The 62,573-nt window shown below is 41.8% G+C and overlaps 2 protein-coding genes across 2 annotated transcripts; both read left to right on the top strand.

Annotated features, from left to right (window-relative positions):
* Positions 1-2,738: 2,738 nt before the first annotated feature.
* opn4.1 (opsin 4.1) lies at positions 2,739-4,235 on the top strand. Its single transcript, XM_060931504.1, has one exon. The coding sequence runs from the start codon at positions 2,739-2,741 to the stop codon at positions 4,233-4,235; it is 1,497 nt and encodes a 498-aa protein (XP_060787487.1).
* Positions 4,236-20,197: 15,962 nt separating this feature from the next.
* tmem53 (transmembrane protein 53) lies at positions 20,198-35,746 on the top strand. Its single transcript, XM_060931518.1, has 3 exons — positions 20,198-20,380; positions 32,620-32,723; positions 34,439-35,746. The coding sequence occupies exons 1-3, from the start codon at positions 20,326-20,328 to the stop codon at positions 35,123-35,125; spliced, it is 846 nt and encodes a 281-aa protein (XP_060787501.1). The 5' UTR covers positions 20,198-20,325; the 3' UTR covers positions 35,126-35,746.
* Positions 35,747-62,573: the final 26,827 nt, after the last annotated feature.

Genomic DNA, 62,573 nt, shown 5'->3' with positions numbered 1-62,573 from the left:
TCAATAATATACCACAAAGTAATGTTATTGGCTTGGATTAACTCCAGGCATTGTGGAATGAAGAATTGTGTAGAAGTATACTGGCTGCCACCTCCTGTTTAGTTTATGCCTGACTCCTTTATTGAACTTCATCCCTACTATCATCAGCAATGCTTTAAAAAGCCTCCTAATACAACCCCAATTCCAAAAAAGTTGGGATGCTGTGTAAACTGTAAATAAAAACAAATTTGCAAATCATAGAAACCCTATATTTCATTGAAAATAATACAAAGACAACATATCAAATGTTGAAACTGAGAAATTCTATTTTTTAAAAAAAATATATGCTCATTTCAAATTTGATGTCAGCAACATGTTTCAAAAAAGTTGGGATGGGGCATGCTTATCACTGTGTTGCATCACCTCTACTTTTAACAACACTCTAAACATCTGAGAACTGAGGAGACCAATTGCTGTAGTTTTGAAAGAGAAATGTTGTCCCATTCTTGCCTGATATACAATTTCAGTTGCTCAACAGGTCCAGGTCTCCTTTGCCGTATTTTGTGCTTCATATTGTGCCAAATGTTTTAAATGGGAGACAGGTCTGGACTGCAGGCAGGCCAGTTTAGCACCCAGACTCTTTTACTATGGAGCCATGCAGTTTTAATATGTGCAGAAAGCAGTTTGGCATTGTCTTGCTGAAAGAAGGAAGGCCTTCCCTGAAAATGATTTTGTCTGGATGGCAGCATATTGTTCTGAAACGTGTATATATCATTCAGCATTAATGATGCCTTCCCAGATGTACAAGCTACCCATGTCATGTGCACTAATGCACCACCATACCATCACAGATGCTGGTTTTTGAACTGTGCACTGATAAGTTGGATGGTCCCTCTCCTCTTTAGCCTGGAGGACATGGGGTCCATGATTTCTAAAAATTTCTAAGAAAAGAATTTCTACGTTTGATTCGTCAGATCTTGGGACAATTTTCCACTTCATCTCGGTTCATCATAAAAGAGCTCCAGCCCGGAGAAGGTGGTGGTGTTTCTGCATATTGTTTATATCTGATTTTAACTTGAATTTGTGGATGCAGTAATGAGCTGTTTTCACAGATGATGGTTTTCTGAAGTGTTCCTAAGTCCATACAGTGATTTCCACTACAGACACGTGTCTCCCTTTTAATGCAGCGTCACCTGAGGGCCTGAAGATCACAGGCATCCAGTGTCAGTTTTCAGCCTTGTCTCTTGCATACAGAGATTTCTCCAGATTCTCTGAATCTTTTAATGATATTATGTACCATTGATGATGTGATCCCCAAATTCTTTGCAATTTTACATTGAGGAATGTTATTCTTAAATTGTTGCACTGTTTGTCCACGCAGTCTTTCACAGAGCAATGAACCCCTCCCCGTCTTTACTTCTGAGAGACTCCGCCTCTCTGGGATGCTCTTTTCATACCCAATAATGTAACTGACCTGTTGCCAGTTAACCACATTATTTTTTTTAGCATTACACAACTTTTTCAGTCTTTTGTTGCCCCTGTCCCAACTTTTCTGAAATGTGTTGCTGACATCAAATTCAAAATGAGCATATATTTTTCAAAAAATAATAAAATTTCTCAGTTTCAACATTTGATATGTTGTCTTTGTACTATTTTCATTGAAATATAGGGTTTCCATGATACGCAAATCTTCACATTCTGTTTTTATTTATGTTTTACACAGTGTCCTAACTTTTTTGGAATTGGGGTTGTACGTTTGTACTAATTATAAAAGGCAGAGGACAAAATCAAACGACCTTTTATTCATGTCAAAAACTTTTTCAAAACTTTTATAGGGTGGTGTTGCAGTTGTATTTAGAGTTTTATTATTAGATAGAGTGTAATGGCTAAAATGAAATAAATCACATTGAATTCCTGTACATTGGAGTGTTATGATACGTCAATAAACACTTAACATCACTAGCACAAAACAAAAATGTCCAGTCTTATAATTTATTGTGTACTGCAGTTTACATTTGTAAAGTCCCTATTATAATTAATGTCAGATGTCAGGGACTTAGAGTTCTGAGATTTTCCAGTGAATTAAGCAGAACATTCACTGTTCAAGTCACTATGCACCTCTGAAAATAAAAGATTTTAATAATAGAAACAAATGCTTTGCTCTATATTTTGAACTCTGCCTAATTGATTCGGTTAACCACAGCCACTCAAACGATCTATTTAGCTTCATCTGGGGTCAGAAAGGAATTTTTTTTCCATCTTTGCCTCTTTAGGGCTTACATTTTACCCTGATCCCAAGTAGTTGTGACAGTTAGTCAGTTAATGACTCCTAAAATCCATAGATTGTCATGGTCCACTTTTTCCTCTTGCGCTAAAGGTTTGGTTCTTTCCCAAATGATGCACACAATTTTGGTGAAAACTACATATTGGAGGTAAATTAATGTGTATCTTTTTGGACAGGCTTAATTCTGAGTCTGCTACTATTTTAAATCTCCATTATAGTTGAGAACAAAAGTTCACAGATGTAAAAACAGATCAAAGAACACAAATCAATGCCATCCTGTGTGCATTGATCAATATCCATATAAAAAGCTAATGCTGGAGACATTTTAGCTCAGGTGGAAACAGGACAAGATACATGTTTTTTTTACACTTTCCACAAAGTCTTCTTTTAGCATAACGTACGTTTATGTAATTTTGTTTTAAATATACATTATATTTTTGGACCATTCTTGGTGAATTTTGGCATTACCAAGATCATGAACCTGCACTCAGCTCAGAGTGAGTATCTCTGCCACCCGGGTGATTCGAACTGCACGACCGTGTTTAAGGAATCCCTAAGTGCTGAGAGCTACAAGATGCAGCATGGACCATCCCATGGGCCAACCCCCATCCACCATCATGAACTTGCGCGCCTGTTTCCTCCTGTGGAGATCCCGGATCACGCTCACTACATTATTGGGTCGGTCATTCTCATAGTGGGGATTACAGGTGTAATAGGAAATGCGCTGGTCATTTACGTGTTCTGTCGCAGCCACTCACTACGTACACGAGGCAACATGTTGGTGGTCAACCTGGCTGTGTCTGACTTCTTCATGTCGCTCACACAGTCACCTGTGTTCTTTGTGGCCAGCCTGCACCAGCGTTGGGTTTTCGGAGAGCTTGCATGTGAACTGTATGCCTTCTGTGGTGGCCTCTTTGGGATCTGCTCCATGATGACTCTAACAGCTATAGCCGTCGATCGCTGCCTCGCCATAACCCGGCCTTTTGCGTTGCTAGGACAAGTCAGTCAAAGCAGAGCTGGTACAGTTTTAGCCCTGCTGTGGCTCTATGCTCTGGGCTGGAGTATACCACCTTTCTTTGGATGGAGTGCTTATGTTCCAGAGGGTCTCCAGACCTCCTGTTCTTGGGACTACATGTCTTTCACGCCATCGGTGCGCACCTACACCATTCTTTTGTTCATGTTTGTCTTCTTCATCCCTCTGAGCATTATTGGTGCCTGTTACTTTGCCATGTTCCAAGCCATTCGAAAAACACGGAGAGAGGTCAGACAGCTTGACTCCAGTGAGACACATAAGGTGCTCGAATGCATCAAGACCGAATGGAAAATGGCGAAAGTGGCCCTCTTGGTCATCTTACTATTTGTGATTTCCTGGTCACCATACTCTGTGGTGGCTCTCACAGCCACAGCTGGCTATGCCCATGTCCTCACTCCTTATATGAACTCCATCCCTGCAGTACTCGCCAAGGCCTCTGCCATCCACAACCCCATAATCTATGCTATTACACACCCTAAATACCGACAAGCCATTGTGCGCTATGTTCCTCTTCTTCGCCCTATCCTGTGTGTTGGAACGAATAAGCGCTCATCCTCTGTCTCGAGCAGTGGTACCTCTTCTCATCAGACAGCCCTAACCAGCCAGCATCCCCTGGGCGTCTGGATTGGCAATGCCACGCGTGTTAACTGCCACTGGCGGAAGACACGGCTGTCGTCTGCTTCTGATACAGAGTCCTGCTGGACAGACAGTGAGGCTGATGGCTCCAGTGCCAACTCGCTGCCTTTCGCCAGACGTGTGTCGACAGAGATCTCTTCAGATACTGCCATCCCTCCAGAGCAGGCTGGCATGAGCACAGGAATTGGGCAGAAAATGGTCAAAGCTGACAGAGTTAGTAGCATGCCTGTGCCTTCCATTATTCTGGAACCAGAGGGAGGATTGCTTTCTGATGGTAAAACTTTTCTCCTATCAGATAACTGACAGAGGATTGCCATTGAAGGGCTTTGATGGATGTTCTCCTTAAAAAAATGCTTTTTGATATAAACTGTATGGTGTACGGTAGTATTAAAGATGCATAAAAATTGCTCCACTTGTTCCTCTTTTATTTTTGTACAAATGTAGTGCTATGTAATTTCACCGAATGTATGGGATTAAATTGTATTAGCTTTACTAAAACTAAAATGTTCTTGACAATTCTTTTCAAAGCATTTACTGACATAACTGCCCTGTGTACACTGGTGTATACTTTATATATTTTAAAACCCTGAATAAAATACTTATCAGCCATGCTTCTTATTTTTACAGACACCCTCAGTCTAAGCCTACTTAAGCATAACTACAGCACAGTTAAGACATTCCAATGACTCACATCTCTATTATCATGCCTTTCTTCATCAAACCCTTTTGGCATCATCAGATACCAGATCTTCATCAGGTCAACTATAGAAAGATAAAGGACTCAGTGATAAAGGACTTACTTGGCTGTAACTCAGTAATGAGAAAGCAATAGTAACAGTCAACTGTCATTTTATTCGTTGTCATCTATGCAACGCCTACAGCTTCAGCAAATTTCAGAGACGTGCATCAGTTATCTTTGCAGTTTTTCTCTCTCCTGATAGAATCAGTATTTGAAGAACCAATCGATGAATTTTCCCAGTCCTGACATCACTGCTATGAGAATAGTCAGGAGTACCTTTGCTGTCCTGGTTTTTTTTTTGTAATGAGTTCCCATGAGATTCATCAATATCATTCGTGTGCAACCACATGACAAAAAACAGTGTGACGTATGCACCCACCGCCATGTTGGATGATATGCAAATCCAGAATGCCATCTTTTGATATTCTAATTATTCTTGTTTTTATATTATTAACCCAACAAACCTTTACATTTCAAACAATAAAGTCAAAAAAGTCAAAGCAGTGTTGTAGCTGAGTCACTAAACCTCGAGTCTGAGTCCAGTCTCGAGTCCCCAGTGTTCAAGTCCAAGTCAAGTAAAATAATTTCAAGTCAAGTCCGAGTTGAGTCCACTACTGATCCGAGTCGAGTCCGAGAACAAGACTCCAACCACACCATTTGGTGGTAGCTGTTTTAGCAACATTAACAGTAGTTTGTTCCTGAACATGACGTACCGTAGCCTATGAACAGGTGAATGTGCATTCTCTTTGTCAGGGAGTGCAAAGTATTCTGTCAGAGATGGTTGGGAGACGGATGTAAGTGCAGAAGGTGTGTTTATTAATACAAGTGAAGACAGGTAAACAATCCAGAACGGCAGGCAAAATTGTAAAATGGTGAAACAGGCAATAGGTAGAGCGAAACACAAACAGGCTATCGTAGACTCGGCAGAATCAAAGATGAGAAACAGAAAATCAGGGAACCAAACAAGGAAATAAGGCTCGGTAATGTGTCAACAACACAACTTAATACTTCGCAAAGTAAGTGTGTTTTCACAGTTTTTATATAGGTGCGCTGATTGTACCTTAATCCTGTGCAGGAGCAAGTAGTTTACAGCACACAGGCACAAGAGTCCGCTTGGCACACGCACTGTCCGGAATGCACCCGAAAGTCTATCTGATCCACGCACCAAGACGCACAGGTGTGACACTCTTGCACGAAATTAGTACAAAAATTAATGTAGATATACAACCCCGATTCCAAAAAAGTTGGGACAAAGTACAAATTGTAAATAAAAATGGAATGCAATGATGTGGAAGTTTCAAAATTCCATATTTTATTCAGAATAGAACATAGATGACATATCAAATGTTTAAACTGAGAAAATGTTTCATTTAAAGAGAAAAATTAGGTGATTTTAAATTTCATGACAACAACACATCTCAAAAAAGTTGGGACAAGGCCATGTTTACCACTGTGAGACATCCCCTTTTCTCTTTACAACAGTCTGTAAACGTCTGGGGACTGAGGAGACAAGTTGCTCAAGTTTAGGGATAGGAATGTTAACCCATTCTTGTCTAATGTAGGATTCTAGTTGCTCAACTGTCTTAGGTCTTTTTTGTCATATCTTCCATTTTATGATGCGCCAAATGTTTTCTATGGGTGAAAGATCTGGACTGCAGGCTGGCCAGTTCAGTACCCGGACCCTTCTTCTACACAGCCATGATGCTGTAATTGATGCAGTATGTGGTTTGGCATTGTCATGTTGGAAAATGCAAGGTGTTCCCTGAAAGAGACGTCATCTGGATGGGAGCATATGTTGCTCTAGAACCTGGATATACCTTTCAGCATTGATGGTGTCTTTCCAGATGTGTAAGCTGCCCATGCCACACGCACTAATGCAACCCCATACCATCAGAGATGCAGGCTTCTGAACTGAGAGCTGATAACTTGGGTCGTCCTTCTCCTCTTTAGTCCGAATGACACGGCATCCCTGATTTCCATAAAGAACTTCAAATTTTGATTTGTCTGACCACAGAACAGTTTTCCACTTTGCCACAGTCCATTTTAAATGAGCCTTGGCCCAGAGAAGATGTCTGCGCTTCTGGATCATGTTTAGATACGGCTTCTTCTTTGAACTATAGAGTTTTAGCTGGCAACGGCGGATGGCACGGTGAATTGTGTTCACAGATAATGTTCTCTGGAAATATTCCTGAGCCCATTTTGTGATTTCCAATACAGAAGCATGCCTGTATGTGATGCAGTGCTGTCTAAGGGCCCGAAGATCACGGGCACCCAGTATGGTTTTCCAGCCTTGACCCTTACGCACAGAGATTCTTCCAGATTCTCTGAATCTTTTGATGATATTATGCACTGTAGATGATGATATGTTCAAACTCTTTGCAATTTTACACTTTCAAACTCCTTTCTGATATTGCTCCACTATTTGTCGGCACAGAATTAGGGGGATTGGTGATCCTCCTCCCATCTTTACTTCTGAGAGCCGCTGCCACTCCAAGATGCTCTTTTTATACCCAGTCATGTTAATGACCTATTGCCAATTGACCTAATGAATTGCAATTTGGTCCTCCAGCTGTTCCTTTTTTGTACCTTTAACTTTTCCAGCCTCTTATTGCCCCTGTCCCAACTTTTTTGAGATGTGTTGCTGTCATGAAATTTCAAAAGAGCCAATATTTGGCATGAAATTTCAAAATGTCTCACTTTCGACATTTGATATGTTGTCTATGTTCTATTGTGAATACAATATCAGTTTTTGAGATTTGTAAATTATTGCATTCCGTTTTTATTTACAATTTGTACTTTGTCCCAACTTTTTTGGAATCGGGGTTGTAAATATCTTATGTCAAATTATTATAGCATGTTACAAAAAAAAAAATCAGAGTCCTCATCTCCAATTTATGAGTCCAAGTGCAGTTAATGCACGAATCCAAGTCCGAGTCGGAGTACATAAGCCTAAGTCAAAGTTCCTCTCATGCCAGAATCTGGTCTTCCCAGGCAGTCTCCTGTCCCAGTACTAACCAACTCTTTAAGTCATACGGGTGCAGCACCGATCTCCATTTCCATAGTCCTTGGCCTCTCGCCTATACAGTTAGGGTTACAGTGGGGGGCTAGTCCTCTGGTAACCGCAAGAGTTTGACTTCCCCACTCGCATCTGTATTGCAGCATGCCTTGCCAGACAGAAGTAGGTACCATTTTTATGATGGTCTTTGGTATGACCCGACCGCAAGTAGAATTCGCGATCTCCCGGTCGAGAGGCGGACATGCTAACCACTAGGCCAACTCGCAGTCAAACAATAAAGATCTTTGCCAAAATAAGGTACAACCACAGTCTAAAAGCATGCAATAAAAATGTTACATTCATGGCATTTAGCAGATGCTTTTATCCAGAGGGACTTATAACATACCCAGAGCAGCCGGGGGTTAGGCACCTTGCTCAAGGGCACATCAGCCATTTTTGGTGGTCCAGGGAATTGAACCAGCAATCTTCTGAACCCATAGCTGCTTCTCTAACCATTAGGCTATGACTTCCCCATCACTAAGCAAATAGTACTACTTTATGCTAATTCTATTTTCTTTTTATAGACAAAGTAAAATCACTCTAATCAAAATGAACAATCGATAAAGATAAATTACACAAGACACAGCATGCTTTGGCAATCTTATCAAGTAAAATCAGCTTCCAGTATTTTTTCTTAAGTTCCACCAATTCACAAGTCATCCCTCTATTGCACTGCTCCATTTGAGATGCTTGTAACACAGTGAGTTCCATCTGGCAACCACTTTCAGAGTGCGTCTCTGCTGGGAGGGTTTCAGGCACAATTTAATTTGACTCTGGTATGTCTGTAAACAAAAAGTGTACAAGTAAAACGAAGTTACTGGAAAGACTACTAAAGACTAATACTAATATCTCACCTGGCAAAGTTGACCTGCATTGTTCTCCTTGTGTATCCAAACTCGCTAAGGTTTGTGCTGCTTCTAATCTGGCTTTCTTGGCAGATCTTTCATTTGTCCTGTTGCTTCTTGGTATTGCGAGATGAGTTTTTGTCTTGATCTTATCTTGTTCTCATTTGAGTTGTGGGTGGTAAAAGAGAGTAACTGGACTTACTTGAAGATTCTTGAAGACGTTTCTCCTCTCATCCGAAAGGTTTCTTCAGTTCTGTCTGACTAATAGGGAGTATCAGGTATTTATCCTCTCATGGATGAAAAGCAATCCTAAGGTGTCTGTGGCAGTTCATAGAAGTGCGCCGTTAGCAGGGGGAGGAGGCGCACTACTCGCTGTTCCACCGGCCATCCCGAGGTCTCTGCTACCTGCTCAAAGAGCGTTAGGAAGGCCTCAGGGTCGTCCTGCGGGCCCATCTTCGTTAGGGTGAGGGGGAAGGGCCCGCAGCGGTGGAGTTGGTGGACCCCGCCGACGCGAGGAGGTGCCGGAACGCCTGTCGATCTTCCTGCTGAGCCAACACCAGGGCCTCAAACCGTTGCTCCTGCTCCTTCCGGAGGGTGACTAGCGCCTGGTGCTGGCTTTGCTGGGCCGTGGCGAGGGCGTGGACCAGGTTGGCGAAAGGGAAGGACTCCATGGGGCTGTTCTGTTTCTGTGCTCCACGTCCCGGGTTTCAGCACCACTGTGGCAGTTCGTAGAAGTGGGCGGAGCACAAAAGACGGCAGGACAGAACTAAGTTTTGCAAACCCTTTTATTGTTAACACTTTTCAGTGGTCTCTCAATAATAATAATAACCAGACACACTCGCACGCACACACATCCGGTGTCTGGTTTGGGGGAGAGCTCCCTCTGCTCTTGCTCTCTCTCCTTAAATAGGGCGCGATCACTGGGGAAGACACACAAACACATTAATTAACATCAGGTGCAGTGATTCTGCCACTTACCTTCCCTGACTCCGCCCTCTGGTCACAGACCGATGCTTGACCACGCCCCTGCTGCCACATACCCCCACCGCCCGACTCAGGCCAGGTGGCTGTCTGGCCTGCAGCCGACTCCCCCCCCCTTGACGGGAGAGGAAGTCCGCCATGACCATCTGCGCCCCCAGCCTGTGGATCACCTTGAAGTTAAAGGGTTGGAGTGCCGGATACCAATGGGTGATCCACGCATTGGCATCCTTCATGCGGTGGAGCCACTGGAGGGGCGTGTGGTCCAAACAGAGGGTGAAAGGGCGTCCCAGCAGGTAGTAACGGAGGGTGAGGACCGCCCACTTGATTGCTAGGCACTCCTTTTCAATGGTGCTGTAGCGCCCCTCACGCACCAACAGCTTTCTACTGATATACAATACTGGGCGTTCCTCCCCCTCCACCTCCTGGGACAAAACAGCCCCCAGCCCTCTGTCCGACGCATCCGTCTGTAACATAAAGGGGAGAGAAAAGTCAGGGGAGTGTAAAAGTGGCCCCCCACACAGTGTAGCCTTTACCTCAAAAAAAGCCCGCTGGCATTGCTCCGTCCACTGGACCGGATCTGGTGCCCCCTTTTTAGTGAGATCAGTCAGCGGGCTGGTGACGTCTGAATAATTAGGTATAAACCTACGATAATAGCCAGCCAGCCCCAGGAACTGTCTCACCCCCTTTTTTGGTCTTGGGCCTCAGGCAGGCCGCAATTGCTGCTGTCTTGTTAATTTGGGGATGCACCTGCCCATTGCCCAAGTGGAAGCCCAGATACCGTACTTCCACCTGCCCAATCGCACACTTCTTTGGGTTGGCTGTGAGACCCGCTCGCCTCAGTGACCTAAGGAAAGCCCTCAGGTGCTGGAGGTGCCGTGGCCAGTCATTAGATAATGATGTTGTTGAGGTAGGCGGCCGCATAGGTGGCGTGGGGGCGGAAGACCCTATCCATCAGCCGCTGGAACGTAGCGGGCGTCCCAAACAGCCCAAAAGGAAGTGTGACAAACTGGTGTAAGCCGAACGGTGTGGAAAAGGCCGTTTTTTCTCGAGATAATGGAGTCAAGGGGATCTGCCAATAACCCTTTGTCAAATCCAGTGTCGAATAAAAGCGAACCGTGCCTAGTCAATCGAGCAACTCATCAATACGAGGCATTGGGTACGCATCGAATTTAGACACCGCGTTGACTTCTCTATAGTCTACACAGAACCGGACCGACCCATCGGCCTTGGGTACCAAGACCAGCAGGCTGCTCCAGTCACTGTGGGACTCCTCGACGATGCCCATTTTGAGCATGGCCTCGAGTTCTTCCCGAACCACTTTTTTCTTGTGTTTGGGTAGCCTGTAAGGGTGGCTACGCACTACCATCCCCGGGGGCGTCTCAATGTGATGCTCTATGAGGTTGGTGCGATCGGGCAGGGGTGAGAACACGTCCGAAAACTCGGTCTGCAACTGGGCAACCTCCGCAAGTTGGGTTGGGGAGAGGTGGTCTCCACAGGGGACCGGAGAGGTATGTGATGCCAATGCTCCCTTTTGAACCTCAGGCTCCAGCTCCGCCTTCTCTGAAACTACCGACACCAACGCCACGGGGACCTCCTCGTTCCAGAGTTTGAGCAGATTGAGGTGGTAAATCTGTAGCGCCCCAGCCCTGTCCGTTCGCCTCACCTCATAGTCAATGTCCCCGACTCGCCGTGTGACCTCAAAGGGTCCTTGCCACTTGGCGACCAATTTGGAGCTCGATGTGGGCAACAGTACGAGTACTTTATCTCTCTGTGCGAACTCCCTAAGGAGCGTACCCTTGTCGTACAGGTGGGTTTGTCGTTCTTGGGCCTGCCGCAAATTCTCCTGGGTTAGGTGTGTGAGTGTGTGGAGTTTTGCACGCAGATCAATAACGTATTGAATTTCATTTTTACTTGGTGAAGGTCCCTCCCCCCAATTTTCTCGCAGCACATCTAGAATGCCACGCGGCTTATGCCCATATAACAATTAAAACGGGGAGAACCCCGTGGAGGCTTGGGGGACCTCTCGCACTGCAAATAACAAAGGTTCGAGCCATTTATCCCAATTACATGCGTCCTCACTTACGAATTTTTAAATTATATTCTTGAGGGTGCGATTGAACCGTTCAACTAGACCGTCCGTTTGTGGGTGATAAATGCTGGTGCGGATCGGTTTAATACCCAATAACCCATACAGTTCGTTCAGTGTACGTGACATAAATGAGGTGCTTTGGTCAGTCAGAATCTCTTTCGGAATTCCAACTCGGGAGATGACGTGGAAGAGCGCTTCCGCAATACTGCGTGCTGAGATATTGCGAAGAGGCACCGCTTCCGGGTATCACGTTGCATAGTCCACCAGAACTAATATAAAGTGGTACCCTCGTGTTGACCGATCTAATGGCCCAACGAGATCCATCCCAATTCTTTCGAACGGGGTCTCGATTAATGGGAGCGGGTGCAAAGGCGCTTTTGGAATGGCCGCTGGATTTACTAACTGGCATTCGCGGCATGCCGTACACCACCTACAGACATTGCCGCGAATCCCTAGCCAATAGAACCGGGCCATTATTCGGGCTAGTGTTTTATCCTGCCCTAAGTGTCCAGCCATGGGATTAAAGTGAGCCACCTGGAATACCAATTCCCAGCGGCTCTTCAGAATCAAAAGCTGCGTGACTTGCTCTTTAGTCTGAGTGTCCTGCGTCACTCCGTATAATCTATACTTCATAATTGCGCAGTAGGGGAAGGACGGGGTGGCGTTTGGCTGGAGCGTTTGACCATTGATTACTCTCACTTGGTCAAACGCATACCGCAGAGTCTTGTCTCGTGATTGCTCTAATGGAAAATCTTTGAGGGATTCCCCAATAGAGAGAGGAGGAGCCAGCGGCTCCTCACTCTGACGCGATGACATAGACGGCTCTGTGACAGCTGCTCCCGCCAACGCGACACCGGGACCTCCCTCTGTTAAACTACGGCAGGACCCACTCTTCACTAAATGACTCATTAATTCCCCAAATCCCGGCCAATCAGTCCCCAAAATTATCGAGTGGGTAAGGCAAGGATTAACCGCCGCCTTTACTATAAATTTTTCCCCTCGAAAAAGAATGTGGACCGACACTAAAGGGTAGTTGTAAACATCCCCGTGCACACACAACACCTTCACCAATTGTGCTCCCCCCAATGCCTCGTCTTGCACCAGGCTTTGGTGGATTGAGGTCTGATTACAACCAGAATCCACCAACGCCTGATATGTATCCCCTTGGACACTCACCGGTATGCGATACGCTCCGGCCCAATTGAGGGTGGCTCCTGGTGCGTCGGGGATCCGAACCACCGCGCCCACCTCCATTACCGAGCACTGCTGTTGGATGTGGCCCGGCTCCCCGCAGCTAGCCTGGGCCCGCCCATCCTAAGTGTGATGCAACATGGGGGGCTGTTGCAAACTTAGTCTGGCAAGGCAAGCTATCTCCAGCTCTTCCAAGCTCCCGAAAAATCGGGAGCCAATCAACTTTGAGCATCTTCAACGGCCCTGGGTAGAGGTGTGTTCAAGGCAGTGACGTAGTAGAACTGCGACCGGAAGCCATAGATTATTTACAGAATCTATGCCGGAAGCGCTTCATTCACTAGAAACATTACGAACATGGAGCAGTGGCAAGCCTTTGACACAGCGGTAGATGCTGTATTGAAAGCATTCAATGGGAAGTTCTCATTGAAAACGGAGCAAAGAGCAGCACTGGAGGTATTTATTGAAAGGAAGGACGTTTCTGCCTTGCTCCCAACCGGCTTCGGTAAGAGTTTAATCTACCAGTTAGCTCCACTGGTAGCCAAATCAATGGGGCTCAGCGAGAATCCTATCGTTGTGGTCGTCTCACCTTTGATCACACTATTATCGTCCTCTTCCTCTTCAGCTCCTCCTTCTTCTTCCTGTTACTCAAGCAGTTTCCGTCGCGTCACATACGTCAGAGGAAAGAGTGATGTGATTGGTTTAAGCTTCGTCACAGCCTTTTCTGGCTTCGACCAGTAGCAAACTGAGGCATTTCAGGGAGGCGGGTCAACCACGCGCTTTGGGAAACGGTTGGGCTTAATATCTATGCCAGACCAATGCTTGCAGAGCTTTGAAGTTGTTTTAGCCAGACTACCCCGCAGCGCCAGCAAACCGGCCCAGGCTTCCTTTCTGCACTGGTGCTCTGGGGCTCACTCACCTGAGGGGGGGAGAGACAGACACAGAAGGGAGAAACGGGAGGGCACCGCGGGTGCGGCGGGCCAGCTGGGGTGGCGCCGGCCCCCGCCTCCGTGGTGGGGGAACAGGACAAAGATGAGACACAGGAGGAGAGAGAGAGAGAGAGAGGAGAGGGGAGAAGAGGTTGTCTGCTGTCCTGCCATCGGGACAGCCGCCAAATGGTCCTCCGCCAGCTCGATTGCCTGATCCAGCGACGCCGGGCGGTGGCACTGGACCCACTCTGCGGTTCCTGCTGGTAAGCATGCGATGAACTGCTCCAGTATCACCTGGTCGATGATTCCCTCGGCGTCACGGTTGTCGGCCCTCAACCACCGCCAGCAGGCGTCCCGGAGTTGCTAGCCAAACGCGAACGGCCGGCTGACTTCCTCCAAGCACAAAGCGCGGAAGCACTGTCGGTGTTGTTCAGGGGTGCACCCCACACGCTGGAGGATGGCCCGGCGAAGGTCCGCATAGGCCAGCCAGTGGTCAGCGGGGAGCTGTAGCACGGCCAGCTGCGCCTCTCCTGTTAGCAGGGGGAGGAGGCGCGCGCTGTTCCACTGGCCATCCCGAGGTCTCTGCTACCTGCTCAGAGAGCGTTAGGAAGGCCTCGGGGTCGTCCTGCGGGCCCATCTTCATTAGGGTGAGGGGGAAGGGCCCGCAGCGGTGGAGTTGGTGGACCCCGCCGACGCGAGGAGGTGCCGGAACGCCTGTCGATCTTCCTGCTGAGCCAACACCAGGGCCTCAAACCGTTGCTCCTGCTCCTTCCGGAGGGTGACTAGCGCCTGGTGCTGGCTTTGCTGGGCCGTGGCGAGGGCGTGGACCAGGTTGGCGAAAGGGAAGGACTCCATGGGGCTGTTCTGTTTCTGTGCTCCACGTCCCGGGTTTCAGCACCACTGTGGCAGTTCGTAGAAGTGGGCGGAGCACAAAAGACGGCAGGACAGAACTAAGTTTTGCAAACCCTTTTATTGTTAACACTTTTCAGTGGTCTCTCAATAATAATAATAACCAGACACACTCGCACGCACACACATCCGGTGTCTCTGCTACCTGCTCAGAGAGCGTTAGGAAGGCCTCGGGGTCGTCCTGCGGGCCCATCTTCGTTAGGGTGAGGGGGAAGGGCCCGCAGGACGACCCCGAGGCCTTCCTAACGCTCTCTGAGCAGGTAGCAGAGACCTCGGGATGGCCAGTGGAACAGCGCGCGCCTCCTCCCCCTGCTAACAGGAGAGGCGCAGCTGGCCGTGCTACAGCTCCCCGCTGACCACTGGCTGGCCTATGCGGACCTTCGCCGGGCCATCCTCCAGCGTGTGGGGTGCACCCCTGAACAACACCGACAGTGCTTCCGCGCTTTGTGCTTGGAGGAAGTCAGCCGGCCGTTTGCGTTTGGCTAGCAACTCCGGGACGCCTGCTGGCGGTGGTTGAGGGCCGACAACCGTGACGCCGAGGGAATCATCGACCAGGTGATACTGGAGCAGTTCATCGCATGCTTACCAGCAGGAACCGCAGAGTGGGTCCAGTGCCACCGCCCGGCGTCGCTGGATCAGGCAATCGAGCTGGCGGAGGACCATTTGGCGGCTGTCCCGACGGCAGGACAGCAGACAACCTCTCCTGCTCCTTCCGGAGGGTGACTAGCACCTGGTGCTGGCTTTGCTGGGCTGTGGCAAGGGCGTGGATCAGGTCGGCGAAAGGGGAGGACTCCATGGGACTGTTCTGTTTCTGTGCTCCACGTCCCGGGTTTCAGCACCACTGTGGCAGTTCATAGAAGTGGGCGGAGCACAGAAGACGGCAGGACTGAACTAAGTTTTGCAAACCCTTTTATTGTTAACACTTTTCAGTGGTCTCTCAATAATAATAATAACCAGACACACTCGCACACACACACATCCGGTGTCTGGTTCAGGGGAGAGCTCCCTCTGCTCTCGCTCTCTCTCCTTAAATAGGGTGCGATCACTGGGGAAGACACACAAACACATTAATTAACATCAGGTGCAGTGATTCTGCCACTTACCTTCCCTGACTCCGCCCTCCGGTCACAGACCGACGCTTGACCACGCCCCTGCTGCCACAGTGTTGTTGAGTCATCCTGTTGGTGTGGGTCACTGGGGGCTGGGTGTGAACGGCCTAGAGAGTCGTTGGGGTGATCAGTGGTTGTTGGTTCTTTCTGTCCTCCTGTGAGTCACTGAAAACAGCTGGGTTTTGGTGTGCATTCAGTTGTCTGGGAAATGTGCCAAGGACTGCATTGTAGATGGCTGATAAATGGTGTCTTAGACCCCCACCTCTGTTCAGTGATGGCCGTTCCAGGTTGACAAAAATGGCTTCTTTAACTCCTTGCTCATACCAACGATCCTCTCTGGCTAAAATGTGTACATTGCAATCCTGAAATGAGTGTCCATTGTTGTTAAGATGAAGATAGGCAGCAGAGTCCTGGCCTGAGGAACTGGCTCTCCTGTATTGAGCCATGCGCCTGTGAAGCGGTTGTTTTGTTTCCCCAATATATGAGTCCGTGCATTCCTCACTGCACTGAGCCCTGTGTTGCAAGGTCCTAATGACCCCCAATTTGTGTTCCAGTGGGTGGTGTGAGTCGAAGAGTAGGTATTGATCTGTGTGTGTGGGTTTCCCACACAGGGCTCAGAACATTCCTACAATGGTAGAGGAAAAGAGAAGGAGCAAAATCACATCAAGAAAGCACTTCAGAACTGCGAGTATCCCAACTGGGCTTTCTTCAAGAGCAGAAAAAGGAACATAACGGACAAGGAGGATAACAGGAACAAATGCAAGAACATTGTCATTCCCTACATTTCTGGTTTATCTGAGAAACTCAGGAGGATCTTCTACAAACACAACATTCTGGTACATTTCAGACCCAATAACACCCTGAAGCAGAAACTGGTCCACCCTAAGGACAGAATAGCCAGACACAAACAGGACAATGTTCAGTTCAGTTGGCTCCTTCGATCTCGAAAGATCATGGTGATCTGCGCCAGGGGTCATCCATCAGTTGTCGAGTTGCAGCACCTAGTATGACTGTATAGGCCAATGTGTGAGCCGCACGGTCTGCTACAGTTGCTGCAGTTGAAGTTGCTTGGTTGGGTGTCTGTTGATGCCATCTGCAGTCTCCGCTGTCGTCGGAGCCTCCTCTCCCCCCACTGGGTCTCTCTCCTTTCCTCGGCTTCCCCAATGATGGCCTTGGTGGTGGACCACCAGCCGGTGCGGTCTGAGGCCGCCGTTTCCAGGTCTACAGGGTTGAAGCTGCCTGCCCTCAGGTCACGCTTGCACACATCCTTGCAGTGTAGTGCAGGTTGTCCTGTGGGTCTGGAGCCTGTGGCCAGCTCACCATACAGCACGTCCTTTGGGATGCAGCCGTCGTCCATGCAGCTGACGTGGCCTAGCCAGCACAGTCGTCTCTGGGTTAGCATGGCAAACATGCTGGGCATCGCTGCCTTGGCCAGGACATCGGTGTTGGTGACATGGTCCTGCCAGGTGATGCCCAGAAGTCTTCTGAGACAGCACATGTGGAAGGCGTTCAGTCTGCGTTCTTGGCGGGAGTAGAGGGTCCATGCTTTGCTTTCATAGAGGAGAGTGCTCAGCACACAGGCCTGATACACTCTCATTTTGGTGTTGGTCGTGAGCATGGTGTTGTCCCAGACTCTCTTCGCAAGACGGGCCATTGCTGTTACTGCTTTGCCAATCCGCATGCTCAGCTCGGTGTCGAGAGAGAGGTTGCTGGAGATGGTGGAGCCCAGATAGGTGAACCTATCCACCACTTCGAGGGTGTGGTTGCTGATGGTGATGTAGGGAGCTCTGCTGACATCCTGGCCCATGATGTTGGTCTTTTTCAGGCTTATAGTGAGCCCAAACTCGTTGCAGGCATCTGCGAAGCAGGTGATGAGTCGCTGTAGTGCTTCCTCGGTGTGGGCGGTGAGGGCGGCATCATCTGTAAAGAGTATCTCTCTGATGAGGACCTTCTGCACCATCGTCGTTAAGGACAGAATAGCCAGACACAAACAGGACAACGTAGTGTATGCAATTCAGTGCAGTGAATGACAGGATGTCGTATAGACCCTGTACGACAGGATAAGCGGCTACAGATAATGGATGGATGTGAATGGTTGTTTGTGTCCATGTGTCAGCCCTGTGATGACCTGGCGACTTGTCCAGGGTGTACCCCGCCTCTCACCCATAATCAGCTAGGATAGGCTCCAGCTCGCCTGTGACCCTGTATGACAAGATAAGCGGCTACAGATAACGGATGGATGGGATGGATTCTGCCATGTTTTCTTTTCTGAATAGACTGAGAAGTGAATGAATGAATGAATGAATGCTTTATTTCAAACATGTCAAAGTAGTACAAAACAGAAGAGAAAAAAACAAACACAAAACAAACACAAAAGAACAAATAAAAACACTTAATTCAATTAAAAACAATGGAAACAATATTAACTTAACATGTTTGAAAAGGAGTAGGAAGAAGCATTAGCTTATTTAATCCTACCCCCTTTCCAATTAATTAATAATACTATTTACTATTTACTTCCTGTGGCGGCACGGTGGTGTAGTGGTTAGCGCTGTCGCCTCACAGCAAGAAGGTCCGGGTTCGAGCCCCGTGGCTGGCGAGGGCCTTTCTGTGTGGAGTTTGCATGTTCTCCCTGTGTCCGCGTGGGTTTGCTCCGGTTTCCCCCCACAGTCCAAAGACATGCAGGTTAGGTTAACTGGTGACTCTAAAATTGACCATGAGTGTGAATGGTTGTCTGTGTTTATGTGTCAGCCCTGTGATGACCTGGCGACTTGTCCAGGGTGTACCCCGCCTTTCGCCCGTAGTCAGCTGGGATAGGCTCCAGCTTGCCTGTGACCCTGTAGAACAGGATAAAGCGGCTAGAGATAATGAGATGAGATTAGATTTACTTCCTGTGTGTGTATATATATTTTATTTATCTTTATTATTATACTTTTTATTTACTATTTTTAAATCACATACTCCTGAACACAAGTAATTAAACATATTTGCCTGTACCAACAAAATAGAAAATAAACAAAATAAACAAAGTAAATAAAAATATGTGCAAAAACCCCTAGTGGGCGGAGTTAAGGGTCATGGGGGCGTGTCTACAAAAGGACTGACAGGAAGCCAGTGTAAACACAAATAAGCTGTGCGCCTAAACGGCTTTTTCAGCTGCATAAGTGTTTTTTGTTTGTTTTTATGCCATTGCTTTTATAAATCATCTTCTACATGTTTTCCAGATTATTTGTAATACTAAATAAAAAAATCGACTACTGCACCTTTAAGTCTAATGTATGTTTTTTGTTTTTTTTTACATTATGTTTGTCTCGATTATAAAATCATACTATTTCTCCAAATTAACATCATACATCACCATTACATGATTACTGTCGGCTCACAAAGGTTTCACTGTGAAAATGGATTTTTTTCTTTTCTTGAGGAATTCAGTTATTCTTTATACGACGTGCACAGGCCTAAATTATTAAATATAACGAGGTTACTTGCATTTTACATTTGGGTTGTTTTACAATCAGGGTACAAAGTTTGTGTCACAGGGGTCCAAAATTCAAATTGATTCAAACTGGTTCTTGTACCAGTTTTTAAGTGAAGGACAAGTTAAAGAACAGATAGGCATGTGTAATAGTTTGTATTATAACAAGATTAAGTGTAGCTTTAAGCAGGGCTGGGAGAAACAAATGAAGTGATTCTCGGAGAGGACTTTTTTTTTTTGACAATTCAGAATCCACTACTTCCACAGTGCTTTTAAATAGAAGGCTGTAAGCTTTGTGTTAGTTGTCTCAATATCTTGACCACATTTTAGGATGAAGATAATCATTTTAGATATGTTATTTTATATTGAAAAATTAGCTGTCTCGGAGAGGACTTTTTTTTTTGACACAATTACATACTAATTTGATCAAAATAGTCTGAAAACTTATTGGCATTCAACATTAAAACTTAACTATGTTTCCAATGATATGGAACTAAATATTTGTTTTATGGTATAAAGAATGATTTAAGTGCATCCCTTTTGGAGCTACCTGTGGTAAAAAAAAAGCACTTTTTCTAAATGACACGAGTAATTTTGCTAAATATGACATATATTGCCATACATTCACCAAAAATAACCTTATCACCAAATTTTTTTTTTTGCATGGTAAATAGAGCTATCACAGGGCAACAATAAACAACCAAGTTTATTTAGTCAAGCCTTTTGATATTGAAGATAATAAGTGTTAAATGTGATTTTTAGCTTGCGTACCCTGATTGTAAAACAACCCATTTCGAGTTTAATTTTTAATTGAAACTAAGGTTGTGTCCCGAATGGCTCTCTGCTGCCTATACACGTGCACTGAATAGTGTATAAAATACCGGTTATGTAGTGCACTATTTGTAAAATAGGGAGCTAATCAGGATTGAGCCCGAGATGTTAACCGGAAGTGTAAAGAAAAACTCTGTTTGAGTCTTTGGCTGTCACTCTGTCCATCAGAGAGGTCGGAGTGAAGCTGAGGCTTGTTTTCATATTAATGGCAGTTAGACGAGAGGGATAATAAAACGGCTCAATATGGGAGATGATGGTATGGATTACAACATAGTTTTTCCGGAGCCCGAGCTGTCAGGTAAGTCAGACTAGGATATACTAGCTTTAGCTCGCAGGCTAACACAATAGCAAGTTCCGCCTCTATTCAATGGCGCCGGTTATTGTGTTACAGCGTAATGGCATCTTTTACAATTCCGTCATTATACAGTCAACATTTCCAGCGCTTGGTTTCATAATTTCAGCTTTTCTTCTCATGAAAAAGCACTGATTTTGTAAAACACAGTGAAATGTGAACCCTGAGATCTAAATGTATGGGGGTCTGTCTCAGAAACTGGGTACTGTGGGGGTCCCCACTAAATACACTCACAGTCAGTACACTAGCCCGGGGCTTTCAAAGTGTGGGAGAGTCAGCCCCCCCCCCCCCCAGAGAGCAAATAAACAACAGCGCCCCGTATTTAAAAAAAAATGGTTGTTGTACACATTTTTATTTTTTTCTTTTACACATTTGAAACATCTGTGCTTCTTTAAAAACATTTTTTTTACACGAGTGATTCCACGCTTATGGGTACTGAAATGGGGACATGAACTTATTTTTAAAAATTCACCTAAAACCATTTCTTTTTTTACCATCAGGTCACAAAACATGTAATCTTTAATGAATGATCTGTTAAAAGATAACTTTAATTTTCTGAGATGTAATAAAAACATATTTATATGCCAAAGTCAAGCCTATGAGTTCCAAAATGATGTCTGTTACATTACTTCTGTTACGATTGTCCATCTCGCGTCTGTTACAAATTAATTACAATCTAGCTCTATACCATGTTAATCTTATTGAAAGAATGTGTATGTTTATTCTACTACACATGTTTATTCATTATATTTGCTAAAACATCACCTTCCTATGTTTCAAAAAGTAATTCTACATTGTTAAAATTGAGAATATATATGTCCACAACACTTCTGTTACGTTCTGACACTGGCATATAAATGTTTTTATTACATCTCAGAAAATTAAAGTTATCTTTTAACATATCATTCATTAAAGATTACATGCTTTGTGACCTGATGGTAAAAAAAGAAATGGTTTTAGGTGAATTTTTAAAAATAAGTTCATGTCCCCATTTCAGTACCCATAAGCGTGGAATCACTCACACATTTTAAACATCTGTGCTTTTTTTAAAAACCTCTTTTACACATTGTGCTTTTTAAAACCTCTTTTTTTACACATTTGAAACTGTGCTTTTTTTTAAACCCCTTTTTCACACATTTTAAACATGTGCTTTTTAAAGCATCTTTTTTTTTTACACATTTTAAACGTGCTTTTTTTAAAAAAACATCTTGTTTTACACATTTTAAACATCTGTGCTTTTTAAAACCTCTTTTTTACAGATTTGAAACATCTGTGCTTTTTAAAACCTTTTTTACGCATTTTAAACATCTGTGCTTTTTTTAAAAACATCTTGTTTTACACATTTTAAACATCTGTGCTTTTTAAAACATCTTTTACACATTTTAAACATTGCTTTTTTTAAAACATCTTTTTCTACACATTTTAAACCTCTGCTTTTTTAAAAACATTTTAAACATCTGTGCTTTTTTAAAACATCTTTTTTTACACATTTTAAACATCTGTGTGCTTTTTTAAAACATCTTTTTTTTACACATTTTAAACGTCTGTGCTTTTTAAAACCTTTTTTACACATTTGAAACATCTGTCCTTTTTTGAAGCATCTAGTTTTACACATTTTAAACATCTGCATTTTTTTTAAAACATCTTTTTTTTTTTACACATTTTAAACATCTGTGCTTTTTTTTAAACATCTTTTTTACACATTTTAAACATTTGTGCTTTTTTAAAACATCTTTTTTACACATCTGTGCTTTTTTAAAACATCATTTTTTTTTACACCTGTGCTTTTTAAAACCTTTTTTACACATTTGAAACATCTGTCCTTTTTTGAAGCATCTTGTTTTACACATTTTAAACATCTCATAGCATCGTTAGCTAGCACCTCTTGGCAGACAACACACTGTGGCAGTGGAGCATCTTCAGATCCAGTCCATGAAAATCCAAACTTTAAATAATTGTGGTCATACTTCCTTCTTTTTTTGCTTGGCCCAGACTCTGTCTCCTCACTCACTGCAGCTTTAGGTACCAAAAATCGATCCATTTTGTCTCTGGCAAACGCTAGCTGAAGTTCGCTAAATGTCCGCAATAGTAACTTATTCTGGTTTATTTTTCCTCACGTTGCGCCCCCCCCGAAGAACTCTGGCACCCCACACTTTGAAAAGCCCTGAACTATATGGTTTTGAATGGTGATGTTGGTTTTAATTTGAAATAAAATGATGGAAGAAATAATACAGATAAAACTAAACCTTTGATGTGAATACTCTATTCAGAATTTGGCAAAAATTCTGCAAATTTGTGGAAAAATGGCAGCTTGATCTGGGACATGATAAACGGTTGACTACATCGCATTCCCTTAAGAGCCATTCCACCGAATCGGTGCCATTTAGAAAATATCTATAAATGCACATAAAAATTTACTTTAAAATACATTTCCTTATTACACAGAATGTCCTGCACATTGATCTGATTTCAAATTTAAGATATATAATTGTAAGGATTAATAAAAACTACCTAAAACACTGAAAAATAGCATATGTTACCTGTCCCCGCACTCTAACTTTATACTTAACTATGAAATATTATGATTAAAATCCTTCAGAAACCGTGTTTCTTTTGCACTCTTGTGTGACTCCATATCCTATCCATGGTTTAAATATATTTTTTTCATAAGAAATCCACAATATCTTTAGTTAAAATACACATTTTAGTCGTGTCCCTGGGTTTTCACTCAGTCCTGTTACCCAAACATATTACCCCATCTGACAAATTTGGAACATTCCATAAATCACATGCTCAACAGGAAGTTACATCAGGTGTGTCTTCTGAAGGCCATGGGAAGACCAAAAGTTAGTTCTCTCATTTACTTTTCTGTATGTTTGATTTTTTTTTTTTTTTTAACTTTGACTGATAAGGTCAATGTCAACATACTGTCCTGTTACTTAAATTATTTCTTAGATGATATTTGTTTATTTTAAAAATACAGATTTTTGGTAAATCACTAGAATGTGCTAAGTGTGGTCATGCTGTTAGCGATGACGCCATGTGGCTTAATTCCATGTATTAGCTAATCCTAGGTTAAAAACTCAGTCCTGTTACTTTCAGAGTTTTGTTAATAGGACTGAAAAAAAATGCAGCCATCTTTGACTTCCAAACCTTGTAACGTAGCCTGAGGTTGACCAATACACATTTTGAATAGTTAAATATGTCATCTCATCTCATCTCATTATCTCTAGCCGCTTTATCCTGTTCTACAGGGTTGCAGGCAAGCTGGAGCCTATCCCAGCTGAGTACGGGCGAAAGGCGGGGTACACCCTGGACAAGTCGCCAGGTCATCACAGGGCTGACACATAGACACCGACAACCATTCACACTCACATTCACACCTACAGTCAATTTAGAGTCACCAGTTAACCTAACCTGCATGTCTTTGGACTGTGGGGGAAACCGGAGCACCCGGAGGAAACCCACGTGGACACGGGGAGAACATGCATACTCCTCACAGAAAGGCCCTCGCTGGCCCTGGGGCTCGAACCTGGACCTTCTTTCTGTGAGGTGACAGCGCTAACCACTACACCACCGTGCCGCCCTAGTTAAATATGTGTGTTATTATAATCAGTGTTGAAAAGATATAACAAATAAAGTTTAATTTGGGAGTGGTATAACAAGCAAATGGCACCCATTCGGTGGAATGTCCCTTAAAAAGGTTGTAGTCCACTGAAAAGTCTACAGTTATCACTAATTGTATTTTAAGTTGTAACTTTATATACCTAAGGATTGGTGTGCTCACAGAATAATCATAACCGTAATAAAACATCATGCAAAATATTTGATCACCGTTGTAACTCCATTTTCCGCAGACCCAAAACCAATACCATCGTGTGTTTCGATCTCAACGGAAAGCCTCAGGGTCAAGGTCACTACCTCACCAAAAGTAGTAACTTAAAATCACTATGCCATATAAAAATTTAGCTATAGGTAAATCTGTGATTTTGTTTTTTAAAATGAAAGCTGAAAGTTCGGTATAGAATATGTTTCTTACAGAATATGTTACGATGGTAGCTGGTCTTGTATGAATTTCTGAGCTATAAAATGAGTTGTGGTCTGTTTCTTACCGTAGCGTGTTATTTGTGTGCGGGGAAGGACACACATTAACAATTTGCATGTGTAGAATGGAATTTTCCACTCCAACAGTTAGAAGTTGATCGTGCTTCCATTTGCGGTCTTTGTTACGCGGGTGATCTGTTCGGACGTTATCACTGAAAAGGTGAGTTTTGACAGTTTTATTGTTTTAGTCTTGCAGTATAAGGCAACAGAATGTTACTTTTTCATCTTACTTTCATATTTCGTAGTGTTTGCGTATTTTTGGCCAATATTTTGCAACCATGGTCAATTTAGATCGAACTTTTGATAGAATCTACGGCCAGTCGTTTTGCCCCGCCCCCGCCTCGTGCTCCGTCCGGTGCGGTAGTGATGTCGCGTTGCTCGCGCGCTGCAGCAGAGACCCGCGCGACCTTCAGCCGGTACAGTCGCTGTTTTTTTTACCAGCGCCATTATTCTCATCTTTCCGGTGTGTTCTTGATTTTTCCATTGTGTCCTATTTCGCCACATCAAATCCCCAAAATGTATCATATTATTCATATTTAAGTCAATAATCAATTCAGTCCTCATAACTTGGCATTTTTAACCCAAGCAATCAAAAAGAGGAAATTTATTCAATATTTTCACTCATCTGTGAAGGAGGGGCTTTAATTCTTCATGATGGAGTTATTTTATATGGAAATCAATTTTACAAAAACATTTGAATTGTAATCCAAAAAATGTTCCACAGTGGAGGCCAGATAAAGCAAGATACTATCTTTATTCTTATTAAACGTGACAAAAGAAACATTGTGTGTTAGGTAAATGCAAAAAAAAAAAGTAAAATTAGAAAAAAAAAAATTTTGACCATAATGTCCCAAATGAGAGACCAGTTTCTGAGACGGACCCATGGAGGGAAAAGGTCCTAAATTCATGGCCAGAATGGCAGGTTGCTTATTAATTATTAATTAGCTATGTAAATAAGTAATGCTTTTAAAGTTAATAATTAAACACAATAGTCCATAATAACAGCACCAACACATCACTTATTTTAACAGGCCCTAAATTTGGTAGAAATATCTTGACTGATTAAACTAGTTTAGCTCTTCTACCGGCTTTGTTGTGTGTTAAAGTGTCTCGCGTTGCTCTGTGGTAAATCAGGCACTAATTGGCATACCCATGATCCTGTGCGGCTGACTTTATTTATTATTTTTTTAGTTATATTTTATGAACATTTTTACTGTTTAATGTTGTTCAGTTAGGTTAAGTGTTTTTAAAGTTTTTATAGAGTAATGTGTTGGTATATGTGCTATACTGGCACTTAGTTTTGTGTTCATAGGGTTTACCCTCCTGGGGTAATGTAAACACTCAGCGTTCACTTTATTAGGAACACCTGCACGTTCATGTAGTTATTCTTCTTCTAGAGATCTTTAGGTGCTGGAGAAAAGCAGAGCTCCTGAGTAAAATATTTGCCAAGTCACAAAAACACCCTGAATAGAGTAACTAATTAATAAATAATATTGTAGCATATGAATAATAGTGGGCGGCACGGTGGTGTAGTGGTTAGCGCTGTCACCTCACAGCAAGAAGGTCCGGGTTCGAGCCCCGTGGCCGGCGAGGGCCTTTCTGTGTGGAGTTTGCATGTTCTCCCCGTGTCCACGTGGGTTTCCTCCGGGTGCTCCGGTTTCCCCCACAGTCCAAAGACATGCAGGTTAGGTTAACTGGTGACTCTAAATTGACCGTAGGTGTGAATGTGAGTGTGAATGGTTGTCTGTGTCTATGTGTCAGCCCTGTGATGACCTGGCGACTTGTCCAGGGTGTACCCCGCCTTTCGCCCGTAGTCAGCTGGGATAGGCTCCAGCCCGCCTGCGACCCTGTAGAACAGGATAAAGCAGCTACAGATAATGAGATGAGATGAATAATATTATTATAGCATACAGAAGAAGCCATGGCCCAATGGTTAGAGAAGCAGCTTTGGGACCAAAAGGTCACTGGTTCGATTCCCTAGTCCAGCAGGAATGGTTGAAGGGCCCTTGAGCAAGGCACGTCAGTGTTCTCCACAGGCGCTTTTAAAGTGCATATTCTGGACCAATTTCGTTTTTTTTTTTTTTTTGTATGAAAGTATGTCCCTTTACACACTCATCCAGAAGGGTAGTTTAAGGCCATCTGTCTACAGCAGAAAAAAATAAAATGACAAAACCCGTCTGGAAAAATCCCAAGGGAGTCTGGAGCCAGATTTGTGACGTCACCTGCGGAAGCGCCAGCAGGCTGCGCGAGCTCCGCACGGTTTCAGTGCACAGCCTGTGTAGACCAAGCGCTCCCATTTCTCTCTCATTGCCCGGTCTTTTGGGAAACGATGAGTACTAATCCCATCAAGATTGGTGTTGCTACACCCTCCGACGATACATCTGTTAACCATTTTAATAATTACGCGATAACGTTGAAGAAATTTGCAGAAAACCACCAGGTCGTTTTCTCATAAACAAACCAGCGCTGACGTAGGATTCAGAGGGAGGCGTCCCGCACGCGACGTCACGAAAATCAATGTTTGCCGGGAAATCCAAATGCCAAGTTTTTTCAGAGGCGGACAAATTCGCCTCAAACGGCTTGATTTCAACTGAATTTTTCTGGTATTGCGCAAGGTAAAAAAATTGCAGAGAATGTGACAGATATTTGACCAAAGTTTAATGTAAAATAGGAGAATTACATTGATCTTGCTCCTGAATTTACCTATGATACGTACTTTAAAGTAGCGCACCACCACGTTATAATTCTGGCCCACCGCCTTTCCCTTGGCCAAGAAAAAAAAACAAAATGTAACTTCATCAGTATACACCAAATAAATCGTAAAGTATTCGCTTTATTATAATTTTGTAACTATTTAACACGCAGAAGACCATTAAACGAATGCGTACAGGGCTACCTGAAGTGGCCACACGATTGCAATAGAAAACCATCCAACCGGCTGCATACAGATTGTGACCCAGAGCTCTGCAGATTGAGGTCTATCCATGCGTTACATTACACTATACTGACACATAGGAAAGTTGGAAGCTACAAGCTGCAGCTAGCCAGCAGTTAAATAACTTTGCGGGTGTTTGTAGCGTTATTGTGCAACAGTTACGCATCTATCGTCTTTTCTGATCGTATACAGTTACAGAAATCATATAACAGCACACACACACTAGTTAAGTTCAGGTCTTTTATTTTACACATCTGTGATTGTGGGCGGCACGGTGGTGTAGTGGTTAGCGCTGTCGCCTCACAGCAAGAAGGTCCTGGGTTCGAGCCCCGGGGCCGGCGAGGGCCTTTCTGTGTGGAGTTTGCATGTTCTCCCCGTGTCCGCGTGGGTTTCCTCCGGGTGCTCCGGTTTCCCCCACAGTCCAAAGACATGCAGGTTAGGTTAACTGGTGACTCTAAATTGACCGTAGGTGTGAATGTGAGTGTGAATGGTTGTCTGTGTCTATGTGTCAGCCCTGTGATGACCTGGCGACTTGTCCAGGGTGTACCCCGCCTTTCGCCCGTAGTCAGCTGGGATAGGCTCCAGCTTGCCTGCAACCCTGTAGAAGGATAAAGCGGCTAGAGATAATGAGATGAGATGAGATCTGTGATTGTGTCGGCGAGAGCTGCATTTTCCTGTTGCTTCACTGTGGTCGTTTCCTGCAGGACTTCCGGGTTCCTGGGTCAAAGGACCCGAACTATGGAGGCCGGGGTGGTTTTGTAGTGCCAGTCTCGGGCACGGATTAGAGCGGTTTCACCCAATTAACATTGTGTATTGTAAAAAGTGTATGCATTTATTGTAATTGGGTATTTTGTTTATGCATGGAAGTTCATTTATTTTTCACACACAGAAAATATAATTAATTCAGGGATGCGCAACAGGCACATCAGTCTCAACTGAAATGTCAAATGAGTCTCACATTGACAGTAAAGATATGTACAGTAGTAATGTGTTAATTTTTTGTAAAATGATTAACAATGATTTAGCATTTCCTATCCATTAATTGGCCAGTTTCACTGTCAAAAAAGCCCAATGTCCGTCAGCTTCAGGGGGACTTTGTCCCCCGGACCCCGTTGGGGGTCTAGGCGGCCCCCAAACCCCCGCCATCACCTTTTTATTTTTGAAAAGTGGAGAACCCTGTATGTAACCCCAAACTGCTCCCCAGGCTGCTCTGGGGATGTTGTACATTGGTCTGGATAAGAGTGTCTGGTAAATGCCTATAATGTAATGAACCATCAAATTGTGTCGTGTATTTCACATCAAATGATTGCATTGTCTTGTGATAGTAATAATGAGATGCGCATCACAGTTATGAATACATATTTATTCCTTTCTTTGACACCGCAGGCCATGTGCCAGAAACAACACGACATATTTATTATGGTGTGACTCTGCTGGGTGCCTGGTGGACAGCAGTGAACCAGCGCTTTCACTTTACATCATTACTATATAGTTACCATCAAATATTATTGGACATAAGAACTAATTAATATTGATCTCTAGTAGTGTTAGATAGGGTGCATCAGTTGCCCTCATTTTCATAAAATCTGATGCATTTTTGTTTGGGTGTTCCTTTTCACCAATAAAGACATCCTGTAAAATTCAGAGCCTAATCTAGGGCGCGTAATACACGATAATACGTGTTTTTTTTTTTTTTTTAAATCCGTCTGTCGCACATCCACTTTTTGGGCGCGAGAGTGATGTCGCGTATCTATTCATTTTGTCGCGCATTTATAAGTAGAGAGCGTGTAGTCGCGTTTTACTGAATCTTGTGCGTATCAATTTGTCAGCACCAGCTAGCAAGCACTGCAGTAAATATAGCGTTGTTTACACACCAATCGGAAAATATTGGAAAGGACCGAAGTATTCCGAATGGTTTATTTAACGGGTAAAACAGTTTTGTGAACTATTTTATCCAATCGTTGGCGTCGTCTTGCAGTGACGTCGACAAACTACCTTCCACCTTACTTCCGTGTATACGTTCAAGAGAAGCAGCATGTGCGCAGTGTTGCCAGATTGGGCGGTTTTAAGTGCATTTTGGCGGGTTTTGAACATATTTAAGCTGGAAAACGTCAGCAGTATCTGGCAACATTGCATGATGTGCGAGTCAGTGTTTATGTAGGCTTAAATTCTGTCACTGAAAGTGTTATGTTTACAGTGAAGGACTGTGTGCACTTAATTTTTTTTTTTACTTAATACAAGAAATTAATGGATGCCAACATTTTTGCCAAAATGGTATTTTATTTTCCATTGTTTAGGCAGCTTCAGCATCATACTGTGAGATTCTGTTCAAATTGTTTTTTTTCTTCTATGAAGCCTGAGCCATTTATTTTATTAGTTTATAATTATTGTTTAATTTAGTCTTCAGGAGAGACTGCCTGCACACAGTACTAGTATTTAATAGTTTTTTTTTCTTCCGTGAAAGCTGAGGCATTTATATTATATTTTAAGGGAACTTCATGTTGTGCTGTGAGGTTCTCTGCACTTTAACTTTTGAACCAACAGGAGCATTTGGATAAGTAAAGCCTATTTTTCTGCATTTTTGTAGTCCTGGTAATCTTACACATTCTACATGATTGCTAGTTTTTTTTTTTGAGTAATTTGTTTAATTTTTCTTGTTGAAAGTTCAATTTAGTATTATGTTAATGATATTCTAAAAATAAAGATTAATAAAACTGTTCTGTTTATAGATGTACTCTTGAAAATATCTACCAATGTATTACTTATTTTTTCTGTCCCCACTAACTGGAACAAATGAGGGATATTTTTACCCATGTTAATATTTTCTGTCCCCTGTTTCTACAACTAGTGAGGGATCTGTCCCCTATTTTCAAATTCCTAGATTAGGCTCTGAAATGTTTTGACCATATTCAAAAGCCTAATGGTGGCACCATGAGGTTCATTTTTTTTTTTTGCCAAAAAACACTTATTTTATGTTTTCGCGTAAGGTTTGAATCACAATGTTGGACTCCATTTATTGATTTCTTGTAACCCAGAGAACATGTTAAGAACCTTTGCAAGGGATTGAGAAGCATTAATGTGATTCATAATACATTTGTATTGTTTAAAAGTAGTTGAACAATGATTCAATGAACAGCTAAAACTCAAACTGTGCTTGATAATATATTTAGAATATGGACTAAAAATGTGTATCTAAGATATTTGGTATACTCTATAAGGTGCCATAATGTTTCATGAAAAGTGATCGAAATTTTGTCATAAAATAGCAGCTTTTTCCATAACTTTGAGCTCCTGGTGCCACCATTAAACTTTTGAATTTTGTCAAAATATTTCACCCAGTGTGTTTTCTTACCAAAAGGAACATAAAAACAAAAATGCATCATGATCGGAGGAACTTTTCATTTTTAGGGGGCAACTGATGCACATATGAATGTGTGAATGTGTGTACATGGTGCCCTGCAGTAGACTGGTGTACCAATCAGGGTGTGTCCCTGCCTTATGCCCAGTGTTCCTCAGATAGGCCCTGGATCCACCATGACCCTGACCAGGATATTCAAAGTTGTTGTAGATGGATAGATGAACGAATGAATGTTGGAACCCAAACCTGTCATCCTGTCTGACTACGTTTTAAACAATGGTGTACACTGAAGTGTTTGAACCATCCCTTTATCTAAAGCAGTAAGTATGTAACGATTCACCTGATTCATGATTCAATTCAAGATATTGGGTTCACGGTTTGATTTTTCTATGATGTACAGTACTTGGCAAAATATTTAATGGAGAAAATTTTATTACCAAAATATTAAAAACTTATTTTCCTATTTATCAACTTAAACCTTTTGTTTCATTTTCTTAATAACCAACAACGATAATTATTTACAAACATTTTGCAAAGGTTGGAGTAAAATATAATGACCTATTAACTAAAATATTCCTTTTTATTTATTTATATTCCAGCCTTTTTTGAATAAACTTTTCTGAACATTTGTACTACCTCCGTTTGCTTCTCTCTTTTCTTTATCCTTCTGTAGAGAGAGAGCTCGGATTTCTTATTAAATCTATTTGTATAGTCAATCACACAACAGCTCTTTCCCATTTTAGGTCTTTTTTTTTTGTGGTATTAGAACGGTATTACTTCCACCTAGGGTGAAGTAAGGCGTACAGTGCTGTGAAAAAGTATTTGCCCCTTTCCTGATTTTGTTCTGTTTTTGTATATTTGTCACAAATGTTTCATGTCCTCAAGCTAATTTTAATATTAGATACTGACAGTGTAATAGATTGTGCACTGACAGTTACATCATTCTGTCGCTAAACAAACAGCTGATCACACCGAGGTGCTTACTGACTGCCGATATTTATTAGTTTGGTCCTGCAATTCCTTTCCTTTGCAACATAATGCCTTTTCTTCTTGCTTTCCGTTACTGTAGTCAGTCTTTCACGTTTCATTCGCACACTCGCGTCCTCCATTTTTCTCTCCTGTTTCAAATGTGTATCCCACAATGCCTTGCGCGAACAGGGAAAGCCCACCACGTGATGCATGACGTAGTGTCTTATATTGGGTCATGGTGAAGCAGGAAAAAATAGCAGAGAATTTAGGGCCATGTGGCCTGAAATTCATTAATTGTTCTATTAAAAAAAAAATGAATAAAATTGGAAGTCTGTGATTTGAATTCAGTAACTTTCGGTCCACGAAACAAAAATAATTGGGTGTTGGGAGAAATTCTTTTTATGACCTACACTTGAAAAATCTGAAAGGCAGTCTACCTTTAAATGTGACAAATAAGTGAAAATGGAAGAAATCAGTGTGGGGGAGGAGGCAAATATTTTTTCCACAGCACTGTGTTCCTGCTATTGTACATTATGAAGCCCTTGACTGTCTAAACAACGTAATTACAGGTAGGAAAAACTAAGATGACACAGCCTGATAAAAATCTGGATTCTTTTTACGTCAGTGACTTGAATCATCATAAATGTGTATTGTGATTTTGATTATTGCACTACATGTCGTTACAGGCCTAAAAGGTTTTGCATTACTGTGACCTCATATAATAAAAAGGCCAGTCAGATCATTTATATCGTGTCACCATAATATCTTTGCTTGTGCTTTGCACACCTTCACTTATGATGTTCTCTTCTCTTCTTTTAGAGAGATACTGGCGCGGCTTGAAGCAACCAGTCGTTATCCTTTTAGGCTGGGCTGGTTGTCGAGACAAACATCTCTCAAAGTACAGCTCCATTTATAATGATCAAGTAAGCTCTCAGCTTTGACGACCCCCCCCAAGTTACAGAATCCTTGCAAAAGTATTCATCCTCCTTGGTGTTTGTCCTGTTTTGTTGCATTACAAGCTGGAATTAAAATGGATTTTTGGGGGTGTGAGCACCATTTGATTTACACAACATGCCTACCACTTTAAAGGTGCACTTTTTTTAAATTATTTATTTAACACACAAACAATAATTAAGATTGGAAAAAAAACCCCAGAAATCTGGTGTGTATAGGTATTCACCCCCCCCCCCCCCCCCAAAGTCAATACTTTGTAGAGACACCTTTTGCTGCAATTCCAGCTGCGAGTCTCTTGGGGTATGTCTCTATTAGCTTAGCACATCTAGCTACTGGGATTTTTGCCCATTCCTCAAGGTAAAATTGCTCCAACTCCTTCAAGTTAGATGGGTTGCGTTGGTGTACAGCAATCTTCAAGTTATGCCACGGATTCTTAATTGGATTGAGGTCTGGGCTTTGACTAGGCCATTCCAAGACATTTAAATGTTTTCCTTTAAACCACTCCAGTGTAGCTTTAGCAGTATGTTTAGGGTCATTGTCCTGCTGGAATGTGAACCTTCGTCCCAGTCTCAAACCTCTGGCCGACTCAAACAGGTTTTCCTCCAGAATTACCCTGTATTTAGTGCCATCCATCTTTCCTTCAGTCCTGACCAGCTTTCCTGTCCCTGCAGATGAAAAACATCCCCATAGCATGATGCTGCCACCACCATGCTTCTCTATAAGAATGGTGTTCTCAGGGAGTTGGGTTTGCGCCACACATGGCATTTCCCATGATGTCCCAAAAGTTCAATTTTTGTCTTATTTGACCAGAGAATCTTCTTTCATGTGTTTGGGGAGTCTGCCACATGCTGTTGGGCAAACTCTAAACATGATTTTTTAAGCAATGACGTTTTTCTGGCCACTCTTCCATAAAGCCCTGCTCTGTAGAGTGTACAGCTTAAAGTGGTCCTATGGACAGATACTCCCATCTCCGCTGTGGCTCTTTGCAGCACCTTCGGTGTTATCTTTGGTGTCTTTGTTGCATCTCTGATTAATGCCTGGTCTGTGAGTTTCGCTGGGCGGCCTTCTCTTGTCAGGTTTGTAGTGGTGCCATGTTCTTTCCATTTTGCTATAATGGATTTAATGGTGCTCCCTGGGATATTCAAAGTTTGGGATATTTTTTATAACCCAACCCTGATCTGTACTTCTCCACAACTTTGACCTGTTTGGAGTGCTGCTTGGTTCTCATGTCGCTTGCTTAGTAGTGTAGCAGAGTCAGGGTCCTTCCAGAACAGGTTGATTTTATCCAGACATCATGTGACACTTTGATTGCACACAGGTGGATCTTAATCAACTAATTATGTGACTTACGAAGTGAATTGGTTGGACCAGCTCTTACTGCGGGGCTTCCTACGAAAGGGTGTTAATACTTATGCACACTTCAGATTTCTGGGTTTTTTTTTTTCATCTTTATTGTTTGTGTCACAATAAAACAACAATTTTCACCTTTAAAGTGGTAAGCATGTTGTGCAAATCAAATGGTGCTAATCCCCCCCCAAATCCATTTTAATTCCAGCTTTGTAATGCGACAAAACAGGACAAACACCAAGGAGGATGAATACTTTTGCAAGGCACTGTAGTTCTGTTGTTGTTCATATGTACACATTATAATCTCCGTCTTCTGTTTCTTCTGCCATCGTTTCAGGGATGTGTTACTGTCCGCTACACAGCCCCCTTGAAGACGGTGTTCATCTCTGAATCGTTTGGCTATAATGAGCTCCGCAGTACAGCGCAGAAACTGCTCGAAATCCTTTACGACTATGAAGTGGAGAACAACCCGATCTTCTTCCACGTGTTCAGCAACGGCGGCTTCATGCTCTACCGCTACTTGGTGGAGCTCCTGCAAAGCCACAAGCACTTGAGCTCGCTGTATGTCGTGGGCTCAGTGATGGACAGCGCACCAGGGAACCAGAACGTCATTGGCGCCCTACGAGCTCTCAAAACCACGCTGGGCACAAAGGTCAACGCCGTGCTGCGTGGTCTTCTCTTAGCTCTGTTCGCTGTGACCGTGTTTCTGCTCAGAGTTGTCTTATACCCCGTGACGAAGCACTTCCACAAGAACCACTACGATGCCATGATGGAGAGTCCGGCGCCTTGGCCTCAGATGTACCTCTACTCCAGAGCGGACCGAGTGATCAGGCATAGAGATGTGGAGAAGATGGTTCAATCACTGCAGGAGAAAGGGGTGCGCGTGGAAAGCTTCGACTTCATCACCCCGGCTCACGTGAGCCTGTTCCGAGACTGTCCTGAAGATTATTCGAACAGGTGTCGGACTTTCCTGAAGAGCTGCATGACTAACTCTGAGGAGACGTTAATGAAGAAACGCCTGTGAACGTGTAGCACTGGTTGTGTGATCAGGTCGGGCGATATGGCAAAAAAAAAAAGAATCACGATACTGATACTTGAAGATATTGTCTTGATGTAATATGTATTGCAATACTTAAGCGCCAACAAAATAGTCATGCAGTTTAAAAACCGGATTTCAGCAATTTATAATCTAAATTCAAGAAAGAAATTTAACATGGAAAAGGAAAACCAAGTTAAATATTAATTAACAACAGAAATAACATCCTGTTTGCTACTGATTACTGTTCATAACCATGGAGTGACCTGGTCCGTGTTAAAAAAATATTAGCACTCTATTTAAGAAAACTGTGTTCCCGTAATTTGACAATATTGACTGTGTATCGTCATATTGCCCAGACCTACCATATTGTGTTCTACTGTAAAGTGTATATCTCTCTCTCTCTCTCTCTCTCTCTCCCTCTCCCTCCCCCCGGACTGATGGACCTTATAAATTTATATAAGGTTTGACTGACTGAAGTGTTACATTCGGTATTTGTCTGGTAATGTGAATCAAAAGCTTTTAATTTAAGACTTCAAATCTACTAAATATCCTCAATCTGTTTATAACTTGTGTGCCTTCCTTGAAATAAAGACTCATTTCATTGGAGTATCCATGTTGTGGTTGGTTCACGATTGGTGTTTGGAAGCGAAAAGTCAGACAGCTTAATTAAAAGACATGAAGAAATCTGTCCAACATACCAATAATTAACAATTATTTGTCGAAGGTGAAGTGAATATCGGTGATTTTTATTAGACATGCAGGACACTTTTTTTTTAAAAATGGAATAAGGGTGTATTCAGACCAGGATAGTTTGATAGTTCACTTGCTTTGGTCCGAGCCAAATGTTTTTTTTTTTTTTTTTTCATTTTGGTGCGGTTCGCTTTCACACTGTACATTTTAGTAAGTGGACCAAAATCTGTCAACAAAGCCACGCGCCCTGAGGTCGTTCAGCTATTGGTCAGAGACGACACGCGCACAAAGCGTTAAGTTCAAAAGTAGTCATGGAGGCTTTCCGTGCTGTTATTCTTTTTGTCATCAAAGCTATAAGTTTTTTCCAGTTTTTACTGTTTTCACAATTGTGCGATTACTATGCTGTTGTACAAGTAATTTATCAACGACGACGACAAAGGGCAAGGCGGCTACGGAGGATAGCGCTGATGAGCGCACATCATGTTGTGACAGTTCTGGCTCTTCACGCAATAGATGAATTTCTTTTTTGCGTCGCTAGTACTCCCACTTTTTGAAAGAATGTCCCTGATTTTAATGTAGGTCTGACGGAGTTTCTTCACTTTTAGCCGACATTGTTCTGGGGAGCGCGTGAACCCCTGCTCCTTCATTTTCTCACTGAATACAGCAAACACGTCGGCATTTTTGTGTGTTCTCTCCAAAAGCTCAGATATGTAGACATCTGCCCATATATCCACAAGGGTACGCGTTTCTCCCTCGGCCCATGTTTGCCCCCTACTCATTTTTTGTACTCGCCTACCACTGGTGACTGAATGACCCTTGACAACCGAAACAGTGTTTGCACTTTGCGGTGGAGTGTCGAGACTCTGTTTCCCATAATGCTCGACAAACGACAGAAGCTCCCGAGGTACAAAAAAGCAAAACTGTCAGATTAGGTCCGGTCTGTTTTCACACCTCCAAAAGATCCGCACCAGAGTTCCTTTGGTCCGGACCGAGTCCGACCTTGCAGCTCGGTCTCGGTCCGCTTGTTTGGTCCGGACCAGAGTTCGGTGGTTTGTATTCAGACCAACCCAAAAGGTCCGGACCAAGGGAAATTTGGTTCGTTTGGTTATTTGGTCCGGACCAAACAACGTACACTTGTGTTCAAAATAATAGCAGTCCAACACGACTAACCAGATCAGTCACTGTTTTTGGTGGAAATTATATTACTACATGGCAAATAATTTACCAGTAGGTGTAGTAGAGTCATAGAAAACCAACAGACCCAACATTCATGATATGCATGTTCCTGAGTCTGTGTAATTGAATAATTAAGTGAAAGGGACGTGTTCAAAATAATAGCAGTGTGGAGTTTAATTAGTGAGATCATTCATTCTGTGAAAAACAGATGTCAGTCAGGTGGCCCTAATTTAAGGATGAAGCCGGCACATGTTGTACATCCATTTCTCTCTGAAAACCTGAGAAACATGGGTCGTTCCAGACATTGGTCAGAAGAACAGCGTGCTTTGATTAAAACGTTGATTGGAGAGGTAAAACGTATACTGTAAAGAAGTGCAGAAAATGATGGGCTGCTCGGCTAAAATGATCTCCAGTGCTTTAAAATGGACAGCAAAGCCAGAGAGACGTGGAAGAAAACAGAAGACTACCATTCGAATGGATCGAAGAATAGCCGGAATGGCAAAGACTCAGCCAATGATCAGCTCCAGGGTGATCAAAGACGGTCTGAAGTTACCTGTGAGTACTGTGACAATTAGAAGATGCCTGTGTGAAGCTAATCTATCGGCAAGAAGCTCCCGCAAAGTTCCACTGTTAAAAAAAAAAAAGACGTGCTGAAGAGGATACAATTTGCCAAAGAACACATCGACTGGCCTAAAGAGAAATGGAAAAACATTTTGTGGACTGATGAAAGTAAAATTGTTCTTTTTGGGTCCAAGGGCCGCAGACAGTTTTTCAGACGACCCCCAAACACTGAATTCAAGCCACAGTACACTCTGAAGACAGTGAAGCATGGTGGTGCGAGCATCATGATATGGGAATGTTTCTCTTACTGTGGTGTTGGGCCCATTTATCGCATACCAGGGATCATGGATCGGTTTGCATAATCAAAATACTTGAGGAGGTCATGTTGCCTTATGCTGAAGAGGAAATGCCCTTGAAATGGGTGTTTCAACAAGACAACGACCCCAAACACACCAGTAAGCGAGCAGCATCAGGGTTCAAGACCAACAAAATGAAAGTTATGGAGTGGCCAGCCCAATCCCCGGACCTTAATCCGATAGAAAACTTGTGGGGTGACATCAAAAATGCTGTTTCTGAGGCAAAACCAAGAAATGCAGAGGAATTGTGGAATGTTGTCAAATCATCCTGGGCTGGAATACCTGTTCACAGGTGCCAGAAGTTCTCAGAAACCGTGGTTATACAACTAAATATTAGTTTAGTGATTCACAGGAATACTACGGTAAATCCTTAAAATTTTTTCAGTTTATACAGTAAATATTTGGAGTTTGTAATGAAAAATGCAGACACTATTTTTTTGAACAGCCCAATGTTCATTTTTCTTCATTTTCTGTAAAGTAATTAAAATATTCATACATTTTTCTTCATGTTTTGATGTAGAATATAATGTGCAGTGTTCCCAATGCATGGAAATAAAAACTAATTATAAGGATTTTGAGCTTTACTCACATTTTTAAACACACTGCTATTATTTTGAACACAACTGTAGGTGTGAATACGCCCTAAAAACATGTATTCTATTCCCTTCTAGCAGGTTTCATTCGTTTGGTTTGATAGCATGTAATATTATTGTATCGCTTATCCTACTTTGTGCACCAGGAAAGACAAAGACGCGTTGAACACCTGAAAGGCTACCAAAACTTCGTTAGCTATTCTTCATGAATATTTACAAGCAGTGGTGAACCGTTACTATTAGAGCTGGGACTTGAGCTCAGCCAAAACTTAGCCAGACACCAAAAAAGCAACAGGGCAAAGGATTTTGCAAGGGACGCTCTGTTGTGTGTAGTTGTCGATGTTGATTTTAAGTCACTAAGTAAATGACACGGGGAAATGAATACTTAAGTATGAGTGAAAAATACTGGGGTGAGTGTCCGTGGAAGAAGAGTCTGGAGACAAATTTTAGTTTCTCAGTTGTTAGCCTGTGCTACTTACTTTCGATAGCACTGGCTTGACTGCTTTATTAGCATTCGCTAACACTACTGATGAACGCTACACCAGCTGGAAGGTGACTTCACTGCCGCGCCGATGGTGCTGACTCACGGGTAAGCTACTGTGGCCTTGGCCTTCGAGATTATTGATATGTTTGGGCCTTCTCTGAAGGCTCTGACGGTTCGCCTCTGCTGACAAGAGAAAAACAAGTCAATGGACATTGATAAACTGGAAAAGTGTGTGTGTGTGCAGCAATAATATTGACTGGCTTTTTTTCATGGTATATCAGATATATTCCATTCAGCTACTCGTCTTCGACTTGTTCAATCTCATGCTAGCTGAATGGAATATATCTGATATACCACTCAACACCAGCCAGTATTATTTAAATATTCACTGAGCCTGAGGTGGGTAATTGTTTTAGTATAAATACACAGGTGATTATTTAAAAAAAAAATTATTTCAAACTTCAAAAGCGACACACAAATGTAATAAAGGCGCAGCACAGACTTGTCACTTATCTATGCCTAGTCACATAAAATAGTTTTTGAAATCAGTAAAATAAATCACAATTCCATCTGACCTTTGAATAGCTTTAGACCGAACGTCCTAGCATCTTTAGTGCTTTTAGGAACAACATTTTCTTTCTGAATTTGATTCTTCCTCACTTACGGTGACAAAGCGATTGGCCGCCATTTTGCCGAGTCGCTCGAGGTGATGATCGACAAATAGTCTGACCTTGTGTCTGAAATTATTCACTATATAGTGGACTATATAGTGAGTTTGCCATTTTGTAGTGCTGTCTGAATGTATAGTGAGAATTATTACACCTTATATAGTGCACTCATAGTATCCCACAATGCATCATGAAAAGTAGTGTACAACCGATGGTTACTAACCAAACAATATATCCCATCATGCATTGCAGTTGCGCTGAAAGAAAAAAAGTGTGTTGGGGTGAACAGACAGAGGAAGAAACACATTATAAATGGATGTTCAAATACAATTAAAAATAGTAAGAGAATAGAAAAAAAGCTAAGCTAGAATAAGACAGATAAAATACAAGAATAAAAGTTCGAGTCCAGAGCGAGGAATTAATCAAAAGCCCCAAATTTGATTGAATAAAAGGCAGCGGCAAAGAAGAAAATATTCAGCTTTGATTTAAAAGAACTGAAAGATGCAGCAGACACAAAGTACTTTTTGTATTTATTAATGTGGGAAATGCGCTCAGTATAACATGGATTTATTATTTTGAAAACCCACCAGCCGACTGATCTGGCATGTTTATTTGTGCGACAGTAATGATGTAAATAACGGCGCGGTGGAGTAGTGTCCGAAATCATTTTTTTTCTTTTTCATTTTACCAATAAGCTCACTATATCGTCCTCTATATACAACCCCGATTCCAAAAAAGTTGGGACAAAGTACAAATTGTAAATAAAAACAGAGTGCAATGATGAAGTTTCAAAATTCCATATTTTATTCAGAATAGAACATAGATGACATATCAAATGTTTAAACTGAGAAAATGTATCATTTAAAGAGAAAAATTAGGTGATTTTAAATTTCATGACAACACCACATCTCAAAAAAGTTGGGACAAGGCCATGTTTACCACTGTGAGACATCCCCTTTTCTCTTTACAACAGTCTGTAAACGTCTGGGGACTGAGGAGACAAGTTGCTCAAGTTTAGGGATAGGAATGTTAACCCATTCTTGTCTAATGTAGGATTCTAGTTGTTCAACTGTCTTAGGTCTTTTTTGTCATATCTTCCGTTTTATGATGCGCCAAATGTTTTCTATGGGTGAAAGATCTGGACTGCAGGCTGGCCAGTTCAGTACCCGGACCCTTCTTCTATGCAGCCATGATGCTGTAATTGATGCAGTATGTGGTTTGGCATTGTCGTCATGTTGGAAAATGCAAGGTCTTCCCTGAAAGAGACGTCATCTGGATGGGAGCATATGTTGCTCTAGAACCTGGATATACCTTTCAGCATTGATGGTGTCTTTCCAGATGTGTAAGCTGCCCATGCCACACGCACTAATGCAACCCCATACCATCGGAGATGCAGGCTTCTGAACTGAGTGCTGATAACAACTTGGGTCGTCCTTCTCCTCTTTAGTGCGAATGACACGGCGTCCCTGATTTCCATAAAGAACTTCAAATTTTGATTCGTCTGACCACAGAACAGTTTTCCACTTTGCCACAGTCCATTTTAAATGAGCCTTGGCCCAGAGAAGACGTCTGCACTTCTGGATCATGTTTAGATACGGCTTCTTCTTTGAACTATAGAGTTTTAGCTGGCAACAGCGGATGGCACGGTGAATTGTGTTCACAGATGATGTTCTCTGGAAATATTCCTGAGCCCAGTTTGTGATTTCCAATACAGAAGCATGCCTGTATGTGATGCAGTGCCGTCTAAGGGCCCGAAGATCACGGGCACCCAGAATGGTTTTCCAGCCTTGACCCTTACGCACAGAGATTCTTCCAGATTCTCTGAATCTTTTGATGATATTATGCACTGTAGATGATGATATGTTCAAACTCTTTGCAATTTTACACTGTCGAACTCCTTTCTGATATTGCTCCACTATTTGTCAGCGCAGAATTAGGGGGATTGGTGATCCTCTTCCCATCTTTACTTCTGAGAGCCGCTGCCACTCCAAGATGCTCTTTTTATACCCAGTCATGTTAATGATGTATTGCCAATTGACCTAATGAGTCGCAATTTGGTCCTCCAGCTGTTCCTTTTTTGTACCTTTAACTTTTCCAGCCTCTTATTGCCCCTGTCCCAACTTTTTTGAGATGTGTTGCTGTCATGAAATTTCAAATGAGCCAATATTTGGCATGAAATTTCAAAATGTCTCACTTTCGACATTTGATATGTTGTCTATGTTCTATTGCGAATACAATATCAGTTTTTGAGATTTGTAAATTATTTCATTCCGTTTTTATTTACAATTTGTACTTTGTCCCAACTTTTTTGGAATCGGGGTTGTAGTAATTCCCTAGATAATGAGAAGGGAGTAGTGAACGAGTGAGTGATTTTGGACACAGGGTGAAGTTCTTGACCAATCAGTGCATGCGATTCCCTATAATCACATGCGTATTTGTATTAATAGTATTTATCCATCCAGCCATTCATCATTATATGCCATTATTATATGGCACAAGCTATTTCCGGTAAAATCGTGCGCTCTGATTTGTTCCTTGGTGGGCAGAATTTTCCAGTAATGCCCATGGGTGACTACAGACTTTCTTTCCAAGGTGTCGGCTTTCAATGTTACAAAAAAACAGACAAAAACAAAACTTGCCTGTGGCTTGGTCCATACTGTCAAGACCTTGGTCTGATATTTTCCCATAAAGACTGAACAAGCGAGGTTAATAAGGAGTTTATTATGTGGCTTTTTTTATTTCTAAGATTTAAACAGACGGTTATTATAATGAGGCGTGACGCTGCTTTCAGTCACGTCATATTTGAGTCATGCATGCAGAATAAACGGCTATCAATTTCAAAACTGAATTTCTGTTAGCGGTTTCTGAATGCTCTTCGTTACACATTTCTTGAATAACTCGGTGACTCTTGTTTGTCTTTTGTGTTTCGGCTGTTTTTGACTCTGTTTTGATTTCCAATTCATCTTTTTTTGTTGTTGTTTTGTTTTTGTTGGCACCTTGGACAGAAAGTCTGTAATCGCTTACGGGCATTACGGGAAAATTCTGCCTGCCAAGGAACCAGTCAGAGTGCACGATTTTACCAGAAATAGCTTGTGCCATATAATAATAAGAATCTATTAGCCTATATATTTCATTCCTTCATTTTCAATAACCACTTTATTGCAATCCGGGTGAAGTAGACACTGGACCTGAGGCATTAATACACCCTGGAAAGGATGTCCCTATTTTTGTTTTGACTTTTAACATGCATATAGATACTTCTGCCTTTCCCCTGGAGTTACGGACTGTAAAAAGCTCCATTCATGCTTGCTGTGGAGAGACATTTCACCTTAAGGCAGGTCAAATCGGCCCTTGCTAGCAATCATATGAACAGCGGCACTTCAAATTGATCATGCAGATCTTCCCATCAGATGTCTTGAACTGTCATATTTGACATTTCGGAACAAGCCATTGGCATTTGTCTCTCCAGAAAGCTTGCCCTGTTACTTCATGTATCGTTCAAATGTACTGGGAGGGCAAAGAGTTTATAGATGCACTTAGACAGATGAACATCGCTTATTGGAGTGCACGGGGACCGGATTGTCCTGTCTGGGACGACATATGGAGCTCATGTGGTTTAAGTAATTCACATTTGATCTTCATAGGACAGACAGTCCATATCCTGATGTCAACTAGTCACATGATGGGAAGATTTCGTACTACAGTGCTTTGCAAAAGTATTCATCCCCTTGGTGTTTGTCCTGTTTTGTCGCATTACAAGCTTGAATTAAAATGGATTTTTGGAGGGTTAGTACCATTTGATTTACATAACATGCCTACAAGTTTAAAGGTGCAAATAGTTTTTTTTTTATTGTGACACAAACAATAATTAAGATGAAAAAACAGAAATCTGGAGTGTGCATAAGTATTCACCCCCTTTCGTATGAAACCCCTAAATAAGAGCTGGTCCAACCAGTTCACTTCATAAGCCACATAATTAGTTGATTAAGATCCACATGTGTGCAATCAAAGTGTCACATGATCTGTCACATGATGTCTGTATAAATCAACCTGTTCTGGAAGGACCCTGACTCTGCAACACTACTAAGCAAGCAACATGAAAACCAAGCAGCACTCCAAACAGGTCAGAGACAAAGTTGTGGAGAAGTATAGATCAGGGTTGGGTTATAAAAAATATCCCAAACTTTGACTATCCCAGGGAGCACCATTAAATCCATTATAGCAAAATGGAAAGAATATGGTACCACTACAAACCTGACAAGAGAAGGCCACCCACCAAAACTCACAGACCGGACAATCAATCATCAAATCAAAGTCCTTCCCACACTATGTAGCGCATAGGGCAGCACCAATCTCCGTTTCCCTCTGCCTCTTGCATAGCTAGGGTTACAGTGGGGGGCTAGTCCTCTGGTAACTGCAAGAGTTTGACTCCCCACTTGCATCTGTATTGCAGCGTGCCTTGCCAGACAGTAGTAGGTACCATTTTTATGATGGTCTTTGGTATGACACAACCATGAGTAGAACTCGCAATCTCCCGATCTAGAGGCGGACACGCTAACCACTAGGTTACTCATTGGTCCACAGACCGGACAAGGAGGGCATTAATCAGAGCTGCAACAAAGACACCAAAGATAACACTGAAGGAGCTGCGAAGATCCACAGCGGAGATGGGAGTATCTGTCCATAGGACCACTTTAAGCCATACACTCCACAGAGTGGGGCTTTATGGATGAGTGCCCAGAAAAAGTCCATTGCTTAAAAAAAAAAAAGAAAACACATTTGGAGTTTGCCCAACAGCATGTGGCAGACTCCCCAAACACCTAGGAGACGATTCTCTGGTCAAATGAGATTAAAATTGACCTTTTTGGCCATCATAGGAAACCCAACACCCTGAGAACATCATTCCTACAGTGAAGCATGGTGGTGGCAGCATCATGCTGTGGGGATATTTTTCATCTGCAGGGACAGGAAAGCTGGTCAGGACTGAAGGAAAGATGGATGGCACTAAACACAGGGCAATTCTGGAGGAAAACCTGTTTGAGTCAGCCAGAGGTTTGAGACTGGGATGAAGGTTCACATTCCTGCAGGACAATGACCCTAAACATACTGCTAAAGCTACACTGGAGTGGTTTAAAGGGAAACATTTAAATGTCTTGGAATGGCCTACTCAAAGCTCATACCTCAGTCCAATTGAGAATCTGTGGCATAACTTGAAGATTGCTGTACACCAACGCAACCCATCTAACTTGAATGAGTTGGAGCAATTTTGCCTTGAGGAATGGGCAAAAATCCCAGTGGCTAGATGTGCTAAGCTAATAGAGACATAGCCCAAGAGACTTGCAGCTGGAATTGCAGCAAAAGGTGGCTCTACAAAGTATTGACTTTGGGGGTGAATACCTATGCACACTCCAGATTACTGTTTTTTCATCTTAATTATTGTTTGTGTCACAATAAAAAACAACACCACAATTTTCACCTTTAAAGTGATAGGCATGTTGTGTAAATTAAATGGTAATATCCCTCCAAAAATCCATTTTAATTCCAGCTTGTAATGTGACAAAACAGGCCAAACACCAAGGGGGATGAATACTTTTGCAAGACACTTTATCTCTGAAGAGACTTCACGGTGGAAAACTGTAAGCGTTCAATTTCACTTGTGATGGCATTATTTTCAGAAGGGGGCGCCATTTCTCTTTTTATTTCACTTCCACCAAACATCCTGGACATATGTTTCCTCAGAGATCTGTCTCACAGTACAAAATGTAATTTTTTATGTATTAAGAATTATGGATATCTTCAGAGAAAAAAAGCCCATAGGTCTACGAACAAGCTAAGTACATGCTTAGTATTTCCATCTTTTTTAGGTAAAATTGTGTGTTTTTTCCCCAGTATACTGAAAATAAAATTTGAACAGTTTGATACAGTTCTTTGTCATTAACTGTCAAGCTCCTGACACATAAAAGAAGAACGACTCCATTAAATTTATAGCTAAAGTAAAAAGCTGGTCCTCTGGCCTTCATGCTAAAGACCTTGTTATTGAATTTCATTTATGTGGCAAGGCTGTGTAATATACAGTGCTCCACGATGGTAATGCCTCAACAAAAGTGTTGAAATTGCCCTCGGAGTTAATGAAGTCTCACAGTGTGATGTGGGGAAATTGTGGTGGAAAGGGGTCACCAGGCCTCTTCAGCTTCCTCGCCCATGCAAAATGGCTCCTGTCAAGCTCTTAACATTAGTGAATGCACACACAGCAAGCTGGCCATGAGAAAAATGATTTTACAAAGTGGCTCTTGACAGTAACATGTACCAAGCGTAAGTTTTTACGAGCTGGGAGGGAAAAAAATCCTGAGAAGTTGTTCTAGTTATAGGGAGGTGTCGGCAATTATAGTATGTAGAATGATCTTTAATGAGTTTTAAAGAAAAGGATGCCACTGATAACTATGATTTCTTGAAGCTACTGAGGTTGACGGTGATGTGTGATTAAGTAAATTTCATACAAAAGCTAGTTAGAATATACACCCTGAATAAGCACCTTGTAAATAAACAAGACTAGCGTCCCATATTTTCATCTCACTGTCCTATATTTGCCCTCCAAGAAATGATGCATTGATATACCCTTTAAAATGTCAGAACAGTGTTATCAATTATGTTATTCATTTATTTCCAAAAGCTATTTCTTTAATATGGTGGCTAGCATTTAAAATATTGGCTAACTCATGAATATGGATATGAATTGCCAAATAGGATTCGCTTACAGCATTAATAATTTGTCATTTAATGAATAATGTTAGGGGGTGTTAAGTTATGGTTCTGCGGAACAACATGTTTACTTACATAGGTACCGTGGCTAACAAAAGACAATATGTAGCATGGAATATGTATTTGAGGGAAATTATTTTTTACAGTAACAGTCAAAAGTTTGTACACCCCTAGTCATTCAGAATTAAAAATATTTTTTTTTGTATTTTGACTATTTTCTACATTGTAGAACAACACTGAAGACATCAAAACTATGAAATAACATATGGAACATATCTGGAATTATGTGTTGATCAAAAAGTGTTAAAAAACCAAAATATGTTTTGTATTTTAGATTCTTCAAAGTAGCCAGCGTTTACCTTGATGATGCTTTGCACAATATTGGCATTATCTTAACCAGCTTCTTGAGGTAGTCACCTGGAATGCTTTTCAGTTAAGAGGTGTGCCTTGTCAAAAGTTAATTAGTGAAATTTCTTGCCTTCTTAATGTGTTTGAGGTCAAACAGTAAATAATAAATAATAAAAATACAGTAAATAGCCTTATTCCACAACTGTAGTAATCCATATTATTCTATCTACATTCACTGGATATGAGCAATCGCGTGCTCTAGGCTACCAGCTCATATACTATGAGTAGAGAAAAACAAAATGGTGGAGTGTGTTGCTGAGTCAACCGAGGATGAAATAAAAACTCGGCTCGAAAATAACCCCCAAAAAATACAAAAAAAAAAAAAAAGCAACAGAATATGGAATAAAAGTATTTGATGGTAGGAGCACGTTTTTTTTTTTTACATTTTCAAGAATTATTATTATTATTATTATTATTATTATTATAGCATTTTTCAAAAATTGCTACTTTCATTTCACCATTTTGTTTACCTTCTAAGTGGAAATGATTTTGTCGGATGTTTTGTGTAAAGTTTTTATTTATCGAATTTGCAAAAAATAAAAATGCCCTGTTTCTCAAAAGCCAGTGAATGTGGATAGAATAAAACAGTTATTCCACTCAATCTCGTCTTACATGGCTATCAGACTCTCTACCTTGGGTGGCAGGTCCTTCAGCGCCATGGGCCCCAAGCTCTGGAATTCCCTCCCTCAACCCCTCCATGACTGCCCTTCCTTTTCTTTCTTCAAATCTCATCTCAAAACCTTTCTGTTTCATGAACACTTCTCCTCTTCCACTACTGCATGAACTTACCACTCTTGAGCAACTTATTTTCCTTGTGTGTTCTGTTTTCTTTGACCTATGTAAAGCGACCTTGAGTTTGAGGAAGGCACTATATGAATGTAACTTATTATTATTAAAAGTATAACTACGTTTGGGCGGGGGATATAGAAACGGGTTTCGTCTGTCCGTCCGTCTGGTCACGTTTTCGTTTCTGGGCCATATCTTTAAAGCTACTGAAGATATCTTCATTAAATTTTGTATACATATCAAGCAACATATGAACTGGTGCTTTTGCTATTTTGGATTTTGAAAAAAAAAAATAAGTATTTTTCAAATTTTTACATAAAAAATAGATTTTGACTTTAGTTTCTAAGAGCAATGTTCGTTTCCGGATTATATATCCAAAACTATTCATGATATGGATTTGAAACTTGGTATACATGTTAATAAGGTGATGCAGATGTGCCTTTTCATACTAAGAAATTTGAGAAATTTCAATTTTTCATGTTTCCATGGAAACAATTTTAGACTTCGTGTCTCAGGTTAGTCTTCAGGGTAGGTTTTGTTTCTGGAGCAGAACTTGAGAACTACGAGTGGTATGGTATTGAAAGTTGGTATATGTGTTGATTAAGTAATGTATATGTGCCTTTTGATACTAAGAAATGTGAGAAATTTTAATTTTTAGCTCACCTGGACCAAAGGTCTGATGGGCTTATGCCTTGGGCTGCTGAGGTCAGTGTAAAGAGGTAGGGTTGGTTTCCTGCAGCAGAACTTGAAAAATGTGATGCATAATATCTTGAAACTTGGTATATAGTTGGTATATAGGGTGGGGGATATAGATGACTTCTTGTTTATTATTATTATTATCAGCTCATGTATGACTTGATTTCATGGAATAACTGTTAATTATGTCACAAACAGCTCAACTAAGTAAAGAGAAATGACATCCATCATAAAGTGACTTTTAATTCATAAAAATAAAGAAAAAACACTGAATTTGAAGGTGTGTCCAAACTTTTGACTGGCACTGTACATTGATTTAATTTAATTTAGTTAGCTCACTCATTCATTAAGCTACTAAAATAAATTTTGCTAGCATATACAGTACTGTGCAAATGTTTTAGGCACCATGTTTTTTTTTTTTTAGTACAAACTTTGTTAGAGAATTTTATTTTATGATGTTTACATTATTGAGCCATTTTAGGTTTTCCAGTGCAAAATTAAACGCGACAGATAAATGTTTGCATGTCAGTAAAGAAAGCAGCATGTTGCTGGACGTAAGAGACACTTTTCAGACAAAAAAAACATCATGAAGCCTGCTGGGTTTTTCTGCAAAAATAGGAAGCAATTGTGAGAGTCAAAGTGTCCAGAAGAAGTGTGTCTGGTTCTGTAAGATACTCAGTAAAACCTACAGCTCATTTCCTTATAAAACTGCACTTACTGTACCCGAGACTATTATTATTATTATTATTATTATTATGGCGGCACGGTGGTGTAGTGGTTAGCGCTGTCGCCTCACAGCAAGAAGGTCCTGGGTTCGAGCCCCGGGGCCGGCGAGGGCCTTTCTGTGTGGAGTTTGCATGTTCTCCCCGTGTCCGCGTGGGTTTCCTCCGGGTGCTCCGGTTTCCCCCACAGTCCAAAGACATGCAGGTTAGGTTAACTGGTGACTCTAAATTGACCGTAGGTGTGAATGTGAGTGTGAATGGTTGTCTGTGTCTATGTGTCAGCCCTGTGATGACCTGGCGACTTGTCCAGGGTGTACCCTGCCTTTCGCCCGTAGTCAGCTGGGATAGGCTCCAGCTTGCCTGCGACCCTGTAGAAGGATAAAGCGGCTAGAGATAATGAGATGAGATTATTATTATTTTTAAAGCAAAGGGTTGTCACATCAAATATTGACTTTGTTTCATTTTTTATTGTATTTAAAAAATTTTGTTTAATAAACATATAATTTCATTATTTATGAGGGCATCTTTACTCTATATCATTTGTTCGTAAGACTTTTGTGGAGTACTGTATATTATCATTTTGCCAATAACAATATTCAGTATTTTAAATTTTCATTGCACCTTGTGGATTTTTCATTTTAAATTCCAAGACAATATTCGTTGAAGATGGTCAATGAAAATAGTATCACAAAGTTTAAGTGTCAAGTAGCTAAAAACCCAAACATTCATCCATCCATTATCTGTAGCCACTTCTCCTGTTCTACAGGGTCGCAGGCAAGCTGGAGCCTATCCCAGCTGACTACGGGCAAAAGGTGGCGTACACCCTGGACAAGTCGCCAGATCATCATAGGGCTGACACATAGACACAGACAACCATTCACACTCACATTCACACCTACGGTCAATTTAGAGTCACCAGTTAACCTAACCTGCATGTCTTTGGACTGTGGGGGAAACCGGAGCACCCGGAGGAAACCCACGCGGACACGGGGAGAACATGCAAACTCCACACAGAAAGGCCCTTGCCGGCCGCGAACCCGGACCTTCTTGCTGTGAGACGACAGTGCTAACCACTACACCACTGTGCTGCCCCAAACATCCAAATTGCAATAGCTACATAAATCATAGCACTATGTTTGAGTGCTCCAAGTAAGGAGCAAACCATGACAGGATGTAGTTGCAGAGGAAAATAATCAGTGACGAGGTGGTGTGATGTGGGCCGACAGGAAGCTGAAAGCCGTTATAACCCCAAAGGTGGTTATTCTCCAATAATGTCCTGAAGTGATTTATTCTTCTTATACCACAGTAATTTGCCAATAATGACAACTTTTAATTTACTAATCAATAACCTCTTTCATACACTTCAATGTTTAGGGTTATAGTGAATGTTGTGGCTTGTTAGTGAGTTAGTTTCTGTCATTATTTATCTGACTAACCCCATTTCCAGAAAAGTTGGGATATTTTTTCAAAATGCAATAAAAAACAAAAACCTGTGATTTGTTAATTCACGTGAAGCTTTATTCAACTGACAAAAGTACAAAGAGAAGATTTTCAATAGTTTTTACTGACCAACTTAATTATATTTTGGAAATATAAACTAAATTAGAATTTGGTGCCTGCATCACACTCAAAAAAAGTTGGGACAGAGGCAAAATAAGACTGAAAAGTTTGTAGGATATTCAAGTAACACCATTTTGGAAGATTACACAATATGCAGGTTAATTGGTATCATGATTGGGTATAAAAGGAGCATGCACCAAAGGCTCAGTCTTGGCAAGCAAGGATGTGTTGCGGCTCACCCCTTTGTGGCAAAATTCCTGAGAGAATTGTTCATCAATTCTAAAAGAACATTTCTCAGTGCAAGAGTTTAGGTCTTTCAAAATCTATCTTACATAATATTGTGAAAGATTCAGGGAATTTGGAGACATCTCAGTGTGTAAAGGGCAAGGGTGGAAACCACTGTTGAATGTGCGTGACCTTCGAGCCCCTCATGCAGCACTGCCTGAGAAACTGTCATGCTAATGTGACAAATATAGCCATGTGGGCTTTGGAGTACTTCGGAAAACTGTTGTCACTTAACACAGTCCACTGCTGCATCCAGAAATGCAACCTGAAACTGTATTGCGCAGGAGGAAGCCATTCATCAGTTCTATGGAGAAACACCGCCAATTTTTCTGGGCCCGAACTCATCTCAGATGGATCGAAAAACAGTGGAAACATGTACTGTGGTCATATGAGTCCACATTTCAGCTCACTTTCAGGAAAACCAGACATCGAGTTCTCAGTGCCAAAGACAAGCACAACCATACAGATTGTTATTACATTACAGGTATTTAACAGACACTCTGATCCAGAGCATCATACAACAGGACCCTGAGAGTGGGCAGCCCAGGGAGGAGTTGGGGGTTAGAGGCCTTGCTCAAGGGCACTTCAGTAATTCCTGCTGGTGCAGGGAATTGAATCAGCAACTTTTTGGTTCCAAAGCTGCTTCTTAGCCGTTAGGCCATGGCTTCCCTTTTATGATCAGAGAAAGGTACAAAAGCCAGCATCTGCGATGGTATGGAGGGCATCAGTGCACATGGCATGGATGAGTTGCATGTGTGTGAAGGTACCATTGATATATTGGGGTGTATATTGGGATTTTAGAGAGACATATTCATCAAGACCACGTCTCTTCCTGGGAAGTCCATATTTATTTCAGCAGAGCAAAGCCAAGGCTCATTCTGCACAGGCTGCAACGGTGTGGCTTCACAGGCACAGAGTGCGTGTGCTTGACTGACCTGCTGCCAGTCCAGAGCTGTGTCCTATTGAGAATGAAGAGGAAAATCAGACAATGGTGACCACAGGCTGCTGAAGTCTTGCATTAAGCAAGAATGGACAAAAATTCCAATTGCAAAACTGCAGCAATTAGTGTCCTCAGTTCCGATATGATTAAAAAGTGTTATTAAAAGGAAAGGTGATGTAATACAATGGTAATAATGCCTTTGTCTGAACTTTTTTTTTCTGAGTGTGATGCAGGCAGTTTCCAAAATTTATATTTATATTTCCAAAATACAATTAAGTTGGTGAGTAAAACTATTGAAAATCTTTTCTTTGTCCTTTTGACAGTTCAATAAATGTTCACATGAATTAACAAAGCACAAACTTTTGTTTTTATTGCATTTTGAAAAATATCCCAACTTTTCTGGAAATGGGGTTAGTAAAACAGCTTTACATTTTAGTAAAATAAATCATAATATCGTAAAGGCGAATACTTTCTTTGTAGAAATTCTTGTTGGAGGATATACAACAGTAGCAGAGAAAAATCTTTGTTAGTGTACTGTAAATATTGTCTGAGAGCAACTGCAGTCCAACACAAAGGTGTACTGTATATGATTGGCTTACTACTGTCAGAAATGTTATTCCCAGTGCTAAAGATCATGTAACAAAAGCAAAAACAATTCTACAATACAAGCAAATCATATTTCTAATAGCAAAGAAGTATCATAACTGCGCACACACACACACACACACACACACACACACACACACACACACACACACACACAGGTAGGCAGCTGCTGAGAACTTGCTCCAGATGATCAATAGTCATGGTCAAAGGTGTACACCTTTCACAGAAAGCCACCTATCTATGAAAAACAGTCAGAACGAAAGGAAAAAAAATTGCCGAAGCAAAAAAAGTCACTAATGGAACAAACATAAATAAATAAATAAATAAATAAATAAATAAGATTAGGATAGGAATTGGAATTGTTTAAATGTAAATCATACTGTCTGTATTTACAACAAGAGCGTGAGCCAAGACCCAAAAGCAAAATAAGAGTTGGCAATGTAACACTTTACAACAGAATGTTAGCTTTTTGGGAATAGCATATTAAATAATTGGGAATATACCATGATAAATTTTAAATGTATCAAAATGTATTATTTTATAACATATTTTGCAGAGAAATATATTAAAACATACACTCACTGGCCACGTTAATAGGAACTTGTTCTTGATTCTAAAATTCCTGTTCTTGGCTGGCAGGAGTGGAACCCAGTGTGATCTTCTGCTGTTGCATGCTGAGATGCTTTTCTGCTCACCACGGTTGTAAAGAGTTGCTATGAGTTGCTATATCCTTCCTGGCAGCTCGAACCAATCTGTGCTGAGTTTCCCAAAAGCATCACAACACAAAGATCATTGTTAAATGGGAGTACGAGCAGCACAATGACTGTTCTCTCTCCTAGTTAAGATGTTCTTAGCATTAAGAGGCTTTTGGGAAGCCAGCTGCTGGCAATTTTCCTCTGACCTCTCTTAACCAGACGTTTCCACCCACAGAACTGACGCTCACTCAAAGTTTTTTGTTTTTCGCACCATTCTGTGTAAACTCTAGAGACTGCTGTGTGTGAAAACCCCAGGAGATCAGCAGTTTCTGAAATACTCAAACCAGTTCATCTGGCTCAAACCAACACCCATGCCACAGTGAAAGTCGCAGAGATCACAATTTTTCCCATTCTGATGTCTGAAGTGACAATTAACTGAAGTGATTTGTATCTGCATGATTTTATACATTGTGCTGTTGTCAAGGGATCGGCTGATTAGAGAACTGTATAAAGCAGCAGGTGAATGGGTGTTCCTAATAAAGTGGCCAATGAGTGTAAGTGTTTGGGGTATAATATATAACTATATACAGTATCAGTCAAAAGTTTGGACACATCTCCTAATTCAATGGTTTTTCTTTATTTTTAATAATGAAAAGACACTTCATGTCTTAAATTAATGATGGATGTTGTTTCTCTTTACTTAGTTGAGCGGTTCTTGACATAATACGGATTACTACGGTTGTGGAATAGGGCTATTTACTAAATTATCATTTATTATTTCAAGTGTCTTGCAAAAGTATTCATCCCCCTTGGTGTTTGGCCTGTTTTGTCGCATTACAAGCTGGAATTAAAATGGATTGTTGGAGGGTTAGCACCATTTGATTTACACAACATGCCTACCACTTTAAGGTGAAAATTGTTTCATTGTGACACAAACAATAATTAAGATGAAAAAAAACCCAGAAATCTGGAGTGTGCATAGGTACCCCCCCCCCCCCCCCAAAAAAAAAAAAAAAAAATAGTCAATACTTTGTAGAGCCAACTTTTACTGCAATTACAGCTGCAACTCTCTTGGGGTATGTCTCTATTAGCTTAGCACATCTAGCCACTGGGGTTTTTGCCCATTCCTCAAGGCAAAACTGCTCCAACTCCTTCAAGTTAGATGGGTTGCATTGGTGTACAGCAATCTTCAAGTTATGCCACAGATTCTCAATTGGATTGAGGTCTGGGCTTTGATTAGGCCATTCCAAGACATTTAAATGTTTCCCTTTAAACCACTCCAGTGTAGCTTTAGCAGTATGTTTAGGGTCATTGTCCTGCTGGAACGTGAACCTTCGTCCCACTCTCAAACCTCTGGCCGACTCAAACAGGTTTCATACATGTCAACCTTTAGTTACCTGTGCCCTTACATACACCCATGAGCCCTTATACACGAGAAGAAATTCCAATAAATAATCCAAAGCACCAATTGTTTTATTCCACATTATACACTCCTATTGTAATCGGCATATTTATCACACTGCATCAAGTTAAAGGGATCAAATAAGCACGAACTGAATAAAAATAAATTTTAGATCCCAGAGAAAATAACTGAATTAAAAAGGACTATATGTCCAGTCAAGTAAACAATTATCTACTAAAGAGAATGACTGAACTATAAACTTAATTATTTAATATACATTGTATCAGTAATACCAGAATTATTGATGTAAATTTTGCAAATAAAATGTATTAATATTAAATAGTTCATAAAAATTACACGAGGGCGGCACGGTGGTGTAGTGGTTAGTGCTGTCACCTCACAGCAAGAAGGTCCGGGTTCGAGCCCTGTGGCCGGCGAGGGCCTTTCTGTGCGGAGTTTGCATGTTCTCCCCGTGTCTGCGTGGGTTTCCTCCGGGTGCTCCAGTTTCCCCCACAGTCCAAAGACATGCAGGTTAGGTTAACTGGTGACTCTAAATTGACCGTAGGTGTGAATGTGAGTGTGAATGGTTGTCTGTGTCTATGTGTCAGTCCTGTGATGACCTGGCGACTTGTCCAGGGTGTACCCCGCCTTTCGCCCGTAGTCAGCTGGGATAGGCTCCAGCTTGCCTGCGACCCTGTAGAACAGGATAAAGTGGCTTGAGATAATGAGATGAGATAAAAATTACACAAAGTTCTATTTGACAAGTGTTATCACCTACAATATTACACTCCACCAAAGAACATTACTTGAAATATAACAGCAGTACTAAGTCGGTATGTGAATTAAAATAGTAGGTTACATGTAATAAATTATATATAATCATGTCAAACAGTTAGTAAAAGTTCCATTTGAGAAAAAAGTGTTGACACCACAATCAGTGTTAGATCCAACTAAAGATGACTGAACCACATCAAGTATATTATGTAAACAAGAATAAGTGAAAATATTAATGAATTATGAAGTTACAGTGCTGCTTGAAAGTTTGTGAACCCTTTAAAATTTCCCATATTTCTGCATAAATATGACCTAAAACATCATCAGATTTTCACACAAGTCCTAAAAGTAGATAAAGAGAACCCAGTTAAACAAATGAGACAAAAATATTATACTTGGTCATTTATTTGTTGAGGAAAATGATCCAATATTACATATCTGTGAGTGGCAAAAGTATGTGAACCTTTGCTTTCAGTATCTGGTGTGACCCCCTTGTGCAGCAATAACTGCAACTAAATGTTTGCGGTAACTGTTGATCAGTCCTGCACACCGGCTTGGAGGACTTTTAGCCCATTCCTCCGTACAGAACAGCTTCAACTCTGGGATGTTGGTGGGTTTCCTCACATGAACTGCTCGCTTCAGGTCCTTCCACAACATTTCCATTGGATTAAGGGTAGGACTTTGACTTGGCCATTCCAAAACATTCACTTTATTCTTCTTTAACCATTCTTTGGTAGAACGACTTGTGTGCTTAGGGTCATTGTCTTGCTGCATGACCCACCTTCTCTTGAGATTCAGTTCATGGACAGATGTCCTGACATTTTCCTTTAGAATTTGCTGGTATAATTCAGAATTCATTGGTCCATCAATGATGGCAAGCCGTCCTGGCCCAGATGCAGCAAAACAGGCCCAAACTATGATACTACCACCATCATGTTTCACATATGGGATAAGGTTCTTGTGCTGGAATGCAGTGTTTTCCTTTCTCCAAACATAATGCTTCTCATTTAAACCAAAAAGTTCTATTTTGGTCTCATCTGTCCACAAAACATTTTTCGAATAGCCTTCTGGCTTGTCCACATGATCTTTAGCAAACTGCAGATGAGCAGCAATGCTCTTTTTGGAGAGGAGTGACTTTCTCCTTGCAATCCGGCCATGTACACCACTGTTGTTCAGTGTTCTTCTTATGGTGGACTCATGAACATTAATATTAGCCAATGCAAGAGAGGCCTTCAGTTGCTTAGAAGTTACCCTGGGGTCCTTTGTGACCTCGCTGACTATTACACGCCTTGCTCTTGGAGTGATTTTTGTTGGTCAACCACTCCTGGGGAGGGTAACAATGGTCTTGAATTTCCTCCATTTGTTCACAATCTGTCTGACTGTGGATTGGTGGAATCCAAACTCTTTAGAGATGGTTTTGTAACCTTTTCCAACCTGATGAGCATCAACAATGCTTTTTCTGTGGTCCTCCTTTGTTCGTGCCATGATACACTTCCACAAACATGTGTTGTGAAGATCAGACTTTGATAGATCCCTGTTCTTTAAATAAAACAGGGTGCCCACTCACACCTGATTGTCATCCCATTGATTGAAAACACCTGACTCTAATTCCACCTTCAAAGTAACTGCTAATCCTAAAGGTTCACATACTTTTGCCACTCACAGATATGTAATATTGGATCATTTTCCTCAATAAATAAATGACCAAGTATAATATTTTTGTCTCATTTGTTTAACTGGGTTCTCTTTATCTACTTTTAGGACTTGTGTGAAAATCTGATGATGTTTTAGTTCATATTTATGCAGAAATATAGAAAAGTCTAAAGGGTTCACAAACTTTCAAGCACCACTGTAAATTGAAAATCTTTCCAGTAATTTATAACAAGAATTTAAATCTTATTCCTTTTTGGAGTGTTCTGTGTTGTACAAAGATGTTGCAGATTTGGCACTCGCTATAATATCACTGCTTGGATAGCAGCTGTAGCTCCTCGTTACAGTTCATTTTAATTTGCAGATACGCAGTTAATGTGTCTGCAGCCATATTTTTTCTGTCCTCAGTATGAATTTTCCGAACCAATGAAAAAGCCCTCTCACTATCTGCATTGCTCCAGTATGTGGGAGGCACAGCAAAGCAGTAAAAAGTTGTTTCAGCATTGGAAACCTGGCAACACCCAGAGCAGTTTTTACATCCAAGACCTTTCCCCAATATACATCGATTATTTTCCTGGTCAGTAAATGAAAATCAGAGCACGGCAAACACGTAGATGGTGTTAAATTGCTTCTATCCCCTACTACACATTTTAGAGACAGGTTACCAACGGTCATTACCACCACTCTTCATTCAATACTTTTCCAGTTTACTGACGACTGATGGTAGTAATGAGTGCTGGTCATCTGTGTCTACATATAATGTCTATCAGCAATTAAAATATTTAGGGAAGCGAAACCAGAAATCGTCGGGTAACTACAGTTGCCGTTGTATAAACGGCGACACCCAGCATCGCCTCCCGAAATTATCATGATAATGGAGGAAGCTTTCCTACATGCAAACAGTAAAAACTTAAAAATACCCCCCCACACACACACAAATGCTTACCTGTGCAGTCTTTGAATCGGGAAACATTTTTTTTCTCTAGCTGTGAAAAATGGTCTACCACAGTCGGGGGGATGTTGTTTGACAAGAAATTGGCAGAACATAACTTCTGCAGCCATCACAGAAGTCTGGGCAGTCCGAGCCAATGTACTTAAATGACCGAAAAAAACACGTGCAGCTATAAAACCACATAAATTGAAAATAGTTCCGTTTCATTGGGCATGCGTGTTTGAGAAAATAAATGGTGGATGCTAAGAAAATTTCCTCAGGGTGACGGAAAAAATCTCTGATACAAAACTTAATTTTCCCGTATGAAAATCAGTGTACGCCGTATTAGCCAAAAAATTGCATTTTCTCGTCCAAAATACGGGGAAAACATATAACTTGACATGTATGAGGTTTTCCTCCAGAATTGCCCTGTATTTAGTGCCATCCATCTTTCCTTCAGTCCTGACCAGCTTTCTTGTCCTTGCAGATGAAAAACATCCCCACAGCATGATGCTGCCACCACCGTGCTTCACTGTAGGAATGGTGTTCTCAGGGTGTTGGGTTTGCACCACACATGGCGTTTCCCATGATGGCCAAAAAGATCAGTTTTAATCTCATTTGACCAGAGAATCTTCCATGTGTTTGGGGAGTCTGCCACATGCTGTTGGGCAAACTCCAAATGTGTTTTCTTAAGCAATGGCTTTTTTTCTGGCCACTCTTCCATAAAGCCCTGCTCTGTGGAGTGTACGGCTTAAAGCAGTCCTATGGACAGATACTCCCATCTCCACTGTGGATCTTTGCAGCTCCTTCAGTGTTATCTTTGGTGTCTTTGTTGCATCTCTGATTAATGCCCTCCTTGCCTGGTCTGTGAGTTTCGGTGGGCGGCCTTCTCTTGTCAGGTTTTTAGTGGTGATATATTCTTTCCATTTTGCTATAATGGATTTAATGGTGGGGCGGCATGATGGTGTAGTGGTTAGCACTGTCACCTCACAGCAAGAAGGTCCTGGGTTTGAACCCAGCAGCTGATGAGGGCCTTTCTGTGTGAATTTTGCATGTTGTCTGCGGGGGCTTCCTCTGGGTGCTCTGGTTTTCCCCACAGTCCAAAGACATGCAGGTTAGGCTAATTGGTGGCTCTAAATTGACTGTAGGTGTGAGTGTGAATGGTTCTTTGTTTCTATGTGTCAGCCCTGTGATGACTTGTCCAGGGTGTACCCCACCTCTTGTCCATAATCAGCTGGGATAGGCTCCAGCTTGGCTGTGATCCTGTACAGGATAAGTGGCTACAGATAATGGATGGATGGACTTAATGGTGCTCTGTGGGATATTCAAAGTTTGGGATATTTTTTTTATAACCCAACCCTGATCTATACTTCTCCACAACTTTGTCTCTGACCTGTTTGGAGGCTCCTTGGTTTTCATGTTGCTTGCTTAGTAGTGTTGCAGAGTCAGGGTCCTTCCAGAACAGGTTGATTTATACAGACATCATGTGACAGATCATGTGACACTTTGGTTACAGACAGGTGGATCTTAATCAACTAATTATGTGACTTATGAAGTTGGACCAGCTCTTATTTAGGGGTTTCATACGAAAGGGGGTGAATACTTATGCACACCCAGATTTCTGTTTTTTCATCTTAATTATTGTTTGTGTCACAATAAAAAAAACTATTTGCACCTTTAAACTTGTAGGCATGTTGTGTAAATCAAATGGTACTAACCCTCCAAAAATCCATTTTAATTCAAGCTTGTAATGCAACAAAACAGGACAAACACCAAGGGGATGAATACTTTTGCAAGACGCTGTATTCGTAAGCATTTAACATTACTAGCTAGCTTCACTACAACTTGGTGAAAAAGTAGCTTGTTCTTGGAAAAAACTGTTATTTTTGAAAACAGCTCAGCTCCTGCCATACTCTTAAAGCTGCATACAGATAAGCTGGTGGTATCGCTATACTGTACATACACCGTGACACTGATGCTAAAATTGCTAATACACACACGCTAATGATACTACACCACAAAACACATACAAAATTATGAAGACTTCACATGGAATGAGCTTGTGGCATTCTGCAATCTTCATCAATAGATGGCACTGTCAGCCAGCCATACCATGTCTTCCCAACAATGAGCTCTATTAGGGAAGCAGCTAAAAGGACATACATACAGATACTGATACAGCTACAGAGAGCAGCAGGGTGACGAACAATACTCTGGAAATAGACACTTCCCCAGAAACCCCAAAAGTGAACGACTAATTGGTTTTCCTTTCACTTCCATGCTGGTGCTCAGTCCAGATCGGTGAAAATGTCCACTGCACCTGGCATGATTTCACAGAGATATAATGACTGTCAGAAATTTTGGCAGTGGGCATGAAAATGGAATTATTCTCAATGAATTAAATGATGCTAAAACTATCAACGGATTGTATATGGTAACGATTTTCAGCTTATCACCATGTAAAAAGTGTAAGCCAAGGTATTTTAAAGTTGAAACATTTATAAGGGTCATCTATCAAATATATATATATATATATATATATATATATATATATATATATATATACACTAATTTATCTAGATGTGTCGGAAGGAGTGATCGAGGGGAAAAAAGTGTGTTGTTCAGTTCAATTCCTGCTCCAGTTTTCAAACAAAACCCATCTGATCTGATACTGATGTCCTTTATCCTAAAGGAAATCTGGAATGACTGCGAGTTATCTAGATACCCCAGGTATATCCATTATCTCTCGTATATCATGTAGGATCTTTAAAAGCCCACACAAACACAAAGAAGGGTGATTCATATCTCTTGTGGAAAAGTAACAGAACTGGATTTCTGTTGAATGAAACACAATTTCTCTTGTAGTTGTGGCATTCTATTTTCGTCATGTTGTGATATTTTAATGGTTGTTATACTGATTATATTAACGTCTGCCTACATTTAACGGCAATAAATGCTAAAAATGTGTGACCATTATTAAGGCCATGATCTCGCCTTCCTAAACCAGGTTGTGTCGCACCAGCATATTTGAAAGAATGTTCTGGGTTTAAAGGTCAGAGATGATTTCCTCTTCCAGCCTCTCTCCGCACTGGTGTCATCTTTTGTTTTCTAGCCTTGAGTGTCTGGTGTCAGGAAACAGACTGGCCCTTGTTTGTCCTTCTGTACCGGCCACTCGATGCTCTCAGTAAGCCAGTGGGGGGCTGTTGTAACACCAACAACGCTTTTCCTCCACACCTGTTTTCGGCAGAGCTTCGGTGTAATGGAGCTTCAAGTCACTCTTTCTTCCTCTAATGAGCAAAGCGTCCCACTGAAACAGCCCAAGGCCGGGCAGCTCCCCTCCGAATTCGTAATGAAAGAGGGTGAGAGGGATAGGGTCATCTCTGTCATCTCTGCTTTGACAAACTTCAAGCGCACTGCCGATTGAAGAATCGAACACTCCGGAGGAGAGAGCAAGTTTTTTTTTTTCCAAGCCAGTCGTCCTGTCTTGTCCACCCCCCACTCACCCCCTACACTCCACTTCCAAGCCGATGAGGAAACAAGAGAGAGGAGAGAGGCCCTCGGTACGAGCAGTGTGGGGTGAGAGTGCGGCCTTGTTCAAAGTGACTGTGCTTCACAGAGCGGCTTCAAGCAAGCACCTCTGGCTCCTTACAGGCATCCAACCTGGCAAGCGCCGAAGCCCTGGCTAATGCTCTGTCAAATTAGACGTACAAAACAAAGCCAGTGCCATCACACATGCAAGCACACACACACACACACACACACACACACACACACACACATGCACAACGCTGCTGATACCGGGATGGTGCCTTGGACCACGAGCGTAGGCTACATGCATGACAAAGCGATGCATGTGCTGTGGGAGAATGAAAGCATGCATGCTACCTGCACATGTGTATGAGGATGGGATGACAGTTCAGGCACACACAAATAGTAGTTTGGCATGAGGCTGACTGTGCGTGGGATCGTGTGTGTATGCTTAATTTGACAGCGGGGGGGTGAGGCGCATATAGGGTGCAGGAAGCGAACGCCTGTCTAATGAAGGGGAGAGGAGTAGTCTTGTATGACAGGCCTCCGGAGAGGAGGACTCACAAAAGAGGCGCAGACGAAAGCAGCGGGGCTTTTGATTCCGCCGTGCGCCTTGACATTCTCACTTCCCTTATTCTCCTGCCGAAAGCAAATCCCTTTGTTATCTGTTCTGTACAACATGGTCAATTGTTCTAACAAAAAGAAGAGGAGAAAAAAAAAACACGAACATAGTGAATATTACAGTTACAGAAACGGAATTAGATTGGAGTTGAGCTTTGATATAACACGATGCTTGAGGCTTTTTTAATATGATGGCTGCATATCATCTTATTATCATATGACAGAAAACAAGCTCTGGTGCTCACACAGCGTTGGACCGAGTCAGCTTCGTCTGAGCTCTTTGTGGTTATCTAAGTCAACGTGGCAAACCTTGATGTTTCCCTCAGTGACTTGGCATCGTTAGAAATTGCTATAATTTTCCACGAACTATATATTCAGTATGCACAGTTTGTTATTCGGCGAAGGGACATTGAAAAACTATACATCATATTGTGAAAAAGCCATCATCCGTGCTTGCTCTAAATAAAAGTAACCTTTGCTTTCATACATCTGTAATCCTGACATGATAATAATCTTCTTTGTGTCCTTAAGAGGATAGGAGT

This window comes from Neoarius graeffei, chromosome 1 (genome assembly GCF_027579695.1).
Source record: "Neoarius graeffei isolate fNeoGra1 chromosome 1, fNeoGra1.pri, whole genome shotgun sequence".
NCBI lineage: Eukaryota > Metazoa > Chordata > Actinopteri > Siluriformes > Ariidae > Neoarius > Neoarius graeffei.
The sequence above is the reverse complement of the archived record's forward strand: the minus strand, read 5'-3'. Positions and strand labels throughout refer to the sequence as shown.

Coding starts and splice junctions, on each gene's coding strand:
- opn4.1 (XM_060931504.1), top strand. CDS start 2,739: ATGAACCTGCACTCAGCTCAGAGTGAGTATCTCTGCCACCCGGGTGAT.
- tmem53 (XM_060931518.1), top strand. CDS start 20,326: ATGGGAGATGATGGTATGGATTACAACATAGTTTTTCCGGAGCCCGAG. Junction 20,381..32,619: donor TCCGGAGCCCGAGCTGTCAG/GTAAGTCAGACT, acceptor CTCTTCTTTTAG/AGAGATACTGGCGCGGCTTG. Junction 32,724..34,438: donor GCTCCATTTATAATGATCAA/GTAAGCTCTCAG, acceptor CCATCGTTTCAG/GGATGTGTTACTGTCCGCTA.